The 71,100-nt window shown below is 50.1% G+C and overlaps 1 protein-coding gene across 3 annotated transcripts; it reads right to left on the reverse strand.

Moving 5' to 3' along the window:
• Window positions 1–26,252: 26,252 nt before the first annotated feature.
• Window positions 26,253–58,221, reverse strand: LHX2 (LIM homeobox 2). 3 transcript variants are annotated; one of them, XM_027966458.2, is made up of 5 exons: window positions 57,996–58,221; window positions 43,419–43,621; window positions 42,101–42,504; window positions 36,193–36,398; window positions 26,253–27,148 (listed from the first exon to the last, which is right to left on the reverse strand). In XM_027966458.2, the coding sequence occupies exons 2-5, from the start codon at window positions 43,616–43,618 to the stop codon at window positions 26,861–26,863; spliced, it is 1,098 nt and encodes a 365-aa protein (XP_027822259.2). In that variant the 5' UTR covers window positions 43,619–43,621; window positions 57,996–58,221; the 3' UTR covers window positions 26,253–26,860. The 3 variants fall into 3 exon arrangements, with proteins under 3 accessions (XP_027822259.2, XP_042101654.1, XP_027822258.2); XM_042245720.2 differs by lacking the exon at window positions 57,996–58,221 and adding an exon at window positions 55,774–57,252; XM_027966457.3 differs by lacking the exon at window positions 57,996–58,221 and adding an exon at window positions 45,136–45,470.
• Window positions 58,222–71,100: the final 12,879 nt, after the last annotated feature.

Consider the following 71,100-nt stretch of genomic DNA (forward strand, 5'->3'; position numbering starts at 1 on the left):
AGCTTGGGCAGGTGACTCAATCAGCCTGTGATGCAGTTTTTCTCATCTGTAAAGTAGGGATGATAACAGTACCCATTTACTGGGCAGCTGTGAACATGAATTAATTAATTATGTGAAATGAATTAATATGTGTAAAAAACTTAGAATAAGCAGACTAGACACATAAAGCTATATCTGTTTGCTATTATCATTATAATAATTATTTTTAACCTTATGAGTAATAAGGAAATGAAATGGATCCAACTCAATGCCCATGTGACCCCAGGACATCTTGGCTGCTCCTCACAGCCAGGGCAGAAGTGGGGAAGACAGTGACGATAGACCTGGGAACTAACTGCCTCCTCCTGTATCAGCCTCTACTGTACTTTCTACATGTCCTTCCCGTGCTTGGTATAAACGTCCTTCCCGTGCTCGGTACTGTCTGCTCTGAGCTCATTCCACGTCTTCTCCCTCCATCAGTCTAATAGCAGACCTCAGAGAGATTCTCGTCCCCATTTTCCAGACTAGGTAACTGAGAAAGTTTCCAGGATGTTTTACTGCCACCCAGAGGTTGGGATCCCAGAACATCTGAGTCAGAAAGACCCTGAAGCCTCATCCACACCAAGGGTGGTTTCATCTCCCATGCAACTGGGGCAGACTGGTCTCAGAGGTTTGCTTGAGAAGAATTTGGAAGCTAGATGGGACCTAAGACAGAAAATATGCTGACTGATTAGTGATGTCTTCCACGGATGCAGATGTGTGACTTGGAGATGGCATCACTGGTCAACCTGTCCTCAACCATCCCCTTGACTTAGCGTATGGCTGAGAGACAGAAGCCACTTTCCCATGGTCTCAAAGAAGACAGTGCACAGTGGGGACAGACCCTGCCCAGCCAAGGCTCCGTCCCCCATCTGGCGCTGGGTTATTTCTTCTTTCTTGGGGAGGCATTCATTCAGTGCTTCTATTGTCTGTGGTTCTGGCTTCCAGAAATCAAGGCATTCAGAGTGGACTGAAGAGCCTGTGGGAGGCAGCCCCTGCCTCTGCCATTGCTCCTGCTAAGTCCAGAGGAATCTTATGCGGCTCCGAGGGCTCCCACCCTGGAGGCATTTGTTATCCAGAAGATTCAGGAGCTGCCTCCGGGGAGAGGTATGTAGACAGCAGGTTTCTGATACACCACCCAGCTGTACTCATCACGCAGGGTCACTGGGTGCCCCAACAGGGCTGCTCCTCCCATGTTACAGGCCAATGTGAGCAGAAGATGCTGGCAAGGCAGCCAGAACAAGCAGGAACGTGGGAAATACACAGAAATGCACACACCCTTAAGTGAAGGCTTTAAATTCACTTATGTACACAGATACATATATAGCCACAGTTACACACTCAATAACTAGAACCCAGAGAATATAAAGTAACAAATACCCACACACACCGCCCACCCTGAGTTAATAAATGTAAATGATTCATCATTTTTGCTTTAGACATTTTTAATAAAAGAAACAATGTTGAAGATTTTCAAATTTAAGTCCTTTTTTAATACCCCTTCCCAGTACCATCCCCTTCCTTACACAGAAGCAAACTACCATCAGGAATTTGGCATGCACCCACCCAGTCCATTTTTTAAATCCCCCAATAATACATAATACTATTGTGCTTTAAATTGTATATAAATGATGTCATGTGTATTAGTAATTTATTAATTCATCTCATTTATTTTTCTGTATGGTGTGAGACAGGGTTTAATTTTATTTTTTTTTCCATTTGGAAAGCTTCTCCAAATCCTAATTTTGAATAGTCCATCCTTTCCCTCAATGCTTTTTGATCGTACACCAAGGTCCCATATAACTTGGGTCTCTTTCTGTGTTCTCTTTTCTGTTTCATGGATTTATTTGTCTACCATTGTGCTAGTAACCAGGATGTATTCATTATCAAAGCTTCATAATAAATCAGGACTTTTAAAGATTTATCTTTATTGAAGAAACATTGGTTTATAAATCAGGATTTTGAAAGATTTTTTTATTGAAGTAACATTGGTTTATAGTGTTTTATGTTTCCTGGGTATAATGTTATTAATATATTGCATATCTGTTTCTATGGGCTTCCCAGGTGGCTCAGTGGTAAAGAATTTGCCTGCAGTGCAGGAGATCCAGGTTCGATCCCCGGGTCAGAAAGATCCCCCTGGAGAAGGAAATGGCAACCCATTCCAGTACTCTTGCCTGGTAAATCCCATGGACAGAGGAGCCTGGTGGGCTGTGGTTCACAGTTTCACAAAGAGCGGGACGCACCTGAGTGGCTGAGCACGTATGCGTATCTGTTTCTGTATATCCAAGACTGTGCTCATCCCCAAAATTTAGTTTTCATCATCACAGTTGATCCCCTTTACTGATTTTATCCTCCCCCAATACCTCTTCCCCTCTAACAACTACTACTCTGCTCTCTGTATCCCTATGTTTGTTTTTGTTTGGTTAGGCTTGTTCATTTCTCTTTGGTTTTTGCTTAGTTATGAGTGAAATCATATGGTACTTGTCTTTCTCCATCTGACTTATTTCACTTAGTATAATACCCTAAAGGGCCATCCATTTTGTCACAAATGGCAAGATTTCATCCTTTTTATGACTGAGTCGTATTCCATTATATAGACATAGCTTGTCTACTTTCTCCATTCACCCACTGATGGAAACTTGGCTCGCTTCCATATCTTGACTATTGTAAATAGTACCATAGTAAAATATAGGGTGATCATGAACTCCTTATTACCAAATTCAGACTTAAATTGAAGAAAGTAGGGAAAACCGCTAGACCATTCAGGTATGACCTAAATCAAATCCCTTATGATTATACAGTGGAAGTGAGAAATAGATTTAAGGGCCTAGATCTGATAGATAGAGTGCCTAATGAACTATGGAATGAGGTTCGTGACATTGTACAGGAGACAGCGATCAAGACCATTCCCATGGAAAAGAAATGCAAAAAGCAAAATGGCTGTCTGGGGAAGCCTTACAAATAGCTGTGAAAAGGAGAGAGGCAAAAAGCAAAGGAGAAAAGGATAGCAAGAAGAGATAAGAAAGCCTTCTTCAGCGATCAATGCAAAGAAATAGAGGAAAACAACAGAATGGGAAAGACTAGAGATCTCTTCAGGAACATTTCATGCAAAGATGGGCTCGATAAAGGACTGAAATGGTATGGACCTAACAGAAGCAGAAGATATTAAGAAGAGGTGGCAAGAATACATGGAAGAACTGCACAAAAAAGATCTTCACGACCCAGATAATCATGATGATGTGATCACTCATCTAGAGCCAGACATCCTGCAATGTGAAGTCAAGTGGGCCTTGGAAAGCATTGCTACGAACAAAGCTAGTGGAGGTGATGGAATTCCAGTTGAGCTGTTTCAAATCCTGAAAGATGATGCTGTGAAAGTGCTGCACTCAATATGCCAACAAATTTGGAAAACTCAGCAGTGGCCACAGGACTGGAAAAGGTCAGTTTTCATTCCAATTCTAAAGAAAGGCAATGCCAAAGAATGCTCAAACTACCGCACACTTGCACTCATCTCACATGCTAGTAAAGTAATGCTCAAAATTCTCCAAGCCAGGCTTCAGCAATACGTGAACCGTGAACTCCCTGATGTTCAAGCTGGTTTTAGAAAAGGCAGAGGAACCAGAGATCAAATTGCCAACATCCGCTGGATCATGGAAAAAGCTAGAGAGTTCCAGAAAAACATCTATTTCTGCTTTATTGACTATGCCAAAGCCTTTGACTGTGCAGATCACAATAAACTGTGGAAAATTCTGAAACAGATGGGAATACCAGAGCACCTAACCTGCCTCTTGAGAAATCTGTATGCAGGTCAGGAAGCAACAGTTAGAACTGGACATGGAACAACAGACTGGTTCCAAATAGGAAAAGGAGTGCGTCAAGGCTGTATATTGTCACCCTGCTTATTCAACTTATATGCAGAGTACATCATGAGAAACGCTGTACTGGGAGAAACACAAGCTGGAATCAAGATTGCCGAGAGAAATATCAATAACCTCAGATATGCAGATGACACCATCCTTATGGCAGAAAGTGAAGAGGAGCTAAAAAGCCTCTTGATGAAAGTGAAAGAGAAGAGTGAAAAAGTTGGTTTAAAGCTCAACATTGAGGAAACGAAGATCATGGCATCTGGTCCCATCACTTCATGGGAAATAGACGGGAAACAGTAGAAACAGTGTCAGACTTTATTTTTCTGGGCTCCAAAATCACTGCAGATGGGGACTGCAGCCATGAAATTAAAAGATGCTTACTCCTTGGAAGAAAAGTTATGACCAACCTAGATAGCATATTCAAAAGCAGGGACATTACATTGCCAGCAAAGGTCCGTCTAGTCAAGGCTATGGCTTTTCCTGTGGTCATGTATGGATGTGAGAGTTGGACTGTGAAGAAGGCTGAGCGCTGAAGAATTGATGCTTTTGAACTGTGGTGTTGGAGAAGACTCTTGAGGGTCCCTTGGACTGCAAGGAGATACAACCAGTCCATTCTGAAGGAGGTCAGCCCTGGGATTTCTTTGGAGGGAATGATGCTGAAGCTGAAACTCCAGTACTTTGGCCACCTCATGCGAAGAGTTGACTCATTGGAAAAGACTCTGATGCTGGGAGGGATTGGGGGCAGGAGGAGAAGGGGATGACCGAGGATGAGATGGCTGGATGGCATCACGGACTCGATGGACATGAGTCTGAGTGAACTCCGGGAGTTGGTGGACAGGGAGGCCTGGCGTGCTGCGATTCATGGGGTCTCAAAGAGTCGGACACGACTGAGTGACTGAACTGAACTGAACTGAACTGATGTCTTTTCATGTTAGTGTTCTCTAACTTTAGATAAATACCCAGCAGTGAGAGAGCTCAGTCATATGGTAGTTCTGCTGTTAATTTTTGAGGCACGCCCATTCAATGTTCCATAGTGGCTGTACTAATTTACATTTCCACCAACAGTCTGTGAGGGTCCTCATTTCTCCACATCCTTGACAACTCTTCTTGCTTCTTGTATTTTTTATAATAGCCATTCCAACAGGCATGAGGTGATGCCTCACTGTGCTTTTGACTCTGGTTTCCTTAATAACTTGTGATGCTGAGCACCTTTTCATGTGCCTCCTGGCCATCTCCGTGTCTTTGGGAAAACGTCTATCCAGTTCCCTCTGCCTGTGTTTTAATTGGATTGTTAATTTGTTGTTGAGTTGTGTAAGTTCTTCACATATTTTGAATACTAACGCCTGGTCAAATATATCATTTGCAAATATTTTCTTTCATTCAATAGGTTGTCTTTTCATTTTATTGATAGATCCCTTTGCTGTGCAGAAGCTTTTTAGTTTATATGAAGACTCATTTGTTTATTTTTGTTTTGGTTTCCCTTGCCTGAGGAGACATATCTAGAGAGATATTGCTAAGCCTGATGTCAAAGAGCATACTGTCTATATTTTCTTCTAGGAGTCTTATGGTTTTAGGTCTTACATTCAAGTCTTTATCCGTTTTGAGTTTATTTTTGTATGTGGAATGAGATAGTGGTCATTTCATTTTTTTGCATGTGGCTGTCCAGTTTTCCCAATACCACTCATTGAAGAGACTATCCTTTCCTCACTGTATGTTTTTTGCTCCTTTGTCATAAATTAATTGGCCACATATGCATGGGCTTGTCTCTGGGTTCTTGATTCTGTTCCGTTGACCTCTGTTTCTGTTCTTCTGCTAATACCATGCTGTTTCGTAAGTTAGGATATTTGTTACTCCATCTCAGGTTTGTCTTAGCTATTTGTGCACTATCACCTTTCTGTGTGAATTTTAGGATCAGTTTAACAAGTTTAATGAGAAATCTTATTGAAATTTTAATTGAAATTGCAGAGACCTCATCAATTCATTTGAAAATTAAAGTATTTATGATAGTGAGTCTTCCTTTCCATGAACGTGATTGCTGTTCAGTCGCTCAGTCGTGTCCTACTCTTTGCAACTCCATGGACTGCAGCACACCGGGCTTCCCTGTCCTTCACTATCTCCTGGAGTTGGCGCAAATTCATGTCCACTGAGTCGATGATGCCATCCAACTATCTCATCCTCTGTTGCCCCCTTCTCCTCCTGTCCTCAATCTTTCCCAGCATCAGGGTCTTTCCCAGTGAGTCTTCTCATCAGGTGGCCAAAGTATTGGAGCTGCAGCTTCACCATCAGTTCTCCCAATGAGTATCCAGGGTTGATTTCCTTTAGGATTGACTGGCTTGTTCTTCTTGCTGTCCAAGGGACTCTCAAGCGTCTTCTCCAGCACCACAGTTCAAAAGCATCAATTCTTTGGCGCTCAATCTTCTATATGGTCCAAATCTCACATTCATACATGACTACTGGAAAAACCATAGCTTTGACTAGGCTGATCTTTGTTAGCGAAGTGATGTCTCTGCTTTTTAATATGCTGTCTAGGTTTGTCATAGCTTTTCTTCCAAGGAGCAAGCATCTTTTAGTTTCATGGCTGCAGTCACCAGCCACAGTGATTTTGGATTCCAAGAAAATAAAGGCTGTCACTGTTTCCATTTTTTCCCTCATCTATTTGCCATGAAGTGATGAGACTGGATACAATGATCTTAGTTTTCTGAATTATTATGTGCATGTGTGTATTCTTCAATAATACTTTTTATTTCTTCATGGAGAAACATCTTTAGTTAGTTGATTACTAGAGTTTATAGTTTAAAACCTATCCTTTTCCTGTTTATAACTGGTCATTTCTGGTAGATAGCACACTATGGATTTTCTGTGTTGGTTTCATATCCAGCAACATCAATTTCTTTCCAGTTCCAGCCAGGAAGACCAGGAGCTTTGGACTTGGTAAAATGCAGGTCCCAAGGCCGGATGCAGTATAGGCTCAGTTCAGTTCAGTCGCTCAGTCGTGTCCAACTCTGTGACCCCAGGGACTGAAGCATGCCAGGCTTCCCTATCCATCACCAATTCCCAGAGCTTGCTCAAACTCATGTCCATCGAGATGGTGATGCCATCCAACCATCTCATCCTCTGGCGTCCCCTTCTCCTCCCGCCTTCAATCTTTCCTAGCATCAGGGCCTTTTCCAGTGAGTCAGTTCTTCGCATCAGGTGGCCAAAGTATCAGAGGTTCAGCTTCAGCATCAGTCCTTCAAATGAATATTCAGGACTGATTTCCTTTAAGATTGACCTGATAGCTCAGTTGGTAAAGAATCTGCCTGCAATTCAGGAGATGGTGGTTCGATTCCTGAGTCGGGAAGATCCCCTAGAGAAGGGAACTGCTACCCACTCCAGGATTCTGACCTGGAGAATTCCATGGACTGTCTAGTCCATGGAGTCGCAAAGAGTCAGACAAGACTGAATGACTTTCGCTTTCACTTTCATGGCAGTATAGGCTGGATGTTTGGAATATGGCCTTGGCCATCAGACAGGTGAACCTGGGTTTGAATCCCAGATCTGCCAATTACTACCTGGGTAAGTTATTTAATCTCTCTGGGCTAATGATCACATCCATTCCCTGAGTTATTTCAAGTAATAAGGCAGAGAAAATGCATAAACGTGCCTAGCACAGAGAAAGAACTGATACCAGTTCTTGTTATTATTACTAAGTGGCTTCTCCTGTGTAACCAGGGAGATAATTACCCACAGTAAAATAAATCAATTCCTGCTTCTATTAATCATGGAGAAGCTACACAGAGATGCCAGTGTTTGAAGCAACTTGATCACAAATTAACTCCCATGTTCAATGACTGATTTGGAGCTCATATTTGAAGCCCATTCCTTTTCTCTGTCTGCGCCATTTTAATACAAGGCCCCCCAACCAGACAGCAAATGGCCCGCCATTGACCACCAGTCTGAGAAACTTGGAGGACACCTGCCCATCTTTCTGACCCTGCCCCATGCCCCTACACCCTGAACCACTCTGAGTAATGTGGTGAACATCAACTGCTGTGGACTGAATGTGTTCCTCCCAAATCCATATGCCGAAATCCTAACCCCAGTGTTCGGAAGTGGGACTTTTGGGAGGTGATTAGATCAAGAGGGGCTTCCCTGATAGCTCAGTTGGTTCAGTTCTTGGGTCGGGAAGATCTGCTGGAGAAGGGATAGGCTACCCACTCCAGTATTCTTGGGCTTCCCTTGTGGCTCAGCTGGTGAAGAATCCACCTGCAATGTGGGAGACCTAGGTTCGATCCCTGGGTTGGAAAGATCCCCTGGAGAAGGGAACGGCTCCAGTATTCTGGCCTGGAGAATTCCATGGGCTGTATTATCCATGGGGTTACAAAGAGTCGGACACGACTGAGCAACTTCCACTTCACTTCATTTCACTTCACTGGATCAAGAGGGCAAAGCCTTCATGAATGGGGTTAGTGCCCTTCTAAAAGAGCTTTCTCGAGAGCTCCTTACACTTCTGCCACGTGAGGACACAGTGAGAAGATGGTTGTCTTTGACTCAGGAAGAGGTCTTCACCCAACACCAATCTTCTAGATCTTTGATCTTGGACTTACAAACTGTGAGAAATAAATTTCTGCTGTTTATTAGCCTAGTATGTATTTTTTTTGTTATGACAGCTTGAGTGAACTAACATACCAAGTCCGACCATCCTAAATATACCCTTCAAACAATTCAAGTGGCTATTTCTTCATAATGCGGATACAGACAAATATCCAGGCATGCAATAATATCAGTTGTATTTCTATTATTGTTTTGTTTTCTTTTTAGTTGCTAAATGATGTCCGACTGTTTTTTAACCCCATGGACTGTAGCCTGCCAGACTCCTCTGTCCCTAGGCAAGAATACTGGAGTAGGTTGTCATTTCTTTCTCCAGAGAATCTTCCCAACCCAGGGATCAGTTGGGTTTTTTACCACTGAGTCACCAGGGAAGCCCCATTGTTATGATACTGTTGTTATTATTAGTAGTATCAATACTACTCCTGATACACTCTAATCAGCTGTTTACACAGGGCTCAGGTCCAACAGTTCTGAAACCCAGTGCCCAGAAGAACTGGACAGTGGGTGTGGTTGACAAAGGAAAGCCCTGTGAGGCAGGACTTTGTAAACACATTCAAAGGAGAGCTGGAGAATATACCTAAAAAGGACTCTGAAGGGTCCCATATGCTTTTAAGCTGTCAATAACACTCACGTACCTTATATATAGAAGCCCTCCCTGGTCAAAGCCCCAGCTCCCAGGACTGCTTCCCAAGGGCTATGTGATCCTACTGCAACAATAGAATCTGGTATCATTGCTGATGCTGCAGAGAGAAGCACTTTGTAGACATTATCTCATTTAATCCTCCCAACAAACCACCAAGGGAGTGAATACCCCCACAGAAGAACCATACTTCAAGGAGCGGCAGGGAGAGGATGTTGACCCAGAGCCATTCTGAGATTTTTAGTTCAGTTTTCGTTTTTTTTCCAAATGAGTGAATGCTACTGTGGACTGCTAAGCATTATTCCTGGATTAGTGTGTCTTCGGCTGGCACCTGTGGGTGGTGGTGCTGGGCTGTGGAGTCACTTAAATGCCCCACTGATAGTTTTCACCAGACCAAAGAATATCTGATTGGGCTGGTGAGGACTTCTGCTCAGCCACTAGGAGTGGGGGCAAGTCCTGAGCTCATTTGGGGGTGATCTGATCGCCCAGATGTGGCCAGGGCCCTGATTCTAGCATCTCCCTTGAGGGTGCCCCATTGGCAGAACAACAGCTTCCCAGACTCTGCACAGCAGCTGTTCTGACTTCATGGAAATAGCTGAGGCTGGCACGCCTCACCCCGTCTTCCCTTGGATACCCCGGGAGCCTGAGGCACAGCTGAGGCCTGGGTAGAGGGGGAGGAGGTCTCTGGGGCTCTGATCACAGAGTTCACCCTGGCAGAAGCTATAGAGCTCAGGGACCTTCCCCCTAACCCTTTAAAATCTGCCAGAGTCAATACTGCCTCAGACAGCAGCCTGGGGGGCAGAGGAAAGGGGATGAAAGAAAAAACTGTCAGGCAGATGCTCAAAGACCCCAAAGCCTCAGAAATGCACTGAGTCAACTCCCCAGCCCATTGCACCAGTGGGGAGAGTGAGGCCCCAAATCAGACTCTTTACAGGAATCTCATAATATCTCCTTAGAGAGAGTGTGTTGGGTGACCTTGTCCTCTCCTCCCTGGGAGGGGCCTAAAAGGTCCCAACACAGCTCATGTCCTCCATGCCTCATCCTCCATGCCTGTCTCGACTTTCCCCTCTGGAATCCAACCACACACCCTGGACACTAGAACTGGGGTGCCAGAGAGCTCTGAATTCACCTCCCATACAACACTCTCTATATACCCCTTTTAAAGCGACAACAAATCATTTGTCAATCTTTCCAAGCCTATAACAAAGATAATACCAATACATGCTTTTCCACTCCTGGGTGTATGCTCAAGACTTGAGTACATACGTCGACCAAAATACCTGATACATGTGTTCATAGCTGCTGAGTTCAAAACGGACTCAAACCTGGAAAGGACTAAATGCCATCAACAGGAGACTGGAGCGTCGAGCTGTCGTGTATTTCTGTGACAGGGCGCTACACAGCCATGAGAAGGCAATGACCCACCAGCAGGCGCAACATGGATGAGTCACATCTTTACTGTGTACCAAGAAGCCAGATGCAAGAGAGTACTTACTGTATCATGCCGTGGGTATGGAGGTCAAGAACAGACAAAACTATCCGAGATGATAGAAGGCAGTGGTTACATTTGTCATATACTAAGTTCCTCTAGGCATTTAGCTACTATACCAGTTTCCCAAGGGCTGCTATAGAAAATTAGCACAAACTGGGTAACTTTAAGTAGCAGAAAGTTTTTCTCTCAACGTTCTGGGGCCTAGAAGTCTAAAATCAAGATGTCAGCTGGGCCAGGCTCCCTCTGGTGACTCTGGTGGAATAAATCACCCAATTAGCCTGTGGTACCTTCTGGTAGTTGCCTTGGCATTCCTAGGGTTGTGGCAGCAGAATGCCAATCTCTGCCTTGGTCTTTACATGACCTCTCCTCCAAATTTCCCTCTTCTTATCAGGACACCAGCTACTGGGTTAAAACCTAATCCAAAATGACCCTAATTCCATATGACCTCATTTTAACTTGATTACATCTGCAAAGACTCTATTTCCAATAAGATCATACTTTGAGTCCTAGGGCTTAGGACTTGAACATATCTTTGGGGGAGATACAGTTTTACCCACTACAAATATGGTTTCACATTTCCTATTCTGCTCTATTGATCCATCAGCTTAAAATGCACCAGTAGCAGACTGTTTAAAATATTGTAAGCCTGTTGCTGTTTAGTCGCTCAGTCATGTTCATCTCTTTTGAGACCCCATGAACCGTAGCCCACCAGCCCCTCTGTCCATGGGGTTTCCCAGGCGAGAATACTGGAGTGGGTTGCCATTTCCTTCTCCAGGGGATCTTCCTGACCCAGGAATCAAACCCAGGTCTCCTGCATTGGCAGGTGGATTCTTTACCACTGAGCCACCAGGGAAGCCCACTGTAGATTCATGCTGTGCTCTCATATCTGTCAAAACCAGTACCCTCCATTACTCTTCTTTTTCAGGTTCTCAGAATTCCCTTACTTATTTTGCCATAAGGACTTTAGGGTCACTTGCTTCTTTTAAAATTCCTATTGATATTTTACCAAAATTCATACATATATATGTAACATTACTCACCAATAACAAAAAGGTGAATTATTCAATAAATAGCAGTGGGACAGCAAAACAGACATCCAAAGAAACAGCTGAACCCCTACTTCACACTGTATACCAAAACAAATTCTAGAATAAAACTTTGGAATAATTGCAAAAGGATTCTCAGAGTAAGAAAGGCCTTAAAAGTATAATTAAAAAAAAATAAATCTAGGGACTTTCCTGGCGGTTTCATGGTGAAGACCCAGTGCTTCCACCGCAAAGGGACAAAAGGTCAATCCCTGGTAGTGGAACTAAGATCCCACATGCCATGAAGTATGGCAAAAAACAGAAAAAAAGAACCCATAAATGAAAGGATTGATAAATTTGGCCACAAAAAATTATTTTAATTCTTCATGAAAAGTAACGTAAACAAAGTCAAAACGCATATTTATTATAGACATATCATATGTTATTGAGAAAGGGCTAATATTCTTGCTATTTTCAGAACTCTTACATATCAGGAAGGGAAAAAAAACAACCTAATTAAAATATAGGCAAAGTATATAAACAAACAGTTCCCAGGAAAGGAAATGTAAATGATTCTTAGTCATATGAAAACATGGTCAACCTCCCTTGTAGCAGGAGAAATGAAATTACAGCTACGAGATATCATTTTATATCTAACAGATTGACAAAGATCAAAAAGTTTGATAACATGCTGTGTTGGCAAGGGTGTGGGAAACAGGCATTCTCATTCATTGCAAGTGGGAGGGCAAATTGGTACAACCTCCCTGAAGAGAGATTTGGCAATATCTAAGTAAATTAAAAATCTACATACCCTTTAGCCCAGCCAGTCTATTTCTAGGAATTTGCCATACAAATACACTTGTACACATGCAAGTTGATGTATGGATGTGGCTATTTGTTGCAGCTTTGCTTATAATAACAATAGATTAGAAACAGCCTACCTTGCCATCAGCAGAGCAACAGTGAAATGAATTGTGGAAAATCTATTTGGTGTAATACTATGGACGGTTTTTTTATGGAGATGGAACAGTTTTATATTTACAATGTGGAAAAATCTCTGTAGCTAAGGGCAGGGAGGAAGCAAGGAGCAGAATAGCATGAACAAAGCAATACCATTCGTGGGGAAACAAGGACACGGGCATAGAGTATTTCTCAATGGATACACATGAAACCGGTAACAAAGACTGCCTTTAAGTAAGGAGCTAAGATACTAAAGTTAGGAAACAGCATACTTAATGCCTTCCAATACTATGTGCAAGTGTGAATAACGCCCCCAAATCCAAACATATTAAACACAAGAAAATCATAAAGAAGGAAAAACAGTGAGAGTTTGCATCTGAGATCTGAGTTTAAATGTCAGCTCCACCACCTTCTTGGACAAGTTATCTCAGCTCCTAAACCTTAGTTTTCCCCATCGTAAAGTGGGAATAATACATAATACCCATCTCAAGAACTAGAAGGGGAGAGTATGGAGAGCAAGACAGCAAAAGCAAAAGTGCAAAAGGCTAACAATTGGTGACTCTATGGGGAATTCCTTGGAGGTCCAGTGGTTAAGACTTCAAGCTTCCATTGCAGGGGCCACAAGTTCCACCCCTGGTCAGGGAACCCAACGTGCCACACAATGTGGCCAAAAATGAATAAATAAATAAACAAACAACAACCACACACACACAAAAAAACAATTGGTAACTCTAAGAATGTTGTTCTTCAAGCCAGGCTTTAGCAATACGTGAACCGTAAACTTTCAGATGTTCAAGCTGGTTTTAGAAAAGGCAGAGGAACCAGAGATCAAATTGCCAACATCCACCGGATCATCGAAAAAGCAAGAGAGTTCCAGAAAAACATCTATTTCTGCTTTATTGACTATGCCAAAGCCTTTGACTGTGTGGATCACAATAAACTGTGGAAAATTCTGAAAGAGATGGGAATACCAGACCACCTGACCTGCCTCTTGAGAAACCTATATGCAGGTCAGGAAGCAACAGTTAGAACTGGACATGGACCAACAGACTGGTTCCAAATAGGAAAAGGAGTATGTCAAGGCTGTATATTGTCACCCTGCTTATTTAACTTCTATGCAGAGTACCTCATGAGAAACGCTGGGCTGGAAGAATCACAAGCTGGGATCAAGATTGCCGGGAGAAATAGCAATAACCTCAGATATGCAGATGACACCACCCTTATGGCAGAAAGTGAAGAGGAACTAAAAAGCCTCTTGATGAAAGTGAGAGAGGAGAGCGAAAAAGCTGGCTTAAAGCTCAACATTCAGAAAACGAAGATCATGGCATCTGGTCCCATCACTTCGTGGCAAATAGATGGGGAAACAGTGTCAGACTTTATTTTTGGGGGCTCCAAAATCACTGCAGATGGGGACTGCAGCCATGAAATTAAAAGACGCTGACTCCTTGGAAGGAAAGTTATGACCAAGCTAGAAAGCATATTCAAAAGCAGAGACATTACTTTGCCAACAAAGGTCCATCTAGTTAAAGCTATGATTTTTCCAGTGGTCATGTATGGATGTGAGATTTGGACTGTGAAGAAAGCTGAGCGCCGAAGAATTGATGCTTTTGAACTGTGGTGTTGGAGAAGACTCTTGAGAGTCCCTTGGACTGCAAGGAGATACAACCAGTCCATCCTAAAGGAGATCAGTCCTGGGTGTTCTTTGGAAGGACTGATGCTAAAGCTGAAACTCCAGTACTTTGGCCACCTCATGAGCAGAGTTGACTCATTGGAAAAGACTTTGATGCTGGGAGGGATTGGGGGCAGGAGGAGAAGGGGACGACAGAGGATGAGATGGCTGGATGGCATCACCGACTCGATGGACGTGAGTCTGAGTGAACTCCGGGAGTTGGTGATGGACAGGGAGGCCTGGCGTGCTGCGATTCATGGGGTCGCAAAGAGTCGGACACGACTGAGCAACTGAACTGAACTGTGTTGTATGGGAATTTACTGCATTAAAATTACTACTTTTCCTGTAATTTTGAAGTGTTTTCTAACTAAAAAGTTCTTATTTTTTTTGTTGATAGTGTGTCCCACCCCAGACCTATTAAATCAAGAATCTCTAGAGGTAAGGCTTGTGAACCAACCTCTTCTCCCAAGCAAGCTGTATTCTGAGAACCACTGGATCAGCACAAATCTGGGGTGACTGAGCAACCCCAACACCTCACTGCAGCCCACTTGCCTCCCTTCGTGGGGCACAGGTACAGTGGGTACTTTACCTGATGGGCATGTGCAGGACTGGGAACATGGAACTGGAGTCTGGGGCAGAGACTGGCTCCCCCTGGTTATCTTGGGGGACAAAGGGGCCCAGTGCCAAGCCCAGCCCCCCCACCCACTGCGGGGCTCTCTCCACGGGGCCTGTGCTGGGACACGCAGGGAACCCCGGCCCTGGCAGAGCCCCCATCAGATAAGGCCGCCTCCCCAGTGCTGGCAGCCTTCAGAGCCGGCGAGGAGTTTACGTAAGCCTGTTGTTGATGGAAAAACAAATGCACCAGCAGGCGTTTCCTGGCCTGCTCAGAGCCCTGGGCCCCAGACGCTGGCTCACCCCGGAGAGGCTCCGTCCTGACAGCTCCCCTGGGGGCTCCGGCGAAACTCTGGGGGTCCCATGTACTAGAAGCCCGGCTCTTTGGAGGCCACCCAGAGCCCCTACCCTCAAGCCCAAGCCACCCTGCACGTGAGCCCAGCATGCAGGAGGCATTTAATTAATGCTAATTCTTAACCACTTTCCCGTGGCCCTAGCACCAGCCTGGGCCTCCAACTCTGGCCCTATCCTCGCCCCAGCCTGGAGCCCAGGAGGGGCTGGTCCAGGCATCCATCAGCACCACTCCATTGAGTGCTTGGTGCATGCCTGGCCCTGCTCTGGGGCAACGTGGTGAGGGAGGTATGGGAACCAGGGAAGAACTGAAGATGGGCAGAAAGAAAGTGAAGTCGCTCAGTCGTGTCCGACTTTGAGGCCCCATGGACTATAGCCCACCAGACTCCTCCATCCATGGAATTTCCCAGGCAAGAGTACTGGAGTGGATTGCCATTTCCTTCTCCAGGGGGTCTTCCTGACCCAGGGATCAAACCTGGGTCTCTCGCAATGCAGGCAGACGCTTTACCATCTGAGCCACCAGGGAAGCAGAACTAGCAAGAAATTAGGGGGGAAACCATCTTCACATGGCACCTCTTTTCTTGCTTTTAAAACTAGGGAGCGCTAAGGCACCTTCACAGAGGTGTTGGACAGAAAGAAATGAGACAGCTGAGGGGTTTTCTTACCCACTCCCTATCCCCTTTCCATCTTTGCCTGGAGGAAGGGAGACAACCAAGGTTGCAATTCCAGCTCCAGCAGCTCCAAAACCTCATCAGCTTATGACCAAGTCTCTTTATAAAATAGGGCTATTTTTTTTTTATTATTTTTTTTTTGGCCTCACTGCATGGCATGTGGGATCTTAGCCCCTCAACCAGGGATCAAACCCGGGTCCCCTGCATGGGAAGGGCAGAATCTTAACCACTGGATCACTAGGGAAGTCCCTAAGATAGGGCCAATTCTTGCACCAACCTCAAGTACTGAGAATTAAATGAGACATTTTGAGAATTAAATGTGATAATGACTATAAAGCTTTTTTTTTTTTTAATTGCACCATGCAGCTTGTAAGTATCTCAGTTCCCCGACCAGGGATTAGACCTGCGTCGCAACAGCGGAAGCCCAGAATCCTAACCACTAGGCGACCAGGGAACTCCTTAAAACTTTTAAATCACACCCTATCATTGTTATGTCAGGCACACAGTATCACACAGAAACAAGTCACCATAGATGTAAATATATTATGCCCACCTGCCTTTTCCATCTCGACGCAAATATCTGCTTTTCCCGGTACCCTTTCCTGACCCCCAACGGAGGGCTAGGTAGGTGCCCCACTTACTTTCCCTCCCAAGTCCCCCTCCATCCGCTCCTTCTAGCAGCCCTCTTCACCCATGTTACCACCCCCAGACTATGCACTCCCTGTGTGCCAGGCTCCACGCTGGCCTTGGGCACCCAGAGATAAATCACATTCTGGCTCTGTCCTCTAAGGGGACCCAGCCTAGAGGGTAGAGATAGACGATTACAGAGAGCAAGGAATCACTAACCAACACAGCATTGTAATTATCCTCCAATTTAAAATAAATAAAAATTTAAAAAGAGAATATTATATGAATTACAAAAGCTAAAGTGGGCACTCTGCTGGCATGACACCTGACACACAGTAGGAACACCCTGAAGCCCTAATTACAGTAAACGATGCTATTTAGGGCTTCCCTGGAGGCTCACGTGGTAAAGAATCTGCCTGCATTGCAGAAGACCTGGGTTTGATCCCTGGGTCAGGAAGAGCCCCTGGAGAAGGAATTGGCTACCTACTCCAGTACTCTTGCCTGGAGAATTCCATGGACAGAGAAGCCTGGCAGGTTACAGTCCATGGGGTTGCAAAGAGTCAGACATGACTGAGCGACTAACACACACAATGCTATTTAACAGCGGAAAGCCCTGGAGTCAGGTGCTGGCTCTGCCACTCGCCTGCTGTGTAACCTTGGGCCAGGCACCTTCTGTGGACTGCGATTTCTCCATTCATCCGGGGAGATGCTAACATTAAATACCCATCTTCAGGCTCTGGTGAGATTCTAACAAGCTAATACACCTTCTGGACTATCAGAGAACTGAGTTTATCAGCTACGTCTGATAAACGACTACCCTATCAAGGCCTGTGTGGGGAACACAGTCTCGGGTACAGGCTTTGGTATCAGGCCTGCTCTCAGGACCCAGCCTGGATGCCCCCTTGTTTTGCAATGTATGGCTAATGGCTCAGCCTCAGTTATCTCTAAAGTGAGGATAATGGTATGTACTTCCTAGGATGCGGTGAGGCGCCAAGGAGATAACAATGGTGAGAGTTAGTATTTGTTGCACACTTAATCATTGCCAGACAGGATTCTTGAGTGATTTTTGTATGTTAACCCATCTCTGGTCATTTTACAGCTGGATAAATTGAGGCAGGGAGACTGTAAGACCTTGCCCAAGGGAAGTGTTGGCAAGGGAATCATCCTAGCAGTCTGGTTGGCGCCAGAGCCCAAGGTCCTAACCACCCTGCATCACTGCCGCCCTTGAACCTGTTTCAAAAGCTTAGACATGGCACATAGTCAGGCCTCAGCAAACAGTAGCCACTATTATGATTCTATTAATATATGTGTTGGTATCATCACGATCCTAATTACTCATCAATCCCTTCTCTAAGCAGGGCAAGCTGAAGCACTTTGGGCCTGAGTGGGTGCCAGGTGAGAGCTGGCACGATGAGCCCCGAATGTGGGCAAAGTTTTAGTTCCTGGTCACACCCAGTGAGAGTCAGCACACGGGGTGGTGGGGCAGGTGGGTCCAGCACTGGGGCCAGGCCCCAGGTGAGCATGGATGTCACAGGTGGCCCTCTTCGCCCAGCCTGGCGCTGGACACCCACCCAGCTCCCGAAACAGGGCAGGGCCAGGCTGGAGAGGCCAGGGCAGACACTGGGCCTTTGTGCCCTACTCCCCACGCAGCCCAGCCCAGAAACCCATCCCCACCCTTGCCCCAGGCTGGGCGCAAGGTGTGCAGTGCCCTCCTGGGAGAAGAAAGAATTCAGGCCGGAGCTGGGAGTCTGGCCAGGACCCTGGCTCCACTGCCCTCTGGCTGAGAGTCCTGGGCCAGTCTCTCCCTGCTCGAGGCCTGGTTTCTTCATCTCCAAGATAAGCATAGCGAGCTAGACTCAGTATGGGTAGGGCTTAGGAAGAGGGAGGAAAGGAAAGCACTGGTCCTGACGGGCTGCAGTAAGGGGACAGGGTAGGGGCCTGGCCACCCCTCTGTTGGGTACAAACATGGTTAGGGCTTTTCACCCCCTCCTCAGACAGGCCCAGATCACCCTCAGCCCCATAAGCACAAACCCCCAAACTGCAGCATTCCTACCCCCCACCTGCAGTACACAGACACCCCCTTGAACACCTGTATTCATCTGAACTCTTATCCCTGTGTGAACACACAGATTTAAACACACCCTTGAACAAAGACACACATGCCTAATCACAAACACACACGCTCTGGATCACAGACAGACACACACTCCTAGTCATAGACACACATGGACAAACATCCCTGAACAAAGATGCACACACCTGATCACAGACACACACATCTCAACAAATACACGTGTGCACGCATACATGGTCAGTCATGTCCAACTCTTTGTGACCCCCACAGACTGTACCCCACCAGGCTCCTCTGTCAATGGAATTTTCCAGGTAAGAATACTGGAGTGGGCTATCGTTTCCTACTCCAGGGGATATTCCCCACCCAAGGATCAAACCTGAGTGTCTTGCATCTCCTGCATTGGCAGGTGGGTTCTTTACCACTGTGCCTCCTGGGAAACCCCCAACAAAGACATAGACACCCCCAAATTAACATACACACCAACATGACACAAACAGAAACTGACATCAAAACAGTCTATACCCAGCACACCCCACACCTGCCTATCCATCACACACCAGGCAGACGGGCTTCAGTCCTCATTCATGGAGGCCACTGGGAAGGGAGGTGCAGAGTGAGCCCCCAGAGGAGCCCAGGATGGGTGCCTGGAATTGGAACTGCACTTCCTCTTCCCTTTTCATACTTGCGGAACACCTCAGGCTTAAGCCCAACATCTCTGCCCAGAGGCTTCCAGGACTGAGCCTAAAAGAAAGGAGGACATTTGGAGAGACCTCCTGGGTGCCAATCCCTGAGCTGTGTGAGTCCATGCCCTCAGAGCCCTGGACGCTGCCTAATGCAGTACCTGGCACACCTTAGGGACTCCAAAGCAGAAGCTGAGGAAAGCGTCCAGAGCCCCAAACAGAAATAGCTCTCAGGTCTCTCAGCTGAGGTTCCCCAGGTGGCTCAGCGGTAACGAAAATGCCTGCCAATGCAGGAGATGAGGGTTCAAGCCCTGAGTCGGGAGGCTCTCTGGAAGAGGAAATGGCAACCCACTCCAGTATTCTTGCCTGGGAAATCCCATGGCCGGAGGAGTCTGGCGAGCTACAGTCTATGGGATCGCACGACTTAGCGACTTAAACAACAGATCTCTGACCTCCCTGCAGGGTATTTCAACAGTGCGGACCCCACCAGAGCAATGCCGCGGTGCACCGCCAGGGGGCGCCCTTGGCCCGGTCGCTGCGGGGGCTCTGCTGCCCCACCCCTGGCGTCCCTCTTCCAGTCCCAACGGTGCTGGCGCGGCTCCCCCCGGAGCTTCGGTTAGGTCTCCGCGGGCGCCCCCGCAGGATGTCTCGGCTCCCCACCCTGCCGGATCCGACCTCAGCTCCGGCTTCCGCCCCCTCCCCAGTCCCCAGGGGCCTCCTCGAGCAGCTCCAGGCTCCGCAGCCACCCCCTCTGCCCGGAACCGCCCGAAGCTCACCCCCACCCCAGCCTCTGTCTGAGAAATTCTGAGGCCGTCCCACAGTGGAGCCCCCTCCCTCGCCTCTTCTCTTAGAGCAAAGACTCATAAAGGTGCCTGAAGTGAAAGACTGAATTGAATTGAATAAATAGCAACACCTCCCCCTCCACCACCCTCCCAGAGCCAAGCATCCTACGTGCCAGGCACTCTGAGTTATATCCTTCAGTGTTCACGAAACTCTGTGAAGTAGGTGTTAACCACTACCTCCGTTTTACAGTTTAAGATGCTAGAAGTTCAGAGAGGTTAAGTAATTTCGCCCAGGATCTCAGGAGCAGTAGGTAGCAGCCCAGCGTCTAGGGCCAAAGGTATAAGGGCCAGATTCTCATCCGCCTCGAAGGCCACACTGACATTTAATCTCTCCAGCATCTAGGAGGTGTTTTTTTTTTAAGGACCCACCACCTGCCAGGCACTGGGCTGGGTGTGATAAAGAACACGGGGACACTGACTCATAGAGCTTACAGTGGTGAGAGAGTAAAATAGTCCTTAAGCATCACCTACATATTCATCGTGAATTTGCTCACTTGCTCTAGATATGTTACTAGGAACCCCATGTCCAGTGGTGTGCTGGCTGTGCTGACTTAGGCAGGAAGGGGCCAGCCCCAGGGAGCCTGTGGCAGGGGTTGAATGGGGACAGACATGCATCCCTGCTTGTGTGGTGAGTTAACTCTGAGGGCCCGAGTTACAGCAGGGTCAGGAAGGAAGAAGGCTAAGCAAGCAAGCGTCCATAAAGGAGGGAGCAACTGAGCAGGAGTTTTTGAAGGAAGAAGGGGGAAGGACCCCCAGGCAGAGGGCCCACCCGGTGTATAAAGCATGGGTGAGTTTGGTGTGTACTTGGCTGGCTTTAAACCCAGAGATGGACGGGGCCCGAGTCCTGCACCAGAGAGGTGGGCAGAGGCCAGCTCGTGACTCAAGTCTCACACACCAGCTTAAGGACCCACTTGCTCAGGAGGGATGGGAAACTCAAAGAAGAGAAGCAATGTAAATGTCCCAAGTGCCTTTCACACCTCTGTGACTCAGGGCCCCTTGATGGGAAGGACGGGTCAGCACTTCGATGTCTTAAAGGCATCGTAAACTCCAAATCCCTGGTCATTTCCACCCCTGCCCCCCGACCTCTTCCCAACAAATTTTCCCATTGCATCGAAAGGCACCACCATCCACCCAGTTGTGGCTCTGTCCCCTCTTTCTCTCCCCATAGCCAGCCCATCTCCTCTGCCTCCATGCAGTCGGGTGCCCCATCATCTGACTGCACCTTTATCTTTGTCCCCAACTGCCCTGACATCTTTTCCAGTTTCCTGGTGCTCTTGGAATAAAGATACAGGCAAAGTTACCTGGAAAGCAAATGGCCATGTCTCCAGCCCCAGATTCCCACCATTCAGACTTACTCTGAAAGCTCCAGGCATTCTAGCTACCTCTGAGTGCCTTGGACGTGCTCAACTCAGGACCTTTGTACATGCTGCTACTCCTTTTTCTCCACCTCCCCCTCCCACTTGTGAGTTAATTCCCACTCGTGAATCTGATCTCTGTGACACCTTCCTCCAGGAGGCTGTTCTTTCCCTCATCTGTGTGTATGGTCTCACATACACCTTGTCACAGACATCCATAGTCACTTTGAGGCTATTTTGTCTTGCTTCACAAGACTCTAAGTTCCATAAGGGCAGGGGCTGTCTTATCACTGGTATCCTCAGTGACCAGGACAGGACATGCCTGAAGAAACTATGACAAACCTAGACAGCGTATTAAAAGCAGAGACATTACTTTGCCAACAAAGTTCTATCTAGTTAAAGCTATGGTTTTTCCAGTAGTCATGTATGGATGTGAGAGCTGGACAATAAAAAAGGGTGAGCACCGAAGCACGGATACCTTCAAACTGTGGTGCTGGAGAACTCTTGAGAGTCCCTTGGACAGCAAGGAGATTAAACCAGTCAATCCTAAAGGAAATCAACCCTGAATATTCATTGGAAGGACTGATGATGAAGCTGAAACTCCAATACTTTGGCCACCTGATGCGAAGAGCTGACTCATTGGAAAAGACCTAGATGCTGAGAAAGATTGAAGGCAGGAGGAGAAGGGGATGACAGAGGATGAGATGGTTGGTTGGGGTCATCAACTCAATGGACATGAGTTTGAGCAAACTCTGGGAGACAGTGAAAGATGGGGAAGTCTGGTGTGCTGCAGTCTCAAACAGTAGGACACGACTGAGTGACTGAACAATAACAGCAAGATGAACCTGGTTCTGATGCTTACTGGCTGGGTACCTTTAGGCTACGGTCCATCAGGTCACAAAGAGTCAGACATGACTGAGCCACTGAGCACTGCAGACCTCAATGCCCAGCACTGGGCCATGGAGAAGGGAGGAAGAGAGGAGGGGAAAGGTCGAAAGGATGGTACAAAGGACCTGCTGGCACTCCTAGAGTCTCCAGGGGCCGGAGGATCCAGGATAGCCCCTCCCTGGGGCTTCAGCTGGCAGATGAAGCCTAGAGGTGTCCACTCTTGCCAGCAGGACCCACCAGCCACAGCGGCCAACATTTCCTCTCCAGAAAGCTGGTTCTGCCACGTGGGACTCTGACCTGAGTACAGGGTGGGGAAGGCAGTCTGCTCAGGAAAGAGCACGGGGATCAGAGGTATCTCCCCAAGGCCGCCAGGGCCACGCCCCAGCTGGTATCCAAGGTGTCTGTGAGCTGAAGCTGACCCACCTCCCAGAGCACCCGCAGCCATCAAATTACTCTCCACCCCCCAGGGTGCTCTGAATCCCCTTGCCTGTCCTGCTGTGTTCTCACCAGGAATGCTCACCTTCTCCCCTTCTCCACCTGGTCACCTTTGGTTTGTCTAAGATCCCAACTCACACACCACCTTCTTAGAGTCTCTCCCAGCTTCTTCAGACAATTTCTCACCTCTCCCCTGTAGCTCCCTTAATAGTTAGTCAGACCACAAATATAGCATTGTGTACACTCGTTTATGGAATCCTAACAGTATCTCTATATAAGGTAGATACTACTGGTCCCGTTTTACAGATTAAAATACTGAGGTTCAGACTGACTAAGTACCTTGCCAGAATTCCATCTGTCCCCGATGTCCCTGCTCCAGGGGAAAGGAGACTTCATAGGATGGGATAGGATGGAGCACATTCACAGTCAAGACCTCAGCCCCTGAAAACAGCTTAATTTGCAGTTTGGAAATGGAAATGCCTGTTCCTGGGTGTAGGTCCCAGGAACCAGGAGGCTCTCTCTGTTCACAGCAGGTTGGAGCCCACAAGGCTCTGGTGATGGTCCCTTGGTCCCCTCTGGAGGAACATATAGGGAGGTGGGAACCTGCCTCAGAGTCTCATGTGGCAATGATGACAACATCTCCTCCCTGCCATCACCAGGGGACAAAGCTGGGCTGGCAGCCTGAGCCCAGACTCAGCCCCTGCCCCACCAAGTGCCTGCCCTCCAACCTGAGTCTCTATTTCTACTGTCCTTCCGGTGCCACCTTCTCCCTCTCTGTCACTTTTCACCAGCCTCAAAGCGACCGTCCCTGTTTCCCTTGCTCTCTGTGTCTCTCTCGGCTCTCCCTTTCTCTCTCTGAGTCCCCCTCTATCTCTGATTCTTCTCTTCTCTGTCTCCATCTCCTTTCTCTCCATCACGCCATCTGTCCACCTGACTCTGTCTCTTAACCTGGGTCCCTGTCTGTGTCTCTCTGCCTCTTTACTACTCTGTGGCTACTCTCTTTCTGTCTCCCTTTCCCTGTCTATCAGGGATCTGTCCTTCGGCCTCTCTGCCCTGTATCTTTGTCCCTGTTGGCTTCTCTGTCTCTGCCTATGTATCTTTATCACTGTCCCTTTCTTTGTGCCCCACCCTTTCTCTGCCTCCCTCCCCACCTCCCTGTCCCTGTCGCTGTCTGAGTGTCACACCCTGTATATGTTACTCTGTCTGGACTCTGGAGAGAGCAGAGCCTCCTCTGCAGCGCCCCGTCCCTGGCCCAACAGCGGGTGCTGCTACAAAAGTTGCTCCCAAGTAGGGGGCGGGGGACCCCCGGGCATCATTCCAGGGCCTGCTCTGTCTGGGTGGCAGTGCTGACAGACAGAGATACGGATCAGACTCGGCTCTGTCCGGGCCTGAGCAGGGGGCACAGCCTGGCTATGCGGGGGCGTCTGGGTGCCTGCAAATGTTTGCCTATGTACACATCTGGGTTTGTGTGCGGGTCTCCCTGTGTGGGGTGGTCTAGGTGTCTGTCTCGATGTATCTGTGAGCGTCTGGGCCTGTTTATGTCTGTCTGCAAGATATGTGGGGCTGTCTGGGAGTGAGCATCTTAGCCTGTGGGTCTATCCATCCTTTTAATGCCTCCACAGACGTGTGCATGTCTGTGGAGTCAGGGTCTATATGTGTGGCTGTCCACAGGCCAGGTCCTCTGCTTGCATTCTCTTACCCAGTCATCAATGAGGTGTAGACTCTATTATTCTATTTGACAGGCAGAAAAGTTGAGGCTCTTAACCTCCATGCCTGGGTGTATGAGTATGAATGTATCTGTTTGAGGTTGAGAGCTTGGCATCTGGAGACAGATCTGGTTCAAATCCTGGCTCCTCTACCACTAGCTGCCTGACTCCAGGCAAGTTGGTTAGTCTTGGGCAATCCTGAATTCATTCAACAAAAATGTATCGATCAAAACCAGATAAAACTAATCCCTGGTGCTACAAGTCAGAATAGGAGCCACCTTGGGAGGGGCTGACAGGTAGGGGGCCCAAGGGAGACTTACGGGTGCTGTCAATATCCTGTGTCTCCATCTGGGTGGTGGTTACATGGGTGTGTCCATTTGGAAAGCAGTAATCAAGCTGTTCATTTTCAGAAATGCACCCTTTATGCACATTATACATCAGTATAAAAGTTTTCCAAAAATTGATTGATCTCTATTTACCAGGCATTAAATAGCAACAATAGTGTTTTGTGAGTGTGTGTGTGTTTAACATTTCAGAAAGTGAGGCACTTCAGGATTTACATTTCTTCCCTATTCCCTTCTCCAGCCAGCTCCCCATCACGATGGCAGGAGGCGGAAGGGAGACGGATCGCAGTCCTGGGCTGGACTGCCCCTGCCCAATCTTGTCTGGCTGTTGTCTCTTCAAAGCAGCCATGATTTTCCCTCCGGATCTTCAAACTGGTGGGCACTGTGGGGCTTGGTGCTAGATGATGGCTGGTAACAAGAACAGTACACTGCGGCACGGCTCGGGGCAAAACATGGTAGGGTGTAAGACGCCCAGCGGACAGCTGCCACACCTGCGTGGTGCGTCTAGCAATGACAGGCAGCGCCTGGATATACACATTCCTGCTCTCCACCTGCAGAGTCCTGAGATGTCACTTGCCATTCCATGAAATACACTGAGCTCCTGCGGATGCCAGGTCCTCTGCTGGGCCCTTCAACACACCTCCCTTCACCCCCACTACAGCTGTCACATAAGGGTCATGACTGACACCTCGCTGAGGACACTGGGACCGGGAGAGATGAAATGACTTCCTTCAGCTCACACTGCTCAACAGTAGAGAGTCCAACATCATTCGGCCTGGCTCTCATCGTCCATCCTCTCTGGATGCAAAGCTCTGGATTTCTGTGATTACCTGAAGCTTTATTAGTAAAAGAATGGAATTCATTTGGTTTTGCCCTGGTGAAGATTCTGAAATTCTGTGTCTTTCATTAGGAAAACTTGAGCTTAAGCTGCCCTTTGGTGACAGCATTCACTCTGTATGCGAACAGGCCTCCCTCCTTGCGTGACATACCCTTCCAGCCCAGAGAAGAGCAGAAGAGGCAGGTGTGATGGCCTCTGACCTTTGCCACGTTTCCAGCATGGCACGCTTATTTAATCTTTGAAAGAACAAATGCACAGATGAATGGCATTCTGCTTACACACTCCTCACTTGGTGCATAACACACATGCTGATGATTTCTTGTCTGTCTCTGCCTCCACTCTAAATTCCTTAAGGGCAGGATTGTGTCTACTTCATCTCTGGATCCCAACAAGCAGCCCAAAGTCTGAGCACAAAGAGGGACCCCACAAATATTATAAATAAATATTTATAAATTATTATAATTAAATATCAGAAAGAGGGGAAGACTTTGGAATTTATCTCTGGGCTTCAGTAAGACTTTTTCAAGTCCTGTGAATTTCACACCTCACTCAATAGCAGCAGCAACAACTAGTTTCAATAAGTGGTTTTATTACTTGTTAGATTTTACAAATTCTGATATTCGAACAGACTTCCACCTTAAAATTCTAAAACAACAAAGCGACCGTTGGAGGGGGTTTGATTTTTTTCCTTTTTTTTTTTTTTTTTCTGTTTAGGACTATTCAAAGTAACAAACTTTTTTTTTCCTTTTTTTACATTTTTGCTCTGGTCATAAATATACAGAGAAAAAGAGGGAGAGAAAAAATGAACAAGTCATCCAAAGTATGGAGATAAAACAGTATTCCTAAGGCACGTGGCAGTCTTTGAAAATACAGAAGCTCTAGCCAACTTAAATTATTTGTTGTTTTTCCTCGCTCAGTCCACAAAACTGTACAGTGACACAAATGTTGTGTTGCAGATAGATCTTCCAAGTAATTCCAGTCCACAGAGCTGTGTCAGCCGGGGGTGGGGGGGCGCAATTATTTTCTTCCTCAGTTTCCAGGCGAGATCCTAAAATGTGGTTAGTTAGTTGCTCAAAGCCTCTATTTTAAAATACACTTGGAATTCAACTAAAGATAATTTCTTTTTTAAAGAAATTGTGGGGCGGGGGCAGAGGTGGGGTGCGGGGGCCGAAAGTCATTAGAAAAGGTTGGTAAGAGTCGTTTGCGAGGGGCTGTGAGGCTCGTGGCCCTCCAGGTTGCCAGGCACAGAAGTTAAGACGGACGTCACAGTCGGCAGGGTGGGGCTAGTCAAGTCTGTGAGGGTGGTGGGCGTGCTGGAGGGGCTGAGCGAGGCGTTGGACAGCTCCGAGGCCGGCCCCGACGGAGTCCCTGTCTGCAGCGCCGCCTCCGTCGACTTGTCCACGCCCGTGTTTTCCTGCCGTAAGAGGTTGCGCCTGAACTTGGCCCGGGCGTTCTGAAACCAGACCTGCGTAGGGGAGAGGGAAGGGTTGGTCAGAGGAAGGCGGGGCGGGCAGGACCAGGAGACGAGCAGAGCATCGCCCCGACTGTTTAAGCCCAGAGATGCTAATGGGGGTTCTACCAGAATAGGGGTGGGGGTGAGGATTTATTTAAAAGTCTGGCTAAGGACTTCTCTGGGGGTATCAGCCTTCCAATGCAGGGGACACACGTTTGATCCCTGGTTGGGGAGTCAGGGTCCCTTATACCTTGGGACATTAACCGACCTCCCCCCCGCCCCCGGCCGCAGTGCTGCAACTAAGACACAACATAGCCAAATAAATTAAAAAAAAAAAAACAAAACATTTTTTTTAAAGGTCTGGCTGGCAATACTTTGTTCTTAACACAATAAAAACATCCTTTCCTCAAACTGCCTGTAATGGGGGTCTCCCCTTCTGTTAGAAGATTCCAGAGCTCAGCCCCACTCTCCAATATTGTAGCCACTAGCCACGTGTGGCCACCCAGCACTTGAAATGAGCCTAGCCCCTAAACAGCTGGTCTGTAGCTGAGAACCATGTATCAGAATAGTAGAACCCTATCAGAAGGAGGTAGAATATCTCAATGGTCACTTTTATTTTCATGAATATATTTTCTATTGGACAAATTGGGCCAAACAAGATATAGCCTTACAATTAATTTTACAAGTTTCTTTTTGTTTTAACGAAGGTACTGGGGAATTTTCCATGTAAAATTATGTATGTGGCTCAGGTTGCATTTCTCTTCTGTTCTGGAAGATTCGCACAAACCAAATTTCCATCATTTTTCACCATGGTTGAGAGATTTTTCTCAGCAGTCGATTTTAAGCAGGCAAAAGATCCCACAAGTCCTTGCTGGTACCAATTTTCAAGTTTTTCATGGTAAGTCTGGGAAATACCAGAATGGGTGTAAAGAACACACAGGACTCAAGTCAGTAAACAATACTGCTCCTAATCCCCGCCACCATCACTCAGAGAAGGCACCCTGGACCACTGGGTTTCAGGTCTCCGGGCAGAGTGGGAACAGCTGCCAGATTAAAGATCCCCCTCTCCCAACCTGCCCTCGTCCCAGCGTCCTTCATGGGGGAGGAGAGAGCAGCTACTGAGCTTGGTATGAAAAGAATGCCCGAGAGAGAATATGGGTTTGCTTTCATTTTTCCCTTGGCGCAGACACAGGCACACGTCCACGCCCACGCCATTGCACACGAGCCTGTACACACGAAGCATCAAAACTTGTCCACAAAGCAGCACCCCCACCACCAGCAAACTGCACAGAGAGATCCCACTGTACCCTCAGGTCCTCAAAATGCTTTGGGAGAAGCCTAGATTCTCTAGGGGGGGTGGGAGGTCATAGCTTGCAAAGAAAAAAAAGGCCAAAGGGCTGGGCGCCTTCACTTCCCTTTGCGTGAGGAAAACACTCGCCAGAAACCTCCCCATAAAACAAAGGGGCTTAGGGAATTTTACAGATTCTGGGGTGTCCAGCTGCATATTTCCAGATGTGCCTGCATTTGCCTGTCTTCCCTGTGTCTCAGACAGGGATGGGAAGGGCCAACTCCTGGCCCCACCCTACCCTGGGGTCCACCCCAGAGAGGGGGGCCTGTAGCCTCCAACCTGTCTTTTTGGTGGCCTGATACCACTTGGGCTCAATTTAAAAGCACAGCCTCAAGAATCCTGGGGTAAGGAGAGAGATGGCCACTGTGAAGTTGGGAAACAAAGCTCTCTCCCATGCATGCTGGCTCTTTCCAGGAAGAAAGCACATTTTCCCCTGGCCTTCTGCCCAAAGCAAGCCCATCACCTCTTCTGGGGGCTCACAAATAAGGACAGTGCTTCTAAGACCAGCCTCCAGAGGCACTGCTTGGGGTGGGGGCTTCTTCCCTGCTCCCACCCACAGAAATCTGCAGAGGTGAGACTATGTGTCTGTCTGGGCCAGAGAATGACCAACAGAGAAAATGATGGAAGAAGTCCCCAGACACCCTCAGAGAGAGACGACGACTCCCCAAAAGTGTCATTGCAGACGGGGGAGACAAAGAAGGCTGGAGCCTTGATGCTCTTGCCATCATCCTATCCTAAGAGTGTGTGGCCCCGTGAGTGCCCTGTGAGTCTGACTCTCCAAGCAGTAGCAGGAGCAGGAAGCCCGGCGGGGGGGTGGGGGTGGGGGCAGTGCATCGCCCATTGGTCTGGGGTTCCAAGCCCTTGGGAAGGGCTGGAACCAGTTAGTTGCTGGCTGTTTGCTATTGCTCCCGCGTTGCCCCTAACAGTGGTTTGTAAACAATGACACCATCTTTCACAACGGCCTTCTCTGCTTTACTGGATCTGAGGCACTGGGAATCTGGCGGATGAAAGTCAACAACTCAAGCAAAAGCCAGTTGCCGTGGGGGTTTATGTGGAGTTTGTTTCTCACCCTAAGCCAGGCGTCACCAGAATTCTCCGGGGTATTTTTTTTAATCCCCTCCCAAGAGGATATTAGAACAGGGACCCTGTCTAAGCCATCTTCATGTCCCTGGGGCTATCACACAGGGACTGGCAAAGATGAAGAGTCAAGTCACACGCACTGAGTTAATAGCAATACTAACAGATAACATTTACAGACCTCTTTGTGCCAGGCACTAGTCCCTCCTCTAACATGCACCATCACAGCTTATCTCCATGACAGGCCAAGTAGGGGGCTACTGTCATTATCCCCATTTTATAGACTGAAAACCAGAGAGGAGGCTCAGAGAGGCAGTCACTTGCCCAAGGTCACACGAAGGCCAAGCGGAGGTTAGGATTCAGGATGATCTGCCATTAAAAAGTCCATACTCTCCCTGCCACATGATCCTGGGTGAGTCAGCACGTGAGTGAATAAATGAATGAGTGAGTGAGTGAATAAACAGAAGCAACTGTAATGTAGTGGAAAGCGCGCAGGTTGTAGCTTCATAACTCCAGCTGTGCTTCTGCCACTGACCAACCAAATGACCTGTGCAAGTCTCCTACCTTGGGGTCTGCCTCAGTTTCCCTGTCTATACAGGACGGGGGCTGGTCCACACTACACCATCCCTATGGCCTCTTGGGGGTGCTAACAGGCTGCGACTCCAGGGCAACCACAACAAGGAAGATGACCTGCTCTACCCACTCAGCCCTCCCTCTTCATCTCCCGGGGCGGGGGCGGGGTGCCTCAGTCGGTGCATAAGTCCGAGGTGAATGAGGTAGCCCACATGGCTGCGTACCCCCTCCTCAGATACCCACTGGCCCTGCAGGCTGCGCTTTCCCTCACAAATGCCCTTCTTCAGGATTCTTTCATCAAGGAGGCCAGGAGGGCCAGTGGGAAACCTTCTTTGCCCCACAAATCCCCTTCAGAACCACCACTAAGGAAACCAGCAGGAAGACCAAAGCTTCAAGCCCTGAAATGTCCACTGGCATTTTTTCATGACATGAAAACTAATGGCTGCACCCAAAGCATCTGACCAAAGATGGGACAAGTGGAAGTCTCCTCTGTCCATGGAATTCTCCAGGCAAGAATACTGGAGCAGGTAGCCATGCCCTCCTCCAGGGGATCTTCCCAAACCAGGGATTGAACCCAGGTCTCCTGCACTACAGGCAGATTCTTTACCATCTGAGCCACCAGGAAAGGGATGAATGTTACGTGAGGTTAAAAAAAAAAGAATAATGAATCATATCCTCTGGTATCATAACTTCACAAAGCAAATAACAACGACCAGTATTATCCACTCACAAGGCAATGGCCAAGCAATGTTCTAAGCATTTCACACATGTGAACTCCAGTTAGTGCCATATAAGGTTGACACTAATATTATGGTCAGGCGAGGAGAATGAGGCCCACAGTCCAGCCAAAGAGGCAGAGCTGAGAGGTGAGTCCCTGCAGGCTGGGCCCACACCCCTATCCACGACTTGGCCTCCAAACTGTACACCTGGACTATTGGGGTTTCCTCCTAGTTCCTGAGGTCATATCCTATGTTGGATTCTGAACCTCAACAGTCATAGCTACTTATTTGGTCCTGGAATCACTTAAAAGATATTTTAACTATGAGATATTTCACATATATGGAAAAATATAGAGCTCAATCCTATCACCATTTTAATTATTTATACACTACCTCGCTGGACATTGTCTCCCCTCTGGACCATACAGTTCCAGCCAGGCCTGTTCACCGCTGGAGTCACCGCTGAATACTCAGTACCTAATGCCCCGCCCAGAAGATGGCAGCTCCGTGTACGTGTTGAAGTGAATGAACAGAGGAAAGCTTGTATCCTCGGGTCTTGAGCTCTCACATAGGTTAGTGATGACTAATGTCATCTGAAGAATGTTTTTAAACTGTGGATGGTTAAAATGTATTTTCCTTCAAAGTCACACCCGGAACCCCTAGGGAGACCCTCACCCATCCAAATCCATCAGCTCACCAGCCCCTTCCCCAAGTCTACGGCACCTTAATATTCTGTCTTCCTGACACCTCTCCAGGAGAAAAGAGAGGCAACACGGAGGTGCATGGATGTGCTGAGGAGTGGTCTCCAAGAATTGGTAAAGCTTAACATCTTAATAGACCTCTGTCCAAGGGGCCATTCTGTCTCCCAGTCACTTTGCTGACTGGTGACAAGTATTAAGGCTGTCCTGCTGTTGGTAGTGACAATTCTGAGCACATTTTATGCCCCTAGGGCTTTACAACAGAATTCCCACTTGCCTACCAAGACAGGGCATCCACGTCTTCCCTAGTCTCCCTTCTGCACTGCTGCATTTGGTGCTGCCCTAATAGCTTAGACAGTAAAGCATCCGCCTGCAATTCAGGAGATCCAGGTTCAATCCCTGGGTGGGGAAGATCCCCTGGAGGAGGAAATGGCAACCCGCTCCAGTATTCTTGCCCGGAGAATTCCATGGACAGAGGAGCCTGGTGGGCGACAGTCCATGGGGTTGAAAAAAGTTGGACACGACTGAGTGACTAACTCACACACACTGCTGCATTCAGCAACTAGATTCAAGGGGAGGGGGCGCTGAGAATCTCAATCCCTATACTATGCTATATTGGAAAAGCTCTGGAATCAGACCAATCCTGGTTTGATTCCTCTCATCATTTATTAGCTGTGAGACTCAGTGCAAGGATTTTAGCCTCTCTGAACCTCAGTTGTCTCATCTGCAAAATGAACATCATTAAACTTTTAAATGTGTGCAAAAGGGAATGGTAGCCTGAACCGTGCTAGGCAAATGTGTATGAAATGTAGTATGTATTGAGTCCCTGATATGTACTTTATAAATTACCCATCATGTCATCTTATTTACTCCTTGCAACCACCTAGTGAAGCATTGTTATCATCCTCATTTTATAGCTGAAGCTCAGAGAGGTTAAGCCACTTGCTCATAACCATTCAGGGAGTCAGTGGGAGGACTGAATCTGGACATCATATCAGCTTCAAATTCTGGCAGGGATACTGCACCCCAGACCCACCATATTGATGGTGCTTATGTATTATAGATTCAGTAACAGCCCAGAACCCCACCCTACATCATCTGCTTCTGGGAACACAGCCTCAACCTCAACCTGCCCCACCATGCAGACCACAACCTGCAGGGGGCACCCAAGGCCTAGCACCATTAAGCTGGTGTAGCCAGTGATGAGAAACCATTTCATGGGCACCTACTTTGTAGCAGCAGGCACCATGCTGGAGCCTTCCCATTCATTGTCTCAATTCTCAGGAATTCTCAAGGGATGAACTATTATTATCTCCACTTCAAAGACAAGAATTCGGGGTCTGAGAGGAGACGTTAAAGTGTCCAAATCACATTGCTGCTATGTCAGAAAGGTGTTATCTTTCAAAGCCCCACGGGCTGCTTCGCCCCAAACTGCCCGCAGCTGGCCCATCAGTAGTCAGAACACCTGGGAAAACCCACCCTGCCAATACTGGTTCCTATATCCTCAAGTAAATCACTTCATCTCACTAGTTAAGCTTCTTATCTGCAAAATGAGCAGGAAAATATTAAGGTAAGGGAGATAGATGACTGACTGGAAAGACAATGCTTCGCAAACTGCTGCATAATCATGACCCATTGTGCCAGTAGGGAATATGAAGGATTTGTACAGGAGATTGGGAGAAAGGGGAGGAGGGAGAACAGTGGTCCAATGTGCCCTTCAGGTACAACTGTCCTCACCCCAGCGACGTTCAGGCTCTAAATGATACTCAGAGGCAGTCTCTGCTGGACTGGCTTAGAGGAGGAGCAATGCCCATTGATCAGATGGGCCTGGATTTGGATCCAGCTCTGCTACTTATCAGCAAAGTGTGACCTCGGGCAAGTGAAAATCATTTGGGCCTCAGTGTTCTCATCTGTACAGGGAAGGAGAAGGGATCATGATGCCTGATAGAGAGGACTTGATGAGTAAATGTATGTCACAAGCCTTTTAACACATAGGAGACACAGGAGACCACTCAAGCATATACTGATCAGTAGACATACCATAACTGTCAGTGGTTCTCTCTCTGTCAACTAGCCCCATGTCCTGGCTCTTACAAGTCCCCATGTGGAGAGGGCATGCAGGTGCTAACAGCCCTGGCTCAGGATTCTAGGGGAGGAGGGGCAAGCCTAGACCCAGGTCACCGAGGTGAACCTTTCCTCACACACAGGGTAGGTAACTGGTCTCTCCCCTGGTCTTCCACAGAATCCCTCCCCTCCCAGTTGATCACACTGTGGGGAAACTAGTCATGGGTCAGTCTTGACACCTAACAGCTGAAATTTGTCAGGGCCAGGGCTGTGGCTCATCCATCTCTGGGTCCCCAGCGCCTGATGTCAATAGGTATTTGGTCAGATGAAAGGTAACTATGCTGGAAATGGCAACGCACTCCTAAATCAAGCCACCTGCCTTACCAAGGCTGAAAGAGACTGGCTCCTCACTCCACATTCAGACCCAACTACAGGTGCTTACTCTTTATTTCATTTAATCTGGATTAAGTGTGGAGATGTGTGTGCCTTAATGGTGCCCATTTTACAGATAAGAGAGCTATGGCTCAGAGAGAGTAGTTCATCCAAGACACACATCCAATTGAGTATAGGGACAGAAGGGAATCAGCTCTGCCTGACTTAAAGCCCCTGTTCCTGCCCCTGCCTGCTCCAAGGGCTTGATTCAGGTATCCTTTCCATGGAAAGGTGAGATTCACCAATTCACCATAAGGGCATCTTAGAAAGAAACGACTACTAACCAGAGAGAAGGTGGCGGCTGCAGGTCCAGTCCAAATTCCCCCAGGGCTGAGGAACAGAGGGGGCGCCAAGGAGGGTCCTCTGATCTAACCCCCAAAAGGAAAAGTCCGAGGGAAATGGACCAGCAGGACCCGAGATCCCAACGAGCGGGGACGCGGCAGGGTCCCCGCCTCTTCTCGAGCCCCGGCCAGAGAAACCCTTGGGCATCGCGGACCCAAACGCAACCGCACGGCTAGCAGAGCTCTGGGGGGAGGGAGAGAGGGGCGGGCCTAAGAGGCGCAACGGCGTCCCATTGGCGGGCCCTCAGATCCCTCCTCTACGTCACCGAACCGGCGAGACCAAGCTGCCCCAGACCCCACTCCCGGTGCGCCGCGCTGGGCGCCCGAAGTCCACGGTCTCCGGAGACCTGCGGATCCTCACCCGCGCCACAATCCCATCCTGCCCCCTCTGTCACCCCCCCCCAAATTTTTTTTTTTAAGTCCTAACAGACTCGCGGGAAAACTTAGTGTGGCTTCACAGCCTTCAGGGTCATCATCAACCCTCACCTACCTACCGGTGTTGCCACCCACCCCCGGGCCCTCAGTCCTCAAAGACTTGGGGGCTGGAAGTTGGGTCAGACTGGCCTGCACTCAAATCCCAGCACCACCCCTCCTATTATGAGACCGCAGACTGATCACTTCTCTCGATTTTCTTACCTCAAAACGTGCGTTGTTATCGCTACAATCACATGGTCTGAAGAATAAACTGGTTAAACTGGCTATAAAGGGAGATATTCTCCCACCTTATTATACAGATGGGGAAACTGAAGTCCAGCCACCAGAATAATCGTTTATACTATTTAATATGTTAACTGATGAATCTAGTTAATGTTACTCTCACCCACCATCCACTGAGTGGTAAAGTGCCAGCTACCGTGATAGGCACTTACATTATCTCAATAGCTCCTGTAATGTAGATAATTTTTGTGCCCATTTCATACATAAAGAAACTGAGGCTCAGAGGGGTTAAGTGATTTAAGGCCGCGGATCACGGAAATGAGTAAGAGGAGGAGCTGAAGATTTAAAAATTGGTGATCCAGGACACTGTCACGAATTTGGGTCACCCTGGACTCCCCAAAGGAGGTTCTTAACATCTTTGAGGGGATGGAGCGACCCTCAGGAAATCTGGTGAAAGCTCTGGATCCTCTCTATCCAGAGAGCACGCTCACATACAAGCGCAAGGCTGCTCAGTTTCAGAGGCACCCATCTACTTCCACCCAGGGGATCTGCCCTAACCCCTCTCCCTTACCAAACCTTGCTTCTGGGCGAGTCTAAGAAACAACAAAGAAACAGAAGGAAAATCCAGAGAGAGACAGACAGAACGAGAGAAACTAGAGAGAGCAAGTGAGGAGCAAGCAGCAGAAGGAGCAAAGGGCTAACAGCAGTTGCCTTGGACAGGCATCGTTGTATAAAGGGCCAGGGCGGGGAGGGGAGCTGTGGAGTTATCTGAAATGTTTGAACCTTTTACAACATGAACATATTTGTGTGTCACTTGAGTAATAAATAGCAACTAAGAATTGCTTACAAAAAAGAAAAGAGGCTGTGTAGACAAAGACGACAGAGGGACACACAGACACAAAACAGAAACACTGAGGAACAAAAACTGGAGGAGAGAGAAGACCTCAGAGTAAGGGCGGAGTGGGGGGGAGGGTGCTTGAAATACAGCCAGAGATAGACTGAAAAGATGGAGAAAGAGAACAGGGAAAGATAAAGAGACAGGCGGACATAGAACGCAAGGTCCTTTCGCAGCCCACAGCCGCTGTGGGGTTCCACCTCAGGTCCTGACGCCACCGTGGCCCCCACCCTTAGCCCCGGCCCGGCTGACCTGCAGGACCCGCTTGGTGAGGCCTGTCTTTTGCGCGAGCTGCTTCAAGTCCTTGGCGTCGGGGTTGTGGTTAATGGCAAAGTAAGACTTCATGGTCCGAAGCTGGTGGTGCTTGAAGGAGGTGCGCATGCGCTTCGTCTTCTGGCTGCTCGGGTACGGCTGGTCTCGGTCCAGGTGCTCCGCGTCGTTCTCGTTGCAGCTCAGGGCTGGGGAGGGAAGGCAGAGGCCAAAGGTGAAACTCCTGGCCCAGCCCCCCCCACTACACTGCCAAGTCCACACCCACCCCACGCTCCGCCAAATGTTTCTAGCCTCAGGACCCCACTGCGGGTGCCGCACCCCGCTGAGATGGAGATATTATCCCATTTTATAGATTTATAGGGGAATTTGAGGTTGAGCCATCAATCCAGGGTCTCTCAGCTAGGAAATGCTGGATTCAAACCCAGCTCTAGGAAATTCCAAAAAACATTCTGAGCCATCATGTTACAATAAAAATAGTAATGACAACAACTTCTCAATGACATTCAACTCCACAAGATGTGCTAATGGGCTTTACATGCACATTTTCATCCTCAAAACAACCTTTTGAGCCAAGTATTATTTCCTCCCTTTTTACAGATGTTAAAATTGAGGCTCCTAAAGGGAAATCACTTGACCTTGGACACAGCAGGCCCATTATCTTCCCGATTCTCCCCGAACTCCTAAGGAGAAATGCAGTCTGCAGTCTTCCCTGCCCTTGCTCCCACACAGTGTCAGGGGCAGGCGCCTAGAAGTCACAGACTTACACTCACGTTCCAAACCCTCCACTCACTTTCATCTCTCCGTTCCCACACCCAAAGTACTACAGGACCCCTTAGCCCTGGGCCGGAAGCGCTGGGCTGAAGGTTGGAAATTGTATTTTATAGCTTCATCCTCACCACTCCTGTGAGGCAGCCACTTCTCAGTTTTACAAACGAGATGAATGAGGCAGATAGGTAGAGAGGTTAAGCGATCTTTGGAAATTTCGACGAGTGGCACGTACTTAGCCAGTAAGGGAAGGAAGTTGGAGGAAGAAATGAACATGTATTCCACACCCAGGGTATGCCTTTGGCCCTATATACACGAGGTGGGGTGGGCGGGTAGGGGGGAGGGCTTCACTACTGCTCCAAGAGTTGACTATTGCTATTCACCCCATTTTAAAGATGAGGAAACTAACACAAACGGAAATGAAGCCACACCATTGGTTAAGGCTGAGCCTAGATTCAACACTGCAGTTCTTGCCTCCTTGCTGTTTCTTTCCCCTACACCACAAAGGCTGGCAAAGATGAAGCATGACTCTTTGGGGAGCGTGTCCCTATCCAGAAGGGGCCCAGCTGGGGCTGCCAGTGCCTGGAAGGCACTGGGGGTGGGGGATAGGGATGGAAACCTTGGGCCTCAGAAAGTTGCTTAGCAACCTGGTGGCTGATGGGGACATGCAGGACCCCTCTCCAAGATCCCCTCAATACATCCTGAGCCATCCCACATATAAGATCTTAGTTTGGGGAATGCCTCATAGGAGATTAATTCAGTCCCCCCCTAAAGTGGGCAGCTGGGAATATATCTCCTGTTTCATCACATGCCCATAATAGAGCTGCAGATTTAGCAAATAAAAATACAGGTTGTCTAGTTAAATTTGAATCGCACATAAACAATGAACAATTTCTTAGAATGATATCTGAAATATTGCATGGGACATATCAGTACTGAAAATTAATCTGTCGTTTGCCAAAAACTCAAATATTGCACGGTATACACTTCTACTAAAAAAAAATTATTCATTGAATTAAAATTCAAATGTTGTGTGGGATACACTTACACTAAAAAAATGTATTTTTCCTTTATTTCAAAATGTTGTAAGAGATACACTTACACTAACAAAAAAAAAAATTATTTGTTGCTTACCCAAAATTAAAATTTAACTGGGAGTCCTGCATTTTATCTGGCAATACTACCTCAGAAGCACTCCTGCTCCCCTGGTGGCCTACTCCTCCCCTGCCCAACTGAGGAGTAATGCCTTGCAGAAAAAGTGTGCAAGATGCAGGTCTTATCCCTAACCTTGAAGTTGTCAGCAAGGGGCTACACTTCCTAAAGGCCCCTTCCCACAGGCAACCAGGCACCCAAGTTCTCCAGCTGGGCTTTACTCTCACTGAGGGCACCCAGAGTAAAGAATGGGGATCCAGCAATTTAAAGGGGATCAGAGAATGACTCCAAACGGGATCCATGGAAACTGCCCTGCCCCCTGCTGTGGGGAGAGACCCACTTCTTGCCCCTAGTCCCCAGCTCCACAGGGGGTAGAGGGGATGGGGGGGGTAGGGCAGGCCTCCCCACAGGGGATCTCTGGGCCCATTCCTCTGCCCAGCCCCTGCCTGGGCCTTGCTGCTGTTAATGAGCTCCATGGGGACCCTGGCGCCCCACGCACCCAAGGGACGTGCCCTGAGCTCTGCCTAGATGGTGGGGGGGGGGGATGGTGGTTGGGGGAGGGAGAAGGAAAGGGCAGAGAAAGGAAAAAAAGAGACAGATGTAGAAAAAAGAGAGAATGGAGAGAAAAGGAGAGATGGGGGCGGAGGGGGGGATGGGGGAAGATGGACAGAGCCAGGAAAAAAGAGGAGAGGGAGAGAAAAAGAAAGCAGTGGATATGGAAGAACCAGAGAAAGACAGCTACAAAGACAGAAAAAAATCAGGAGAGATAGAGAGAGAGCCAGAGGGGTCACCAAGGCCCAGAAATAGTAGGGATGCAGTGTGGTGAAGGGTCCAGGTTAAGGAACTGAGTCCCGGTCTGGGGCAGGCCGGGTCCCTTTGGCGTGGCTTTTTCAAAGCCGTTACAGGCTGGGTAGGGATGAAAAGGGGAAGGAGGAAAAAGGAGGGGAGGGCAGAAAAGAATTCGGCCCAAGGTAGGGAGGCCCAGGCAGGCCAGCAGCAGGGGCAGGGGACTGCACTAGGGGCAAAGGAGCGGCTGTTGGGCCCAGATTCGGTTGCTGCCCCAGGTTCCCTCACTCTGGCCCCCAGCTTCCCGGCCCGGTGGAGATTCCCCAGGATCGGATCCGGGGAGGAGCAAGGGGACGAGGGGAGGGGGAGAACCAAGCTTTCTCTCTCTCTCTTTTTTTTTTCCTCTCAATTAGGCCGATTCAATGGAGCTAAAGAGCTCGTAAAATCATGAATAATTTACTCGTGATCTGTTATTAACCCATCGGGTTTCGAGCTCTTGTCGCTGGGACTGAACCTGTAATCAAATCTGACTTCGCCTCATTTTACTAAAGACGAGATTGTAGGTTCAATTGTCTAAATAATGGATTGGAATCAAATCAGTAATTACGCCGCCAGGCGCGCGCGCGCACACGCACACACACACGCACACACACACACACACAAACACACAAAGCTGGGGCTGGGGGAGAACTGGGCATCCGGCCGGTCCGCGCGAGACTCTCGTGGCCGCGGCGCCCAAACTCGGACGCAAAGCGCAGAGTCCGGGGCCCCTGACCGGCTCCGGCCGCCTTGCCGCGCCTGGGGCCGGGGTGGGGTAGGTTTCAGTTCCGCCTCCGGGACCTGAGCTAAGATCTCGGATCAGAGGGGCTGCCAGAAGAGGGCCAGCCGCGGCGGCCACCGCCCCGGAAGGACTTTCCGACCCTGCGGGCCCCGCCGTTCTAACTGTCCTTCCCTAAGCGAGGGCCGGGCGCACCGACGGCGCCCCCTCCCACTCTGCCCGAGCTCACTGCCCGGTAGTAAGGTGCCGCTGCTCCTCCACCGACTGTCCCCCACAGAGATGAGCTTTCCAGGGGGTTCATGTGGCTGGGCCCCTGGGTGTAGAACACTCACACCAACAAGCTCGAGTCCTCACAATCGGAATCACGCGCGCGCGCGCACACACACACACACACACACTTGCCCGGACGTACCACCAAAATCACACGCTCCACAGGGCCCTCTTTCCAGTCCCAACAGCCCGCGGCCCACACTGCGGCCCTTTCTCTTCAATGGGAGCAGGGAGAGGAGAGGGAGGCCTGGTCGGGGAGGCGCCCCCATTTCTCAATCTAGTCCCGGAGCCCGGAATAAGCAATCTGCACAGCCACGGGCAGCGCGCCTTGCTCGGGTTCCACCAGCTTAGAAAGCCCCAGCCAAGGCCAGAGATACGAACACCAGAATGGAGAAAGAGACAGGAACTGAGAAACTTGGAGACACACGCAGAGAGACAAAGGGGGGCCTAGAGACCCGAAAGGAGAAAAAAGGAGACAGGGACCAAAGAGAAAAGGAGGAGAAGGCATGTGTGGGGCACACTTGCAGAGGTGCCAGCTTCTCTGAGACTCAGCCTCCAGCCACATCTTGCTCTGAGTTGCGCGGCCTCCTCAGGGAAGGTGGAGGAGCAGCAAAAAGCACAAATAAATCACTGTACCGTCTACCTTTCCATTGCAAACCTGTCTGCCCAGGGAAAACATAATCCCGCTCCCCACCCATCAGGAGCCCTGTGGCCCAGCCCGCCTGCTGCTTTCTACTGGAGGCCAACCGCACTTGATAAATAGACCCGCTTTGTTTTGGAGAACCAGATCTGGACTCAGGATAGTCTGTTCAGGGTTGAGGGTGACCGAGGGATGCAAGTTTTAGAAAGCCGCATCTCTTACAGAGCTTTCAACAAATCTTAAATCTGCCTTGCAGACCTCGCTGCAGCCACCTCACCATTGACCAGACTGGGGGCTGTATTTTCGTCCCAGCTCCACGCACCAAGACATGCCCCATGATCACCCAACAAACAACTTCGTTGGAGCGAACAGAGGACCCCCACCCGCCTATCATTCTCCACCCCCTGCCCATGCCAGCTCAGATTTTTAAGGATGAAAATAATCCTGACTTCTTCCCCACCACAGCCCTCTCCGCACAGTTCAGGGGTTTGGTTTTGTTTCCACTTGCGCATTAGACTAAGGGGAAAAGGAGGAAGAAAACAAAGTCTCTGAATCCGATTCTGCCGCAAACGAAAGAAAGAAAGTAATTGCAAATAAACTCTATCAAGTTCAGAAGCCCAGGGAGTCATAAACCTTCCCGGCCGTGCAGACTTCGGGCAGATGTTGACGGGCCTCAGAACCGCTGCAGCTGTCCCGAGCTAGGAGGGACGTGGGAGGGGGCAGAGCCTCTCCCGGAACGACCCAGGGTTCAAAGACGCCGGAAATGCGAAACAAGTCCTCCACCCCAACCCGGCGCAAAGCCAGGCCTTCCCGGTCTCATCCTGGGGCGCCGGCTTTGGAGGGTCGCAGCTCTTATCTCGGCGCCCCGCTGTCACCCAGAACTCGGAAGAAGAACGGGGGGCGGGGAGGGCGACGGAGACCTGGTGGAGCAGGATGATCGGGCAGGACACTACAACTCGCTTTCGCTCAAGAGGCTCCTGGGCCCAAGTTTCCCGAGCCTGCCGCCCACAGCACACTTTACACGACCTGGCCGCAAGCCAGGCCAAGCTCGGTGGCCCCGGGCCACCGCCAGTCCTTTCTCTTGGGACCCCCGCCGCTCGGCCTCGCTCATCCATCGCCCCAGATCCTCTCCCTCAGCCACACCAACCTACAGCCTGTGTGGTGTCGGCTCTGCCATGCTTTCTCGATACTTGGACTTTCTGCTCAGCCAAGTGGGTAAAAGGCCCAAGACAAAAACCCTCTAAAAGATTCCTCGGCTTCGAGGTACTGCACCGGGAGCTTCCAGACCACTCCAGCCGAGGGCGCACAGGCTGGAGCGCAGGGAGCTAATGGCGCTTCTGCCAGGTCATCTGGTGGGCCTGGGGAAGCCAAAGCCCAGAGTGCCCAGAGTGACAGAAGCAAACGTGTACAGCACACTGAAATTCACTTTGCTCTCAGCCTCGGACTCCGTGCACCTTCCCTCAACCCGTCGGGGCGCGCTCGCGGCTCCTCGCACTCACCAGCGTTGTAGGCGGCCAGATCCGCCCCAGGCCCGGGGCTCTTGCGCTTCCTCGGCCGCCCCTTCTGCACCGTGCCCACGCCATTGTAGTAGGGAAGACCCAGAGGGTTGGCCCCGGCTGCACCCAGCCCGGCGCTCTTGGCCGCTGCAGCTGCCGCAGCTGCAGCCGCCACGTCGGCGTGGTTGAAGTGCGCGGGGTACTCGCCCTGCAGCAGCGCCTCGAAGTGCAAGCGGCAGTAGACCAGGCTGTCCTTCATGCCGAAGTGGTCACCCGTGGTCAGCATCTTGTTGCACGTGGTACACGTGAAGCAGTTGAGGTGATAAACCAAGTCCCGAGCTCGCATCACCATCTCCGAGGCCGAGATGCCCAAGTGGCAGCGGGCGCAGCGCTGCACAGAGAACCGCCTGTAGGGACCATCGAGGGAGGGACTGTGGGGACACACGGTTGGGTACCCCCCATATCCCTCCTCCAGATACCGCTGCTACCGCTGGCGGAAATCCACTCAAGATGGGCAACCGGGTCTTAACGTGGAGGATGCGGCAAGAGGGAACTAGATTTTGGCCCAGATCTGGTCCTACCTTGAAACATAGTTTCCCTTAACCATTTCCGTGTCTACAAAGGCTTTACTTTACCCAGAGTCTGAGCAAGCCCTAGGAAAGCTTTGCTGGGGAGTAAGGGAAACTTCCCATTAATCCCTTCCTCAGTCTCTACCCCTGCCCTCCACACCAGTGCCTGGGCATCCTACAGACCTTTGTTAATTCCTAGGAAAGGGAGACAGGGAGAAAAAGACAGGGGCAGGGGAAGGGGAGGTGGGGTTGAAATAAGCAGACCTAACCCTAAACCAGGAGAAGAGAACCAAGGAGCCTGGAGCCTGCCTGTTAGTGATTCCGGTTCTTCAATCCTGACCAGCTTTCACTCCCATCTCCAGGAAAGACCCGGAAATGCACCCAATCTGATCCCCAGCTCTCTCTCCAACTTTGTTCCACACCAGTCCAGACTGCCTGGGTCTGGGGGTGCCTGTTTCAGTTCCCCCTAGTTGACCCAAGAAACTTCAAAGGGAGAAGGGTTCTCAACTCAAGCTTATTTTTGGTCTAAACTAAAAAGAGGGCAGCTTCTGCTTTTCTCTGGGTCTCCACCGACACTTCACAGATCTTTCCAAGAGTTCTCTCAGATTTGTTGCTTAAAAAGGATGTCAGTCAATTTGTACTGGCTTGGAGAAGGGGTGAAACTACGTAGGGAACCCTCCCTTGGGACAAGACTGGATCTGAGACCAGGGGTCCTGGCTGCCCCGGGAGGTGGGTCCCGAGCTGGGGGCTACCTGTAGTAGTCTTCCTTGCAGTAGATGCTTCCATCCTTGCTGAAGCAGGTGAGCTCCGACTCCAGGTTGAGCTTGCACTCGCAGCACTTGAGGCAGCGCATGTGCCACTGCTTGTCCACCGCCAGCAGGTAGTAGCGGTCGGAGATCTTGCCCCCGCAGCCGGCGCACAGCGCAGCGCGGTCACTGCTGATGGACGGCATGGTCTGCGGAGGGAGGGAGGCGCGAGACCGCAGCGCCTGCGTCAGCCTGCGACCCCACCGCCGCCGCGCCGCGGGGAAACAGGCACGCACCCGCGCTCCCTCGGTGGCTCCAGCTAGCCCTAAACGCAGCGGGGTGGCTGCCAGGGTGTGTGGTGGGCTTCCTCCACGCCAAAAGGCCCATATCCAAGGCACTCAGAACCCAGGTCCGCCCATGCAGCCCAAGTTGGTCGCAGGCCCGGGACCGGCTGCTGGCCTGGATAGACCTTCCTCCCTACTTTCCTCCCTTCCTGTCCCCTCTGCTCTTTTCCCGAAGGGCTCTAGCTTCGTTGAGGGACTGGGGGCAGTCGTGGCTACTTCAGCCAAGCCCTCCAAAGCTGTCCCCAAACTGTTTCTTAAAGGAGCCACTCTGCTGGGTCCCAAGAAAAGGGATAAGATGACCATTATAAAAGTCACCCTCCACCCAGACTCCTCTCCAGAGACTAGGTCGAGTTCTTGGCCCCTAACCCCAGTGATCTCTGAATTCTTAAGCCGGAGGCTTAGGCCAGGGCAAATAGCGCGCGGCTACCTCCTCGGCCACATTGGCTGGGGCCCTCCTAGGTCCTGAGAGAGGGTGAGTGGGGTGCACGGGCACCCTCAAAGTCTCCCAACGCAGGACAGGCCCAATCCAAATCCTCTCCTAACCAAACTGACAGGCTGAGTGGGTACAGCTCCGGAAGAAGAGCTTGGAAGCAGAGGCACTGGGGCTGCTGTTCTCGCTTTCCAAGCAGAGACGCTTCGCTGCTGCTCCCTACCTCCTTGGCCTCTAAAGGTCACTGCGGGGCCTGGCTTGGGCAGTGTCTGTTTTTCTGGCCCCCAGGGAGGTCGGAGGCAAGGAATTGGCTATTTGGGGCTGGGCTGGTGGAGCCAGGTGTGGAGATTCGAATGGACTCTCTTTCCACAAGAACCAGGCCAGAGCCTGAACGGCCAGCCCTAACCGGGCCGAGAGAGGCCAGCCAGGAGGCCCGAGATGCGAACAACGAAGAGCGCTGGCCTGGAAGACTTCGACCTCTGAAATTGCGCTGGGACGGGAACCCCGATTGCCAGGAGGCGGAGAGTAGCTCCAGTCGGCTGGAGACCCCGGTGCTGCCGGGTTGTTTCGTCCTTCCCCGCGCCGAAGGCGGCCAGAGCCGAGGGCTGGAGGAGAGCGCAGGGTTGACGACCAAAGAGCCCCTTGGAGTGAGAAGAGAGCCATTGGGCCGCGGGTAGGACTTCGCTCCCACTTCGGGAGAAATGCTCTCTTCCACCTTTAGGGTCTGAAATTTCGGTCTCAACCTTGTTTCCCTCCTCCGCCCCAGCAGCGGGGTTTCCCGTGAGCCGGGAGCTCCGGGCCTTGCATCCTGTTCGCAGATCCCCAGCGTCCAGTCCCGCGCGGCACGAAGGACACTCCCCAAAGTGCCCCCAAACTTAGGAGAGCAAAGGCGCAGACCGATCCGGCCGCGTCCCAGCTTCTGGCCCGGACCCCGCAGCCGTGCGCCTACCGTCTCCGTGTCGCCGCGGTCGATGGCGGAGCTGATGGCGGGAGCCTCGCTCTTGGCCCTGCGGTCCATCTCGTCGATGACCCCGTGCACCTCGGGGCCCGACAGGCTGTGGAACAGCATCGCGGCGGGACCGGCGGGGCCGGGGGCGCGGCTCCTCCGCGGGAGGGCTTGCCCCCCGCCTCAGCTGCCTGGCGCTCCCCGCGCTAACGGGCCCGGTGCATCGCCACCGCGGCCCCGGCCCCGCCCGAGCTCGGCTGTGCCCCCAGGCCGGGCTCTGGGCCCCGGGCGCCCGCGGGCCAGGACGCCTCCCGCCGAGGCGCGGGGGCAGCTACATCGTGGGGCGCCTGGGCGGCGGCGCCAAAGCCAGGGTCACAAGGGCACGGGGCGGGTGGGGGAGGAGGTGGGGTGCGGGAGGGGGCAGGAGACCAGGGGAGAGGTCGGCCCCCGCCGCGGGCGCTTTCACGCCGCGGGCATCGCCCGCCCGGCTTCGGCGCCCCGGGCGCAAAACAGGAGCGCAAACTCTGCCCGAGGCGGCGACGGCTGCGGTCGGGGCTCACTGGGGAGCGACTAGGTGCCCGCGGCGGCCCAGCTGCCTGGACCTCTCCCCTCCCCGGGGTGTGCCCCCAGCCCAAGGCGACCCGCTTAGGCGCTGGGTCGGCTATGGGAGTAGGGGTTTCTCCGGAGCCAGCGAGCCGAGCGGAGACACCAGGAGAATTGAAGAGGAGGAGGAGGAAGAGGAGGAGGCGGAGGTGGAGGAGGAGGAGAAAAAGGAGGAGGAGCAGAGTGGGAGGAGGAGCCGCCGGCCGCGGGCCCCGCCGCGCGCAACGCTCTCCAAGAGCGCGCCGAGCCCAGCCCCGGCTCTGCAGTCCGCGCCAGCCAAGCGTCCGCGCCTTTTCTACAGCCGCGCCTGACATCACGTCCTGCCGCCGCGCCATTGGCCGCCCGGCACCCCGGGCCCCGGCAGCGCGTGCTCTGGGAAGGCGGGAGACCCGAGAGGGAGGGGAACCGCAAGAGGAGGAGAGGAGCGAAGAGATGGTGGGAGCTGGTGGGCGAGGCTGGGGGACGGGGGCGGGAGCCAGCGAGGGAGGAGGGGGAGCGCGGGGTTTGGAGTTTTAAGCTACAGTTTGCTGCGATTTTCTTCGGGAAGGAAAACTAAACCTTCTCTCCCCGCCGTCTCCATCCTAAGAAGGCGCAGCCGCCAGAAGATGCTTGAGGAAGGGCTCCCTCGGGTAATCCCCTCGGCCCGGAGCCGCCCCTCGGGCACCGGCTGTGGAGGCCTGGGAAGACCAGCCTGAAGCAGAGCTCGGGGAGCCTTCGGCCGCTTCCCGCCGAGTCCTGCCTTCCGCCTGGGCTTCGCGCCGCGAGGCTGCGGACTGCCGCGCAGGCCTCCCGCGGACCCGGCTGAGCCATAGCGGCAGGAACCGGCGGGAGCTCTGGCTCCCCGGGAGAGCGGCCAGTCAGCTTACCCTGGCTCCAAGCGAGCTACGGCCCAATTAATGGCCCGGCATGTAGTTCCCACTCTCTCTTCCCGGTCTCTCTCCAACCTGGAAGAGTGAGTGTGAGCGTGGCTTTCCGAACTAGAAAGGCATGGGTTCGGATCCTAGTTCTGCCGTTGATTGACTTGCAGTGTAAACTTCGGCAAGTGACTTAACTTCCCTACGCCTGTTTCTGATCTTTTAAGTGAGGGACAAGAAAGCCCTCTCCACATGGATGTGATGAGCGAAAGAGATCACGAATGTAAAATAACTGGATCATAGTAGGCACTTAGGAAGTTCTTTCATCACTTCCTTTCCTCTCTTCTTCCCTTTAAAAACTTTCCCGCTCTGAGCTACATTTATCAGTGAGGTTCTTAAAAACCACAGGCCCATTGCGCTGTCCGCTGGGTGCCTCATGCCACAGACCAGTTATTGAAGGGCATCCTTCCTGCAGCTTGGCTGCACCACTTCTCCAACAACCTGGCCTGCCGCATGAGTCCCAACTACCACCCCAACCCCCAGACTCCAAGCTCCACCAAGAGACTCTTGGGAGTGACAGGGTGGATGAAGAGGGATTTAGGGAATAAAACGTGATTGTAGAGAAAAACTGAATGAGCTAGTTAGTTGCAGAATCTCAGTCTCCTGGCTCTGCCTTAGAGGCGGGTTCGTGTGCAATGACTTGCTTGCCAACAGGAGGTAAGGGGCTAGTCAGGATCTGTGTAGTTTACCTTAGAACTGAGGCTGTACAAAACATACTTTTATACAAATCTTACATAAATTTCAGACGACTACATGTGAGCGTGTAATGCCCAAGCACAGACATGCTTATGTGTGCAAATGCACATGTACATCTTCATTGGCAAACACCTCGAGTGTAAGTATACAATGCCAGGCAGGAGGATGCAGCTATACACTGGGAAATTGCAGTTACAGGTACAGCTGCACTCCCAGACAACTCTATGGAGATCCCTGTGTAGGATTCTCTGAGGCCATGTTTTGCATATTTGCAAAACTTTCGAAGTTACAAGAATGTGTGTACATGCTGCACACGCACGGATGCCCTCAAATGAGGAACGGACCATCAACCCAAAGACGCGCGTGCGCGAGTGTTCACACAGACGTGTGTGTGCTCTAGCGCCTGCACAAGGCCAGCGCCCAAGCACACTGACGCCTGCACGCGTACACATAAGCATGTTTTACTGACGCATCTGGGGCACTTTCTTTCAAAGAAAGGAGGGAATGAAAATCTAATCTGGGAGTCACCGGGGTTCATCGGGAGGTTGCTCAACGGGTAGGGGAAAAAAATGTAACAACACTTGAGCGTTTGTCCGTGGTACAGCTCTGTGCCCAAGCTGGAAGGATGCAATACGTTTCCTAGAACTCGAGGGGCTGGCTCCCTTCGGAGCTGCGGGGCGGGGGGAGGAGCACTCGGTTACTCTTGCCGCGGGCTTCCCCAGAAAGATGGAAACACACCCTGCGGCTCTTCACTTCCCCCGTATCTGTAAGCACACGCTTTCTTCGCCGCCTCTCTGACCAGCAGCCCATACCCACCGCCGACCGACCCCCGAATTCCCTGACAGTCAGGATTCCCGCCGGGTGCGCCCGCCTATGTATCCCTCCGTGTCTGGCTGGGACGCGCTCGGGTCGGCAATGGGTTCAAACTTCATTTCCCGCCACGGGATCTGGGCACCCCTCCCGCCCCCCACACCACAAACAACCCCAGCCCTGAGTTCAGAGGCCGGTAACTTTGCTAATCTCCCCCAGCGGCGAGGGAGACATCGCACAACCGCTGAGCCCTGTCCACGGAGACTAAACAAGGAGAGGAACAGGCTGTAAACACACATCTTGACACGTGAGTGACATTTACACGGTGCAAGAAGCCGCAGCCGCGAGGATGGCGGCGGGTGGGGGCACAGGCATCCGCAGGTAAGTGGAACCTTCGAAAGCGCCGGAAACTGAGGCCCCTCGACGCCCCTCCCCCAGGTAGGGGAACGGACTCCCCGGGTCGCTTGAACCTGCCTTCTGTGGGAGGTGACAGGTGAACGGAATTCAGGTCCGGCTACTCTCGCCGCTGCCTACCTCCCCGCCATCTGCTTCCTCGCAGACAGGCGGACCCGGCGCATAATGAGGTAGCAGCCTCCAGCCGGCCGCCGTGACTAACTCAGAACAAAAGCTCTCCCTCCACGCCTCTCCCAACAAAGGGGCCACCAGCCCCGGCGCTCCCCGAAGGCTGCGGGGCTCCGAGCTGCCGGCTGCGGAGCTGCCGCTCGGAAACTTCCCGGGGCTGCCGGCGCCACGGAGCCGGGGCCGCGGAGGGAGGAAGCACATGCCGCCCAGAGAAAGTGAGGCCGGGCCTGGCGGGGGAAGAGGGGGCGGGAGCCGGGCAGCCGCGGAAGGAGGGTGATTGATCAGTGCGCCGTTCCCGGCGCTCTGTCCCGTTATTAGAGGCGGCCAAAGCAGGGCCACGCAATAACCTCCGAATCGCCAACTAATTGACGCTGCAGGCAACTACTTCATTGTGCGCGCTGGTTTTATGTCTTCATAGCCGGTGATTGACAAGGTGTAATTAGTCATCTCACTCGGTGATAAACATGGGCACCCTCCTCCCGCGGCATCAGGCCGTGTGTACCAGCAGAGGAAGCGATAGTTGACGCTGATATACCATTAAATCAAAATGAAGACGTTCAGAAGTGTGTGTTTGCTGTGACGCTCTGATGGTTTATTTCTCAAATACGGCACCAACAGATTTACTTGATTTGCAAGTTAACTACAACATTAACTGGTTTTATTTATTTTGCCTCTTCTTTCCTTTTCCTAGGCAGGGATGTTGCTCTTGGAGAATGTGAAGACAGTTTGCTTCTTGACAAGCGAGCGAACGGGCGCCCAGATTTTTGCAGCCTCTCGAGTCTCTCCCGAGGGAAAGGCAGGCAGAGAAAACGCCTGATTTGGGAGCCACCAGGGAAGGATTCCGCGCAGGGGGAGCCGCCCTCTTTGGCCCCAGACCGGCCTGCCGGGGGGACCCCCTTTGGGCACAGCCAGCAGATGACCTGAAACACTGAGGATGGTGCTGGGGGTTGGGGTGGGGAAAGCCTTTTGGATAATAACTGCAAAGAAGAAAGAGGTGAAGACAACTGTTCTTCTCTGCCTTGCAGGAGGAGGAACTGTGTTCTTAGAGCTGTTGGCTGCAGTCACAGGGCCAGTTGCCTGCCTCGGTTCCCTGAGTAAAGTGTAATGTCTCCTGTTCTCAGGGTTGCACCCTTCAGCAAATTATATACCTTGCTCAGCTGTGAAGTAGGTCTTGCTTAGGAAAGTGTGTGTGTGTGTGTTTATGGGGGTGTGTCTCTCTATAGTGAGGCTGCTAGTAGAGGTGCTAGTTATTCATTTCAAAAACCTGGTGGTTAAAAACTTTAAAAAGGGAGGGAGCATCGCTGGTTGGGCTCCCTGGGATTGCTGGGGTCTGTCTTGACTATAATCCTGGTTAGAGAATGAGGACTGAACGGAAACTACCAACAACTGAAAGCCCACTTCCAGTGTATCACACAGGCCCCCAGGAACCCCCCAGTGGGGAAAGCTCCCTGCACTTTCCCCTTCTCTCTAACCTCTGTCTTGAGTTTGTTTAGCAGAGGAATGGTGATTCCTTGCCACCATGCAGGAATGTGGGGTTGTGGACATCTCCAAGAAGAGACAGGGTGAAGCCGAGTCACAAGGATGACAGAAAAGTCTCATATTTTCAAAAATGACCGCCTTCTACCCAGGCCTGGGCAGGGGAGGCAAAGAGGGGAGTGTTTTTATACTGATGTGAGAGGCTGTCAGTCAGCAGCAAATCAGCTCACGCATGGCCAGTTTATGAAATCAAGTCTTTTTGCCTTGGTCAAACCTTACCGAAAATCTGCTGGTTACTCATAGCGACAATATAAATTAGCTGGTCCTTAGTTTTTTTGAGGAAGAACACCAAGTCTGTTGATAGATAAATGGCTTGGCCCGACTCAGGCAGAGAGGAGCCCAATTCCTCCTCCTCTTATCCCTGCAGCGATCTGAACAGTTCCGAAACCGCCTCCCAGGGCGTCAGCTGAGCAGGTTGGGGAACTAACCAGGGCCCTCTCTCTAGGGCCCTGTTAAATGCACTGAACTTAAAATGAAACACGAAGTGTGAAATTCAGGTTTGAACATGATGCATCAGGAAACGTGGAGGTTGGCAGCCCTTTTCTCCCTCCTGCCTTTCAGTAGCAGGTATTAATATTGTATTAAATGTTATGAGAAAGTAAAGGCTGCGGAGAGGAATGTGCTCAGATGCAATTTTGTCAAGGTTTTTATCTGTGATTATGATTCCAGATGTAGAAACTCCCGGAGGAGGGAAATGAGGGGCTGCTGGCGTGTGACATGTGTTTTAAGGTGTTTGGCAGTGTTTCTCAAAGTGGTGACAAAATGTTCAATTTTATTACAGGGAATCGGCAAAAGAAATATGAATAAACTAGGCTGGAGAGTGTTCATCTCAGCAGAGGATTTACCATTATTGATTAGGGTGGGGAAAGTTTGTATCTGGGTCCGCTTAAATCACATTGTCAACAATGTAAACCTGTCAGATCAGATTATTCTGAAAGCACTATCGTAACAAATACACAACAGCTAATTGCATCTCTCTACCTTCTAATTTCCATGCAAGATGTAAACTGCTCTGGAAGCACACACAAAAAGTAAATATTGCAACGTGTCATTTTTTAAAACTGGTGTACCTACCACCATTGCTTGAGAGTCATTTTTCTTAACCCAGAATATTACTCAGTCCTAGAAGGGACCCTAGTCCTAGAATTTTGCTCATTCTCTTAATCTGGTTGCTTTTTAGGTAGGAGCACAACTAACAGCAATGAATTTCCTCACACAGGGAACCACATTTTGCTAAAAGGAAAATTAGGAAGATTGTATGGGGAAAAAAAGTGGGGATGGGGGAGGAAGCAGCTGAACTCTTGACAGACAACTCTTGTATCTACATGCGCTTGAGTCTGGAAAAATTCCTACCACAGTCTTTTCTCCATTCAGAGACATCTTGCCACCCTTCTCTGACAGCAGTACACCCCTAAACTCTATTTTCAAGCAAAGGTTCCCTCATAAACCTTTTATGAGCTTCACATACACTAATCGACGCGGGTACCCAGCTAGCGATGACTAGACTGGAGGAGGATTTGGTAAACATTTCCATAGAACAAAAAGAGGGGGTTTTGGCTAAAGATGCTGGGCTTGGCTCTCCCACGAGTCCTCAACCAGAGACTCTCGGCACACACAGGACACATTACTGCATATGGATTGCCCCACATCTAGCACACGCAGTCTGGTCTGTCAGCCCATTTCCCGAAGCTCACAAGTATTCAGCCCCAGCCCTTCCTTAATCCCGGCTAAAGAATGTTGATTTTGGCTTTCCAGCCACTGGCACTACTTTACCATCACAAAACATACTGGTTCCTAGCACAAATCGCACCTTCCTGGGAAGGAAGAAGGCTCCTCTCCTGTGAAGTGGTACATTTCCGAGGGGAACAGTGAGGTTGAACGGAAGGGAAAATGCTCAGCGTGGTCACCATCTCTCCCTGCGCTTTCATCAGAGCCCTTTCTCTACCCCAGCCCAACTTTCCACTGGCTTGATTAGCAAACCTCTACTGCTATTTGGGGAGCTGGCATTGTCTCCTTAGGTGAGGAACGAGTCATTTCCCACAGAAGCTTCAACCGAAGCCCAACCTCTTGCCCCCTCCCCCATTTTTATTCTTCCATTAATTAAAACAACTAATGTTCCATCGATTATCTTTGCATGAATGAAAATCATTACGGGCCCTTGCAGGTATATGGGAAATTCTGTTTGCTCAAGTATTCACTTTGATTTCCAATAGACTCATTTTCCCAGGCATAAAGAAATTCAAACAAAACAAAACAAAAACAAAAACAGAATCTCCTGACACTTTGCAGTAAAGTATGAAGACTGGTAGTAATGAGCTTGTGCCGATCTCTTGCAGGAAGGAATGCTCAGATGGCCCTGTTTTAGAGCTGAATTGTACTATCTGGTAAAGGCTTCTAGACAGTTAAGGCAAATGTGGATAGGTCATCAGACCTAGATTTTGAATTTGTGCTTGTGTTGAAGCAGATGAGCTCATCCAAATTTACTTTTAAGCTACCATCAGTCCTCAAAAGTAAAAAGGCAGGGGACAATCATCTCTGGAATTTCCCGGCTAGTTGGCCATTTCAGCTTGCATCTCCATTTCTGGGGGCTGCCATAATTAGAGCGATCTATTTTGCATTTACTTCTCTTTGCAAGCACTACATTATTCACTCTTTCCTGTGCTTATTAAACAGTGCCACCTGCACCAAATTCAACAAAGCTCTTCCATCAGTCAGCCCAGTAAGGATCCCGGACCATATATTATCATTAATTGAAGCTCAATTGAATAGCTGACGATAGAGGCATGAGTAAAAGCAATACATTTTCTAGGACCTGCTTATAAGAATGTTTGAGGCAAAAAAAAAAAAAAATCCCCAAATTGTCATTTTTACAAACTCATTTCATTCTCTCTGTATAGTAATTCAAGCAGCAATTAGCAAGTCTTTTAATTAATGAACTACTCCCTGTATGTCACCAAGGTGCCTGCAGCACAAATGTCCTTCATAAGGCACTAGCAGATGCAGTCAATATTTTGTCACCCAAAGCCTTCGAAGCTGACCACCTCGATAGCCCTAATACTATCAAAAGCATCTGAAGAGGCAGGGACAAGGCTGGGAGGCAGAGGACAATCTTGAGAAAACTAGCCGTGGATACCCTGAATCCAGAGAGAGGGAGTGGCAGGAAGAAGGGATCCAGAGACAGAAAAGAGAGGTAGAAAATGAGTGTAGGTAGATACCAGCGGTTAAAGAAAAGCCCAGAAAGTTTCTAGCAAAGATGGGACCATCTCTGAGTCTCAGCTATAACAAACTCGATCTAAATGCTGATGGTTTACACATTTTTAAGAGCATCATACCTCCCTGTGCCTTGTGCTTTAAAAAGCTCTCTGCTTTGTTCAAAATACTGCTTATCTTTGGCATTGTCAACAGCTCTGCATCTGGGAGAGATTAATTAAGTGATAGGTCAGGCACAATGAGGTGAAAGGGCATGTCCACCCAATCAGGACTGATTCATCCATTTCTAGGTGAATCAACTTTGTTGAGGGATGCCAATTTCAGTTCCATTTTCAGGGAGGATTTATCAATAGGAATGCCTGAGCTCCCCCAGTGAGGGGCTCTTAGATGGAAAAGCTACTTCCAGACAGAAAAATCTAAAATCCACACTCTCTTTTACAGATATAAAACCAAAACGTAACTATAAATTGTCTGTATGCTTAAGTTTCACTGATCTAGGTGAAGGCTGATTTTCTTGAACATGACCTTTTACAAAACCACTAATTGGATGATTACAAATAAGACTGCCATGCAACACAATTTTAAAAAATAAAGACTTTGCTTTCTTTTCTCCCCCTTCTCAACTGTTCCTCATTGCCTCTTCCTTTCAAAGTCCACTTTTAATTTCTAGAGGCAAAGTGAAAGAGACAGGAGGAAAGAGAGAGAATGTAAGAGAAATAGAGAGGTTGTCTAAGTGTTCGCTGAATTTTTCCAGACCAATTAGAGGTTATCTTTAAATCTTCACTCCTCCATGTCCCCCACACTTTTCTAAAAAATCTTTAGTGAGAAATCAGCTAATTGGAAAGGCCATGTGGCCAGTTCACCCTGTTCCTAACCAGAAGGGTTTTAAGGACCTTGGATCCTACTCCCCAAAATGACACTCTCCCCATCTCTTCAGCAGCATGTCAGTCTGGGTCAAAACTGTGGTTGCCTGTGTGTGTTGGGGGGGGGGGGAGCGGTGTGCAGGGGGGAGGTACTGGTGAGAGAGAGACAGAGACAGAGAGGGAAGTAGACTCCCAGCCTGTGTAATGCTCAAGTAAAGTGACTGTTTTGAGTAGACCCCAAACAAAACACTTGGAATATTTTCACTCAGTTGGTGAACACCCCTGGCAAATGAAGTTCTCCTTTTACAAGGTGTGGTGGGGGTGGGGTGGGGTGGGGGGAGGAGTAAACAATGGTTTGTGTTTTTTGTAACTGACCAACCATTTCCCCTTCTCCAAAGAAATGTAGAATGCCAGTTTCTTAACTATCCAATTCTTTAAATCATCTGGGATCCATCTATATTTATAAAACTGAGCAGAAACACTTAACAGCCTGATCAATAGCCATTGACCATCAGTGCACCTCACACCCTAACATGCACAGCTTGATCATGTATATTTGATCATCGAAAAATTCAAAGCATCTTGCAGCAGTGTATCAAGCTCCCCATAAAACAGTCTATCTTTTTCTGTGGTCTTAAAAAGAGTGTTGGTTTCTCTCTCTCCTGATTTCATCTATCTATTTACACACACACACACACACACACACACACCTCCCTTCCTGGAGAGTTTATTGCTCATATATTTGATGAAGAACAAGGTAATTAACTGTGAGGCTGTACATCTGGGCGGTACTTCATATCCACTGTAATAATAAAACATTTTTCCCCCATTTTAGCAGAAGAAAGGCTAGTCCTGCCCACAGATTCAGAGGACCCCAGAGTCTCCATCTGCAAAGCCTCCTTGTTATAAATCCTGCCTCCCTCTTAAGTGATGGCACGCACAATTGCACCAAGGGGCACTAAGTGTATCTGTAAAAAAAAAAAAAAAAAAGCATCATTGGAAAAGCTTGTCCCTTCTCCAAGATTCAGCATCAGATACTAGGGGTTAGGAACAGACACGGCTGGCTCCTCTGTCCCTAGTCTCTTTGGCAGGAAACGGGAACAGGAGTGCAAAGGGCTTGTCCTAGGAAGAGACACAAGTAGAAGGGGTGTATATTGGGATCTCAAGGGCTGATCTCATGTCCTAAGCACATGCCACTAAGCTCCAATATTCCCAAAAAGGACTCAGCCCTGCACACTTTTCTGATATTCCAAGGTCAAAATACCAGAAACTGGTTCTAAGTTTCTCCAATCTGTCGAAACTGCTCCAACCATCGGGTCAGAGGAATACCAGCTGGCAAGCCTGCTCCAAGCCTGCAGCACAGCCTTTCTAACCCCAACCCCAGAGACCACCTCCCACCCCCATCCCCAGCCAGCAAAACAAATTACCTGCAGAACCTCCCATTTCTGGAGTCCCCTGCTCTGTATTCCAAAGAGTGCCCAGAACAAATTTCTCGGGGCCCTTCCTTCTAAAAGCAGCAGCATCTGGGCAGAGGCTCCCTCCTTTATATGCGGGGGGTGGAGGGGGGAGACTTCATATGATAATACATGTAATATGATATGGAATGACAGAATGCATGACAGTTGCCCATAATACGGAGAAGTCAGTCAAAGGACAGAGGGGACATTTGGATAATTACCATCCATTGGCTAGTCAATCACGCGAACAGAGAGAAACTGCACAAAACCCACAATGGAGTTGGGAAACAAAAGAGACCCGAGCCAGACTCAGGATTAACCGGTCTAAAGCGATCTAAATGCTTTTGTATCTGAAGAACTGAGGCTCCTAGGTTGCCCCCCCTTCCCACTCCCAGGGAACTAATTGCGGGGATCAGAGTTAAAGCCCTCTCCCTCCTTTCCCCTTTCTCTTTGTAGACTGCTCACCACGCAGAAAAAAAAAAATGATTTTTCTCTCTGTGTTCATTAAACTATTTTAAAGTTAAAGGGGTGGGGGAGGGAGCCTCCATGTGGGCCCTCAGCCCAGAAGCTGGGGTTCTTCAGTCTTGGAAGAGGCTGGGACAGTCTCAGTTGGTGTCAATTCTTTGTTTCTGGGTGAAGTCTTCCCTCCTCGCCCCTGGAAACAGATGCCCCATTCACCTGGGCAGCTGCCCTTTGCCTGGAGGCTAATGGGGATGGCTGGTACCTGTTTTGGGTGAGGAGTGCCCCTAACTGGCTCCTGCACCAGAAACAGACAGGTCCATCCCCTCGTTGAAAACTCAAATGGAGTCAGCATCCTCAGAATTAAACGGTGTGAAAGGGTGATAGAGAAGGAACTCTAGCCTTCATAGTGGGTAAGAGAGAAGACGACGGTGGTAAATTGTGAGAAGAGAAAATCTGCTTCTCAACCGGGGAGTGAGAAAGACGAAGAAAATCCTTCTCAATGAGGCAGGGAGAGACTATGCTTACTTGGGGAACGGGATGAGAAGGGATTCCTGCCTGAAAAAAGAGAGAGGCAAAGAGGTGATTCCTCAAAAGAGACAGAGGAAAACGGTCCCATAAATTTATAGAGACTCTGAGATGAAGGTGAGAGAGGAGGCGAATTCCTTAAAAGATAAAAGATACGGGCAGAAATGTCTGTCTGAGAGCGAGACCCCCGAGTTCCAGGGAGGAAAGACGGGCAACTGTCTCACCCATAAATTCCCACCGGGTCCTCCGACGCGATTCTAACTCGCCCAGCGCCCTCCCGGCCCGCGGGGCTCGCGTGTCCCCGCTCGGTGGCAGCGGCGTCTCCCAGTCCCGGCACGCGGGTGCCAGCCGCGCCCCGGTCCACAGCCCCCTGCCCCTCGGGGCGGCCGGGGAGCCCTCTTACCTTTCCGAGTCCTCCGCCGCGGGTGTGGCCTGCTCGGCGGGCAGCCCCAGGCCAGGGCCGAGGGGCGAGGGGCGGGGGCGCGGGGCTGGGGGGGAGCGGCAGGGTGAGGGCCGGGGGCGCTGGCACGGTGCCCAGGGGAGGCGAGGGGGCAGCGGGCAGCCCCAGGGCCCGCGGGCGAACACGGCCGAGCCGGAGGAGGGGCGCGGAGCGCGGGGCCGAGGAGGGGCGCCGGGGGGCGGGGAGCTCCAGCCTGCGGGACCGGCCCGGGAGCCGGGCGAGGCGCGGGAGGGAGGCCTCGCGCCTGGGGAAGCCGAGGACCCGTCGCGCGGGTCCCCTCGGCTGACAAATCAATCAGGGCCCGCCGAGCCGGGGCACTGCCGCCGTCGCTGCGGGGCTCGCGACTCCCCGGCCCGGCCCGCGCCGCCAGCTGCCGGCCGCCTCGGGTCCGCACGGGCCGGCGTCGCGGGCGGGGCGGCGGTCACCCGGCTGCGGGCGCGTGCTGCCCGGGCGGAGGCGGGGACGGGGGCCCGCGCGGCGCCGCATCCCGGCCTCTCCTCCCCCGCCCGCCGCCCGCCCGCGCCCGCCCGCGCCCGCCGCGCGCTACCCCCGCGCTCGCCCCGCACTGTCACTAGCTCGGGCCGTTCCGTCGGTCCGTCTCTGCCCGCCTCCCCGTGTGTCTCTCCATCTCCCGGTCTCTGTCGCGTTTCTCGGTCTCCCTTCCTCTCCCAGTCCCTCCCGCTGTCCCCAGCTCTCTTGCTCGCGGCGCCTGTTTCCTCTGCCTCCGTAGGGCTGATTCTCTTACCCTCTCTCCTCGGTCGTTCTCACCATTATCACCCACACTCTCCTCTTTCTTTCTTTCTGCCTCCCCTCACTCCCCACCCCTCCTTGCTCCCGATGCTCAGGAGGACTATGTATCTCTCCCGCCTTGAAGCAGCAGCCCCAGCCCTGGAATCAGAACTTAGTCCATTTCTCTGCTCTGAGACCTCGGACCAGTCACTTCCTCCCTCCCAGCTGCAGTTTCCGTGTCTGAAAGGAGTTAATAAGTCGCTCGCTCTCTCGGTGATGTGGTTGGGAGGGGCGCCGCCGCGAGGAGGGCAGGCGGGAAGTGTTCCTGGACTCTGGTTGTCCCTCTTGGAGTTCACACTTACCCAAGTGCAGCAGTCAGTGTGGCAGCTGCCTGGCGACTAGGGCTCACCAAGTGTCAAGTGTGCCCCGCAGAACCAGTTGCCCAGCCTCCTGGGCCAGACAGCTACCAAATGGCCAGTTCAGCAGGGGAGGTCAAGTGTGGGGTCTCAGAAGCCAAAGGTGGGTTCTTCTGGGGTCTGGAAAGCCTCTTGTGAGAAACATCTGTGGTCCTCAGGGCAGATCTCAGAGATGGATTCAACATCTCATGCCCTGGCACTTGCTGGTTCCTCTTTCATTGACACCAAGCAGAAGGGCAACACTCTCTCCTGTCCTTAAACCCAAGCAGGAAAAAGCCTACTCCTCCCTGACTTAACACACAGACACACACACACATACACTGAATGACTTTTAAGCTTCAAAGATGTTTCCTGGATGGAGTGTGGCTTCAGAGACAACCTGTCTTGTGAATAGCTGTACCCTCAGTGTAATCCTCATTATGAATTTTTTGAGTGAAAGCTGCTGCTGCTGCTGCTAATTCGCTTCAGTCGTGTCCGACTCTGTGCGACCCCATAGACGGCAGCCCACCAGGCTCCCCCGTCCCTGGGATTCTCAAGACAAGAACACTGGAGTGGGTTGCCATTTCCTTCTCCAGTGCATGAAAGTGAAAAGTGAAAGTGAAGTCGCTCAGTCGTGTCCAACTCTTAGCGATCCCATGGACTGCAGCCCACCAGGCTTCTCCATCCATGGGATTTTCCAGGCAAGATTTTCCACGAGTAGGGTGCCATTGCCTTCTCCGGAGTAAAAGCTAGACAGAATAAATAAACTTCTATAGACACATGAGGCATACTGTGAATGATCCCAACCAACCCTAAAAGAGAGGTAGTTACCCTTCGCATTTCGCAGGTGACGAAACTGAAACTTAGAGGGATATGACTTGCCCAAGATCACACACTAAGGGGCCTTGAACCCACATCTGTCTGTCTTCATGCAATTTGCAGGCTACCTCGGGAGAGAGACTCTGGATACCAATTCCATAATTATGTCATGCCAGTTGTACAAGTGCCACGAAGGAGTAGAGAGTACAGTTGAAACCAAACATCCAGGGAAACTGACCTGGGCTGGGGGCTCAGGATGGGTTTTCTCAAGGTGAGACCTGAAGTCAGCTGTGGGGCTTGCAATTTGCAGGAACTGGGAATGTGCTGTTAAAGAGAGAGTTCTTAGAAGAGTGATCAGCATGTTCAGGGGTGGGGTGGGGGTGGGGGGTTGTTTGGAAAGGCAGAAGAGAATATCCCTAGAAAGGGCAGTGTAGCTGAAGCTGAAGGAATGAAAGGCATGAGGCTGGAGTGGTGATCGGGACCAGGTAGAGTGGAGGAGGGGCTTATACATGGAGGAGGAGCTTAGCCAGGCCTCAGTGTTTCCATATGAGCCCTGATTTCCCTTTTCTTGACCGGAAGCCAGGCGAAGCCAGATTCAGTCCCCATAAGTGTCCTCTGCCTGTGGTCTGTCTCAGGGAGTTGTCATCTCTTGTCCTTTCCTCTGCCCTGTCCCAGCACTGTCCACCCGCAGTGTCATTGCTTGCCTTGGCATCTGTGCGGCCCCAGGAGCATGACCTCCCCCAGACCATGTATCGGAATGGCTCCTTCCTCTCTGTGTCCTTTACAGTCAGTTTCAAAGCCATGTCCTCAGCTGGCATTTGTTGTTGGAACGAATAGTCAGGAACTATCGAGAGCATGCTGTGTGCCAAGTTCTGTGCTGGACATTGTCCTTGCCTTCCCAAAGTGCTCGTTTCATGGTTGGCTGTGCTGGGTTTTCGTTGTGGCACGTGGGCTTCTCTGTCTGGTTGTGGTTCATGGGCTGGGTTGCCCTGTGGCATGTGGGATCTTAGTTCTCTAACCAGGGATCAAACCCTTGTCCCCTGCATTGGAAAGCAGATCCTCAACCATTGGACTACCAGGGAAGTCCCAGGGAAGACACTTTTGAACACACGGAACCATAATGACCATAATGAAGGGGCCTTGGGGCCTGGGACTGGAAGCTGTTTAAGGCCAGGCCGCTTCTGGTCTGCTCACCTTGTACAGTCTTCACGATGTCACACAGGGCCTGGCACAAGGTGGGTACTCAGTAACATGCATAGAGAGGATGGATGAAAAGGAAAAGCGAAGTTTAAATTCAGAAGGACTAAGGATAAACAGGAGGTAAGTGAGGCAGGAGAAAGGATGAGGAGACTTGTCTGTGAAGATCTAACTAAGCAATACACGCACAGGAGGAAACAGGAGAATCTGTACAGAGGGAGGAGCTAATGCCTATTGAGCTCCTCCTCTGGGCCAGGCAGGACCTGTGCATTTTTGGGCAGTTATCTTGACTAACCTTCACAGCACCACTGTCTCAGAGACACCATTGCTCTCCCTTTTCTGAGTAAGCATTGGAGTCCAGAGAGGTTAAGTCACCAATCTGAGGTCACACAGCTAGTAAAAGCCTGCATCCAGATGTGAACCCAGGTCTGCCTGCTTCTCACCACTAAAAAGTGGAAGCAAAAGAGGAGGCAAAAGAGGAGGAAGGAGATGACTGAGAACAAAAGAAGAGTGGTGGTAAAGGAGTGAGCTCTACGAGTAATTTTTCAGCTTAAAAACAATTCCCATTTCCCAGCCCTGCCGAGGCTGCTGTCGGCGGATCTGAGACACGCCGGCCCTCTGACTCGCAGGAGCCTGCTGAGGGGCCCCAGCGAGCTGCTTCAAAGCCAGCCTCTTCAGTATAGGCGCTTTTAAACTTCACACGGGAAACTTTCCAGGGCTGACTTTTTGCACTTTGTTTCCAAATCAAGAGATGGGGAAGTCCCTGTTAGTCCAGCAGGGAGGAGATCTCACTGAGAGACTGACCCTGGGTTTCTGGGCTTGGCATTAGGCTCTCCCACCTCCCAAGGGAGCCTGGAGGGTGGGGCAAGGGGCAACCTGTCCCCTGCCCTCAGTGGGTTCCCAGGGGGTGGGCTTGGCAGCCGATCCCTCCTAGGGGATGAGGCTTCTTTTCCTGTGTTCTTCTGAGTCTGGTTTCTCACTGGGTTCCTGGCGGTATTGGCTGACAAGGTGTGACCAGGTTACAAGGGTCATGTGTATGCCTTGCTCTTCTCTGCCCAGCAGCCTCCAAACCAAAACATGCCGTCTGTCATCTTCTGACCACCATTGTGAGAAGCGGCGAGGGTCTTCCTAACCCTCAGCTCTCTCTGATTTTTGGAATTCAGACTTGGATTTTGGATGTACATCAAGAGGCTGGCTCCATGCATTTTAATTAAGCTGTCTTTTTTCATTTATTACTAATACACTCCTCTTAACTATGATTTATTTGTTAAACAAAGCACCATAAGCCGTCACTTATTCATCTTAATTTCAACAAAATTAAAGTAGTCGCTGTTAGATTGCACCTAATTGCACTTGCAATGAAGAAAACGGAGATGTTAATCAAAATAAATTGAAGATAAACAATAAAATCATTACATCTTTGCGGCGGTAAGTGTAACTAATCAGTTTTGACTCGAAGCGACCGAACAGGAATAATGAATGTGTCACTGAAGGCACGCTCATTAAGGAGAGCCACAGCAGCCTGGGTCCTCAGGGCAGCAAACAGCCACCCTGTCCAGGTGGCCCTGAGGGTTCCTGCCCCTGTGGGCAGGGCAGAGAGGCCCTGCTGAGAAAGTGGAGCCGGGAGGAGGCTCACAGAATAGGAGGGAGTCCTGGCTGAGAAGCCCCAAGGCTGCTGTGCCTTCGAGGGGTTCTCTCAGTCTGATGAAAAAGCTAGAGGTTCCAGGCCCATTTCTGGACTTTGCAAATAACTAAGGATCGGGGGAGAGGCCAGGAAAGAAACAGACATCCAGGAGACATGGTCAGACACATGCCAGAGGACACAGGAGAAAGGATTCCAGCAGAAAGAGAGGAGGAGAGACAGGCAGACAGAGGAGAGAACAGGACGGAAAGAGAAAAAGACGAGAGACAAGGGCATAGAGGCACAGCCAGACTAGGAATGGACAGTTGGATAGGATGACAGAGTAAAGAGCCTTGAGTTGTCAAGCAAATTGGAATTGAGGTGAGGCTGGAGACTAGATATTGAGATCTTGACGTGTCGTGACAGAACCAGTGAAGAGCATCCGAGTGGACATTTACTCTTTTTCACTGGTGTTTGCTTATTTGGGGGAGTTTTTGTTGTTTTGTTTTGGCTGCTCAGCATTCATTTGCTATATTTGAGGTGGGACTTATCTTTGGGGATTGCATCTTCCCCTTTATATCTCTTCTTCCCTTCCAGTCAGTCCATGTGGTTCTAATAGAGGCAACTCCACCTTGAGGCCAGAGGAAGGAACATGTGACCTAGACCTAAGCCAATCAGCACATTCTATTCCTGTGGCCACAATGATTGGTTGAAGGAAGGCTAAGCAGGCCCAATGAGAGCCAATCCAGTACTTTGGCCTGAGGACTTGACAGAGGTCTTTGAACCTTTCTGCTGGTCTCTAATTTAACAGGATGCAGGGTTTGGGGCTGCTGCCACCATCTCACTGCCATGCAGAGCTTGAAACCAAAGCCAACAGAGCAGAAGGCAGCATGACAGAGCAAAATGAGTCCCAGTGACATTGTTTGAGCCCCAAATCCAGCCAAGATGAAGCTAGCCCTAGCTCCTGGCCTTTTTTGGTTTCATGAGCCAGTAAATTTCCTTTTTGTGTAAGCCAGTCTGGGTTGGGTTTTCTGTCCCTTGGAACAGACAGTTCTAGCTGATAGGCTTCAAACAGGAGTGCAAGGCTGTGATGTATTTTAGTAACATCCCTCTGGCAGTCACAGTGCAGCAGAGGGACTGAAGGGAGTGAGCTTGGCGGCAAGGAGGGTCAGAGGGGAGGCTGGACTTGTCATGCCAAAGAGGGCTTATGTTGCAGAGCAGGCCATGCTAGGGGGTCCCGTCACCAGCAGTGCGTTATGTTCTTACTGCTGCCGTAACAAATCAATGCAAACTGGGTTACTTAAGACAACAGAAAATCCTTCTCTCACAGTTTTGGAGGTTAGAAGTCTCAAGTTAAGGTGTCAGCAGGGCCGAACTCCCTCTGAAGCCTGTAGGGGAGAATTCTTGCCTGCCTCTTCCAGCTGCTGCTGGCTCAAGGCATTCCACCTTCTCCTCCTCTGTGTCTTCTCATCTTCTGTCTCTTTTAAGGACACTTGCCATTGGATTTAGGGTCCACCTGTGTTATTCAAGAGGCCTTCAGCTCAAGATCTTTAACTTAATTACATCTGCAGGCCCGTTTCTTCCCCTCAAATAAGGCCATATTCATTGGTTCCTGGACATGAACTTATCCTTTTGGAAGTCACCATTCAACCCATTATGTCATCCCATAATGACAACCCATTAAAACCAAAAAAGGTATTTCCAACTCCAGTCCTCTGTGGGGCCCATTTCACACTTCAGAGACTCAGTGTCACCATCTGTAAAGTGGGTCAAGATGACCAACACAGCATGTAACAGAATCATGTGAACACTAACGTCCTGTTCAAATACAGTGATTTAAAGAGAGATGAGGAGGCAACTTCCATATTGCTGCCTCCTGCACATGCCCATTTTGATGACATTTTTCTCATAAACACCAATTTTCTCACAAAAACTCTTCTGTTCAATCAAAGAATGATAAAGTTGTAAGGATGACACTTTTTCCATGAGACACAATAAGGCACAATAGTGATATTCCATAAATGCATGCTTCCTTCCCCAACTTCAATTCACAATAAGGAAAGGGAATTGACATTAAGATAGACCCATGGGGGCTTCCCTAGTGACTCTGTGGTAAAGAATCCACCTGCCAGTGCAGAAGACACAGGTTGGATCCCTGGTCCAGGAAGATCCCTCATGCCACGGAGCAACTAAGCCTGTGCGCCGCGACTATCGAGCCTGTGCTATAGAGTCCGGGAGCTGCAGTTAGTGAGCCCACGTTCCCTAGAGCCTGTGCTCGATAACAAGAGAAGACACTGCAGGCAGAAGCCCACATACCACAACTACGAAGTAGCCCCCGACTCACCATAAGGAAAGGAAAACCTGAGCAGCACTGGAGACCCAGAACAACCAAAAGTAAAATTTAAAAAGAGAAAGAAAAGATAGACCCATGGAGAGGAAAGGAGCTGGGCTTCACCAGCCTGGAGTCTCCTCCCAAGTGTCCTCAGCTGGGACCTTGAGGCCCGCTCAGAGGTGCTTTGCCATCCCAGCCCTGCCCCCTCCATCTGGAAGCTCTGCCTCCTTCGGTCTCCTGCCTGACCAGGTGAAGATTACGGTCATGACAGCTCCATTTACTGCCTATTTGATCTGTGCCAGGCAGAAGGCTCAGGGATTTCCACGCCTTAGCTCAATTTCCCTATTGCTCCCATTTTATAGATGAGGAGACTGAGGCTTGTAAGGGAGAAGTGGCTTTCTCAAAGTCATAGAACCAGCAACTGCTAGAGTAAGGTCTCCAGCCCAGATCTGTCTGGTCCCAAAACTCATGTCTGCAACCAGGGCACTAACCTGCCGAGGCGCAGACCCTGAAAGCCAGTGGGGCTGTGGAGACAATGATGCCCTGGGGTGGGGGTCCCCTGGGCTGGCAGCAGGAAGAGGTAATCCTCCTAATGGTGCTGAGCCAAGGCGGCAGTGATTTAGCTTCATCTAGGGAGCTCTATCAAACAGGAGGGGGCCCCTAAATTCCTCTTTGAAGTGGGAGCCAGAGGCAAGAGCTGCCCTATAAGGGATGGCTGGATGCCATGTGTCAATGGAGGGCCAGAAACACACCAGTTTCTATACCCACCACAGTACAAGTCAGTATAACTCAGAGGAGGCTTGAGTTGGGCACCAAAGCCAGATGGTGGGCAGAGGGAGGAGGGGTGGAGAAGGAGCCCCTCTCTAGCCATGGTGCCCCTGTTTAAGTTCAAGAAATGGAGGCCTTAAAACACACTCTATAAAAATTAAACATAGAATTACCATATAATCTGGCAATTCCACTCCTAGGTACACATCCAAGAGAATTGAAAGCAGAGATTCAAACAGATATCTCTGTACACTCATGTTCATAGCAGGATTATTCACAGTGGCCAAAACATAGAAGCAGCCCATGTCCACTGACAGATGAATGGATAAGCAAAATATGGTGTATACATAGAGTGGAATATTACTCAGTCTTTAAAAGGAAGAAAATTCTGACACATGCTGTAACATGGGTGAACCTGGAGGACATTATGTGGAATAAAACATGTAAGCCAGGGACAAATACTGTGTGATTCCACTTGCATGTGGTACCTAGAGCAAGTGCCTAAAATGCCACCTGGTACTTAGGACAGAAACTAGAATGGTGGCTGCCAGGGTCTGGGGGGAGGGGGAATGGGAGTCATTGTTTAGTGAGTGCAGAGTTTCAGTTTGGGAAGATGAGAAAGGGGAGAAGGATGGCAGGGATGGTTGTACAACAATGTGGATGTATTTAATGCCATTGAATTGTACAGGTAAAATAGTTAAAATGATCACTTTTATATTACGCATATTCAGCGTAATATAAAAAACCAAAGCTGACATTTCCCTTACTTCTTTTTTATGTTATTTTATTTATTTATTTTTTGGCTGAGCTGGGTCTTCATTGCTGTATGTTGCTTTCTGCAGTTGTGGCGAGCAGGGGGCTACTCTTTGTCGTGGTGCACAGGCTTCTCATTGTGGTGGCTTCTCTCATTGCGGAGCACTGGCTCTAGGGCGCTTGGGTTTCAGGAGTTGTGGGTGGCAGGCACTGGAGTGCAGGCTCAGTAGTTGTGAAGCACCGGCTTAGTTGCTCTGCAGCATGTGGGGTCTTCCTGGACCGGGGATTGAACCTCTGTCCCTTGCAATGGCAAACAGATTCTTAACTGCTGGACCACAGAGAAGTCCCTCCTTTACTTCTAATAAAAACCTTTCCTAGACTAAAAGGCAAAGGCAACCCCCCTCTATTATTGAGTGCTGTGTGCCAGGCTTTAGGCAAATGTATTCCATTCATCATCTATTTTGTCCTTTGCAAAAATCACATTGGTTATTATTTCTCCCGTTTTCCACGTAAGGAGGCAGGGTCTCACAAGAAACTTACCCCAGGCCTTAAACAGCTAGGAAGGAACTTGAACCCACCCCCTTAACCTCTATTCTCAGAGAGGGAAATCCACCTGCCCAGGAACACACAGCCAGAAAGAAAGTGGCAGCTCCAGGCTTGTCAGACTCTCCTTAGTCCAGGGGTAGAGTGAAAAGATGGGAAAAACCCAGAAGACTTTGGCTTATTTAACCTCTGGGCAGAGTGGAGAGGCAGCCTGGAGGCTGGCAGCGAAGGCCCGTAAGAGGCCGGTAGGGAGCCCAGCCTTACAGTGGATGCCTTTCATCTTAGAAAGTCCCTGGGACAGCTTTTCCGCCCTGTGTTTTACTGCCTGCTGGGAGTTGCAAGGAATCAGAGCATGTCCAATAAATGTTTTATTCCATCCTGAGCTGGCCCTCTTGGGCAAAATAAGCTCCTTTCTCCAGGAGGAAATGAAGGGGCAAGCATTTCTAGGGCACCTACATAGGGAATGGTCTCTTTATTTCACACGGAATGACCAGCTCAGAGAGATAAAGCAGCTTGCCAAGGGCCACACAGCCAGTCAGCCCCCAAGGTCTGAACCCAGGGTTCCCAGCTTCTGGCCCAGGAGTCCACATTGCTCCACTCCACCCCAGAGCTGTCTGAGAGCTGGGCTGTCTCCTTCTGAGCCTCTGGGTCTCCCTTCTCTGTTCTAACAGAGGAACGCTCAGCAGGCTGTAGGCACTGAATTGCTAAGTCATCAAAAATCTCTGAAGGTGACTTTTCTTAGAAAGGCCCTCTGTGATGGGACTCCCTGCCTCCTTCTCCAGCCTCATCTCCCACCAGCCTCTGCCCCCCCGTCTTCTTCCTCACTCCAGGCCTTGACCTCTGCTGCTCCCTCTCCTAGTGGCTCCCCGGCTCCCCACCTTTGCCAGCGTAACAGTTGTTCACTCTTAGATCTCAGCTTGCATGTCACTTCTTCTGGGAAGCCTTCCCTAATCCTCACCCTGGTCAGTACCTGCACTCTCTACCACGCATGTGCATGCACACACTCCTACACACTTACACATACATACTCACACACACATAGACAGTCATACACTCATACTCAAACACAAACACATCTTATCTAGTCCATGGTTGTGTCCCCAGTGCCTAAAACGCCACCTGGTACAGAGGAGACCCTTAGTTAATTTGACAGATTGAAAAAGCATACGAAAAGAATGGCATCAGATTCAGTTAACAGTCCTGGATTTGTCGCTAACCAAATGAAGAAGCCTTGGGCAAGATGTTTAAACTCTCTGGGACTCAGTTTTCTCATGGGTGAAATGGGTATAAAAAAAGAACCTTCCTCACAAGGTGCATGGAGTCAATGAGCGATTCTATGTAAAGTGATTTGGGGTATCCCTGGTGGCTTAGTAAAAAATGAATCTGCTTCCCAAGGCAGGAGACCTCCTGATCCAGGAGGACCCCAAAGCCGCAGAGCAACTTAGCCTGTGTGCCACAAGTACTGAGCTGTGCTCTGCAACAAGAGAAGCCACTGCAATGAGAAGCTCGTGGACTGCAACCAGAGTGACCTCCACTAGATGCAACTAGAGAAAAGCCTGCGCAACAACAAAGACCCAGTACAGCCCCCCCAAAAAAATTAATTAAAAATGAATAAACAAACTACTTGGCTGTGACCTAGGTCATAGCAGGGCTTTAGTGAACCTTTGGCACTGCTGTGCCTTGAGTCATAGCCCTCAAGTACCCTCTGTTGAGGAGGAAGATCACATGTGCAGAGATCAATATTCACCTTCAAAATCTGTGAGCTGCTGAATTGGAAGTCTGAGGCATACAAGCACCTTGGCCTTCAAGGACTTTGTGATTCAGTGGTGGAGAAAGACCCTAAACAGACAACCGTGCCTTAGGAGACTATGTAGAGGGAGTTCTCATAGGAGCCCCAAGGATGGTCTTGCAGATGATGTGAGGCTGGAGCTTTGCCGGGAAGGAAAAGTTAAGTTTTCCAGGCAGAGATTTGGGTGGAAGGAAGTCCTGTGGGCAGAGGGAAGAACATGGGCAAAGGCCAGAAGTTCTTGTTAGGAGCAGTGAATCGATCAGAAGGACTGGTGCCTGCTGGGGGCTGGAGAAGACTCAGGGGAGGGTGAGGGACAGCCGGCGAGGGCATAGGTAGTCTCCAGCCTAAGAAAGCTTTGACCAGCCGGCCAAGGTGGGCCATGGCAAGGTTCCAAGCACATTGAGGGTGAGTATTAGTGGGTGAGATCCTCAGATTTACTGTCTGGAAAGAGTGTGAACAGGGCTTAGCCTGGCAGAAGAGATTCTTCAGAACATGTTCCCCCTAAGTTCATAGAAATTAAAGTCTTTGGTTTAGGGGATCAGGTAGAGTTTGCTTCCTCTGGCTCTGCTCCTTAGAACTGGGTGGCAAGTGGCTTCTTGAGTCTGGAGACCCCATCTGTAAGTCAGAGATAAGAAGGGTGACTTGCAAGGGTGCTGAGAGGGCTTGATGAGATTCTGGGTGTGCAAGTGCCCCCATGTAGCAGTCACACCGCAGAGGCTGGCTCCTTCCTCCTTGGGCCGAAGGAAAAATTTACCCCAATTATCCCAAGGACTTGGGTATGACCAAAGCTCCAAGTCTGTTTTGTACCCATTGTGTGTGTGTGTGTGTGCTAAATCATTCCAGTCGTGTCCAACTCTTTAGCGACCCCATGGACTGTAGCCAGGCTCCTTTTTCCATGGTATTCTCCAAACAAGAATACTGGAATGGGTTGCCATGCCCTTCTCCGGGGGATCTTCCCAGCCTGAAATTTTTTTTCTTTTTGGTTTCTGCAAGCTGAAAGCATAGTAACTGGTGCGCAAATATAGTGTGAGGTTAGACTGTATTGTTAGGAGTTGGTATGTGGTGGTGATTAAGTTGATAAGTCATGTTCAACTCTTGCAATCCCCATGGACTGCAGCCCACCAAGCTCCTCTGTTCATGGGATTTCCCAGGCAAGAATACTGGAATGGGTTGCCATTTCCTCCTCCAGGGGATCTTACCAACTCAAGGATCAAACCCGTGTCTCCTGCATTGCAGGCAGATTCTTTACCGATTGAGCCACCAGGGAAGCCCTTTGTGCTTGTAACTTAACCAGGCTCATTCCAGAAGAAGCCTTTGGGATTTTTCAGTGCATACCACTTACTAAAGGCACCTTCCAAAGTGGGTGGGGCATCATCACGTATGCAGACCTGGCCATCTCAGGCAGAGGCAGATGGACTTTGTAGCTGCACATCACAGCTGCCCATCCCTGGTCCCAGGGCTTAGAGACAGAGAAACACAGACCCCTGTGCTTAGGGAGACGTCCCTGGCACAAACTTTCCATTCACCTGGCTAGTCAACCCTCCAGGACACAGGTAGATCAGGGCCTTCAAGGAGATTCAAGGCATATTGGGTGCAAGCTATGAGTCCAAAGAGCTTACAGAGTAGCTGGAAATATGTAACATTCCCTCCTTCCCAGTGCTGTACACACATCGCACTCTTGTCCCCTACAAGGTAGCACTTTGTTAATAATAATCACATTGATCATTTACTGAACCTTACTATGTGCCAGGTGCCTTGCTCAGTTCTATCCTTGGGCTGTTTCTCTTTCAACATTGTCAAGTATATACAGTTGTCAGTCCCATTTCACCAATGAAGAAACTGAGATTCACTTGCCAAATCATCCAGCTGGAAATTGGTGGATTGGGACTTGAATCCAGGTTGTGGGCACGAGAGCCTTTACTCACAGCTGTTTGTTTAAAAAGTACCTGTCTAGATAAGAAGATGGAGGAAACGATGCTATCGGCTGGGCAAAGGCTGGGCTTGGTTGGGATCTGGGAGGCAGGTAGGGGGTCTGCAGGAGGTTGCCAAGCAACAGGATGGGGACACTGGAAATACAGAGCAGGGACTAGTCCCACTGGGACTGCACTTCCAGAGAGCAAGGTGGGAAGGTGGGGATTGGGGGACCCCTGCCTGATGCTTCTCACAGCCCAAACTCAGCTCTCACCAGATCCATCTTTTTTTGCCCAAAGACCTTTGCTGACTCTACTGATGTAAGGACAGAAGTCCACATCCCTTAGTGTGCCAATCAAAGCCCTTCACAAGCTCTCCACGCCTAAGCCTCTGGCTCCACCACTGCCATTCAGTCCATCTGAGAGCCTCACTCGTCTTTCATAACCCCATGCCTTTGCACATGTTGACTGTTCTGCCTCAGTTCCTCTTCCTGCCTTTTCCATTTGATGATCTCTGGCCCATTCTTCCGTACCTTGCTCACACATCAGGGAAGCCAACTCAATTTCTCCTACTGGGGACATCTTTCTCTCTCTTCTTCTTTTTCTCTATCTCTATCTTTATCTCTAGCAGAGACTAGGTCACAAGAAATGTTTGGGAAACAATCAATGAACCAATCGATGGACCAAGGCTACAGCTATGCTCATAGGAATCTCAAACTGCTGTTCCTGGGAAAGAAGAGAACTCAAAGTTACTGGGAGAGGTCAGGGTGGCTGGCAGGATAGTCCAGTTCCCTTTGACTGGCTAAATTAACAGACTTCACAATTTTTGTCTCAAGAAATCATTTTAATGGGCTTCAGATGATTCATTCCTTGACAGCCTCTCCACTCCCGTAACTTCCATAGGGGCCACATACCCCTGCCTTAACTCAGAAATCTTCCCTCAGCTCTGCTCACTCACTCATTCATTCTGTGAATCAGGAGAGGCTCAGTTCTG

Source organism: Ovis aries, chromosome 3 (assembly GCF_016772045.2).
Source record: "Ovis aries strain OAR_USU_Benz2616 breed Rambouillet chromosome 3, ARS-UI_Ramb_v3.0, whole genome shotgun sequence".
Classification (NCBI taxonomy): domain Eukaryota; kingdom Metazoa; phylum Chordata; class Mammalia; order Artiodactyla; family Bovidae; genus Ovis; species Ovis aries.

Excerpts from the sequence above, each read along its gene's own strand:
- LHX2 (XM_027966457.3), bottom strand. The coding sequence starts at position 45,255 with ATGCTGTTCCACAGCCTGTCGGGCCCCGAGGTGCACGGGGTCATCGAC. Across the intron at positions 43,622-45,135 it reads ACCGCGGCGACACGGAGACG|ACCATGCCGTCCATCAGCAG; the intron begins GTAGGCGCACGG and ends CTCCCTCCGCAG. Across the intron at positions 36,399-42,100 it reads TCTGGCCGCCTACAACGCTG|CCCTGAGCTGCAACGAGAAC; the intron begins GTGAGTGCGAGG and ends TTCCCTCCCCAG.